The 53,751-nt window shown below is 35.8% G+C and overlaps 1 protein-coding gene across 3 annotated transcripts; it reads right to left on the bottom strand.

Moving 5' to 3' along the window:
• Positions 1–24,091: 24,091 nt before the first annotated feature.
• LOC126969138 (annexin B9-like) lies at positions 24,092–46,379 on the bottom strand. 3 transcript variants are annotated; one of them, XM_050814454.1, is made up of 9 exons: positions 46,140–46,379; positions 45,529–46,041; positions 38,969–39,145; positions 37,143–37,347; positions 31,590–31,669; positions 30,538–30,610; positions 30,276–30,449; positions 28,716–28,897; positions 24,092–26,872 (listed from the first exon to the last, which is right to left on the bottom strand). In XM_050814454.1, exons 1-9 carry the CDS (start codon positions 46,152–46,154, stop codon positions 26,816–26,818), a joined length of 1,476 nt encoding a protein of 491 aa, XP_050670411.1. In that variant the 5' UTR covers positions 46,155–46,379; the 3' UTR covers positions 24,092–26,815. The 3 variants fall into 3 exon arrangements, with proteins under 3 accessions (XP_050670411.1, XP_050670428.1, XP_050670419.1); XM_050814471.1 differs by lacking the exon at positions 45,529–46,041 and having other exon boundaries at positions 46,140–46,370; XM_050814462.1 differs by lacking the exons at positions 45,529–46,041; positions 46,140–46,379 and adding an exon at positions 39,758–39,993.
• Between the last annotated feature and the right edge of the window lie 7,372 nt (positions 46,380–53,751).

Genomic DNA, 53,751 nt, shown 5'->3' with positions numbered 1-53,751 from the left:
AGCACAAATATTGTTATTAATTTACAAAATAGATACTTAAAATTAACAAATCCATTAGTGATGTTATAAACTAAGCAATAAGCTTTAAATGTTTGAGCATTTATTAGCCACGGTGCGTTAAATTTTAATGAAATTACGGCTGTAACAATTATATTTTGTAACAAACGCGTTAAGCAAAATGGTATAAAATATTTCTGTCCTTAATGTCACATTTTTGCAAAACTAGAGTAAATTGGTTTGTGTTAGGTTATAGGTTATAGGTTATCACGGGCTATTATCCGCAACTCGACGTCTACAGCGCGCCTATTTTGCGTGGTGAGGAGGGCGGCTAATCCTGCCACCCTAGTTCCTCAAGGTAATGTATCAAACCTCTGATGTCACCCATGACCTCGGGGAGAGTCCTCGGTGACCCCAGGTGTTTGGCCCGGTATGAGGCCACACTCCTACACTCCAAAATGACGTGTGCGGCCGTTTCGTCCGCCTCCGTGCAGGCTCTGCACAGTGGGCTGTCGGTGACACCTATATTGAACAGATGCTTGTTAAAAGGGCCGTGACCCGTTAGTACATGAGTTATTTTCCGTAACCTAGGTCGTGGAAGTTTTACTAGCTTGCGAGAGAGCTTGGGGTCTATTTGTGGTAGAGCTTCTTTTGCTTGTCTACACCCACTTACGTTCATCCAGTACTTATTATGTAATTCCTTGGTGTGTTGGCGTATTACCTTCGTAGGCCAGCTAGGCGGGAGTGGTTTGTGTTATGATAACATTATATTATATTTAAGAAAAATTATCATTTAAAAAATTTAGAAGAAAGTTCAGGTCTAGACATCTAGCAGGCTAGATTAGCATTGCAGAATTTCTAATGTGAGTTGCATAAGGCTCATCTTCTTTCTCGGGCTTCAGATCTCGTTTCTTTTTTTTGGGTACTACATTGATTAAGTTGCCTCTTATGTCAAGATCAATCCTATTCGTGCTTTTTAAAAATATGTGTGAACTGCCTGTTTAAATTCTCTTTGTATATGACGTGTTTTATAACGTTAATGTATTTATCTTCTACATTTACAGTGCGTTACAGATTGATGAACTGTGGTATGCTGTTGAATTTAAGTTGTCAGCCATAGATAATACAGTTATATAACTAGAGATTCTCAACTCAACCAAATGTCAAAATTTTGCAGAATACGCAACTCCCAACAATAATTGACGTTCGATCTTGTTATGAGGATACGCATCATGTATATGTTTGCGATTTCTCTAATTCGGAACGTAAATTCATCACAATCGGAACTAAACCGTCAATTTGTGATCCAATTTGTCGTTTTATTTCGTGAATTACTGGTTGTCTAGTTGTTTCAAGTTTAAAAACTTCTACCACATTTTCTATACGTTACAGATTCAACAGTGAATCTTGTATTTCATTTACTTTTCTATTATTTTACCCTCTATTTGTAAATGGTCGCTCGTACTAAAGTCAGGGCGGAAACCTGCGCTTGTTGCAGACGTTGAGACGCAAAGTTTTCAGCAATTCTATAAAGTATAATACATTTAACGGACTTGTATACACTTGCCAGATTCCTGGTTGATGTATAGTTCTCAATATTAAAAAAAATTAGTGTAAATGTATCTTTCAATTTTCAAAAGTTGCTATGTTTATTTTAAATATATACAACAATACCACAGTACAATACGAAGTCTATCAAAGCTTTCATTCCATTACATTGCACTAACACACGTCGCAAACATGATAATATTGATATCTCAGCTATTGAAGATTATTAGAGTATGAAGTCTCGTTCCATTTTCCTTTGTATTTATTAAAAACATGTGAAACAACAATTATTAGCCCTAGCTAATAATAGAAATAAAAGTAAGAATGCAGTGTCTTCGATAACACATTCTTATTGATTGTGACTGAATTATTCCGGAGTATTAATTAATTCACGAAGATCGGTCCTGCGCTGCCCTCATCCAACGTATTCCGACGATCTTGACCGGTCAGATCGACGGTCCATCTTGTGGAAATCTTTGGGGGAGGCCTTTGTCCAGCATTGGACGTCCTCCGGCTGATGATGATGATGATAATGATGATTAAATATTTATTGAAGTGAATACTTCCGCGGCGTTGGGCACTTTTGGTAGGACAATCTCTTGGGGGTTTGCTTTATTCATGACATACGATAGACGATAAAATAAATATATATAATTAGACACTTTTTGATATCGTCGTATATCGATATGGGTGAAATCTCGTGAGTTCATATCACCGAAATCAAATCACGTCACCGAAGTCACCGAAAGCAGTATATCTGCGCTATACAGCTGCTGACGTATTGCTGCTTGATGTGTAGTGTGTCTCAGTAGTAGCTTGATCCAGTACCCGACTCGCAAGAGATATTTGGACATGACTAAGCTATGGTTGTAAAATTTATTTGCGTCAGATATGGATGGATTTCGTTATACGTTATGATCGCTGGAATACGTTGGATGAGGGCAGCGCAGGACCGATCGTCGTGGAAATCTTTGGGGGGGGGGGCTTTGTCCAGCAATGGACGTCTTCCGGCTGATGATGATGATTGATGAATTTCTCCTCAATCAATATTTTTTTGATTATAAAATAAAGGGATATCTTTTAAGTGACTGTCTGACTCCTTTCTGCTCAAAACTAATTAATCAAACGTTATTTCTAGCAATTTCGTTATAAAATGAATAATAGCATTAAAATAATTAAACCTTGGTGAAAATTATATAAATAAGACTTTAATTACTAATATTTTTCCATATTAAGCCTGTAAAGTAGCAACATTAACTAACAACTAACAATGTCTAATCAATGCAGTTTCCAACTGTCAGGTAATATCTTGAATCGTGGCAAGTTCGACGTTCCTTTGCGACAGTAGACTATTCACCGTCGCACCAATTATTGGTAAACTGGAAACTTAGTTCAATTCTGGTTACTAATTACAGGGACATAAAATTTAATGTTTTTTATGTGATGTGATGTTCTCTTTTATGTAGTGTGAAAACCAACAAGAAAAAACAATAATAATGAGTTAAATAGGTGACGTAAATTTTGAAGATCGCTTTCAAGTTTTTTCGGGCGCGTTAAGAAAAAATTAATGGCGATGTTTTTTGTGCCATTTAATGTCCTTTTATAGCATCTCTTGAGGTTTTGTATAGCTTTGCTCAGGTCACATCTGCTAATAGTAATTGATATAAGAAATTTGTCTTACTATAATTTCATCATATTCTTTCATCGCAAAGAGTACAAATTTTAACAGGGTTTTTGCTAATAGGAACATCCAGCCACTACAAATAGAGCCCGATCACGAGCATGACGCTTGCACCGTGCTTGCACCAGCCATCGCCTCCCTCGACCATATTTAAGGTAAGGAAACGACCAGCGCCAAGATGCCACCACAAGCAGATCCGGTGAAACAATATCGGCAGATGGCTATTGTAGTAAACATTAAGCAAAACAGCTCCGTCTCTTCTACCGATATTCACCATTATTGTTCCATGATAACGCAAGACCTCATACGACTTGAATAAACCGTATAAGTCCTACTCCGTAGTAATCAATGTTCGTGTGTTCAATAACACATCAGATTTTTAAAAACGGATCAATTTTGGAAAATACCATTTCAAACGAAAAAAAATGTTTCAAATCAGGTAAGAAACAAAAAATTACCCTGATTAAACGTCTTCATATAATTTATCAAAAATGACAATAGCGTTAAAATTTCAGTCGGAGAAATTGGGAAGAAGTATGAAAATAAAAATTTTTTTTGGTTGCTATTTATCAATGCCTAGGATGAATATTCTTGATAAGTATAAATTCGGGTAGTCATCGCCTGAATATTTTTAGTCTACGTTCGGTATAATGTTACTGCTAGTAAAATATTAATTGCATCTAACGAGTCATATTTTCAACATAGGTTTTAAGTTAAGGAATTGAAGTGTGTAGGTAAATTTATAGATTCTTTTAGATTTAGTTAGCAAATCTCTTGTAAAAATTTACTCATGAAAATGAATTAAATTTAGTTAACTAATAAAAACAATATTAACAATGTTTATTGCTGCACATAAACATAAATGTCCTTTATTTCTTACTTTATAGGCTAATAATGTCTTTTTTTTGGTTTGACAGACGTTTTCCTCCTATTCCATAAAAAAAAACAAAGACAAGTTTGAATCTTCTGTGTGTGCTTCAACTAAATGGGTAAACGATAAACTATGTAATGGACAATCAAACCTACCTGAACTGTATTTTACCGGTTATATTGTATATAAAAAGTAATGCATCGTATAATATTCTGGATAAATTGGAATGATATTAAAAAATTAAAATTTTATTTTAAAAACGTTTCACGTAGATAGAATTAAAAACGATTCAGGAATATATCGCAAATATCTCTGTGAGTCTCAGTGAGTCATTATACATCTTTGTGTCGTTTGGTGTCGAGACACTTGGCCCGTGGGGCTCAGAGGCGCGGAGAATGTACAAAGCAGTGTTGTTATGGATATCCATATCCGTAACCGAAACTATCGGATATCCGAAATAAAAAAATATCCGTAACCGTAACCGAATCCGAAATAAAAGTTTTCGATAGTTTCGGATAGGGCGGAGTCTAAATACTACACTCGTACGAATTAACTGTGCGAATTAACTCCGCTGGAATGCGACACCTCTCCCGCTACCAAATGACGTCACAGCGCGAGATGCACAGCTAATTCGTACGGGTTATACTTTATAGTAAATATGACACGTCGTGACAAGTTTTTCCTTTTGCCGGCAGACTACCGCGCGCCCGTTTAGTCGTAACTTTAGAGTCTAAAATCTAAGAGCTTAGAGGTTATTGTGGGATTACGTAACGTACCTACCATGTAATTCATTTTACGATTACTTATTAAAGGTCTGGTTTATTGTAAATTAGTAAATAAATTGTCAGTGACAGAAAAAATGCGTCCTAAATCTAGTTTAATTTGGTAATTTTTTGATGAAGTGAATGTAAATTTTGAAAAATGTAAACAGTGTGGGAAACAATTTTCACGCAAAGGAGGTGGCACTACTTCACTCAAACTTCACCTTAAATCTCAACACAGTGATAAGTATGAAGAATTGTTGTTGCTAGAAAAAGATAACCCACAAAAACTGACAAATCCCCAACAGCTGACACCTTTAGAGGAGTGTAAAAAACAGTTGTCAATGATGTTTATTCATATATATAACAAATTACGAACGTTAATTTTGATTTTGCATTTAATTAGTTACCTTAATATATTATTATATTTAATATATTATATTGGTATATAGTATAAAACACTTCAAAACGAGTAGCTGTGAGAAAGAATTACTTTTATGACAGATTGCGAAACCTACAAGGTACAATTAAAGTCGAATATAATCTTATTTGTATTTCATTTTAAAGTTCCTTAAAAAATTAATATCCGTAACCGAAACTATCGGATAATCCGAAATAATTTAATATCCATAACCGTAACCGAAACCGATATTATATTTTACCAATATCTATATCCATATCCAGATCCGAAATCATATATCCATAACAACACTGGTACAAAGTACATACTATCTACACGCCTCAATAGGGCTACAAGAAACCCAAGCACTGGCAGCTATTTCGCTCAACGGATCAGCCTAGCTATCCAACGCGGAATTGCTGCCAGTATTCTTGGCACACTTCCCCGTAATGATAGCATTAATTGAATGTAATTATAGTATTGTAAATATCAATTTTGGTAAATATAGTTGTTTTGTTTGAATAAGTGATTAATATTCAGAAATGTCATAAATAACGATATTCATTATTTAACAACAAATTACACGTTACCGGTACTTTACATAATTGGACATGATGAGTCGTGAACTATTAACAGAGTGAACACAATATGACCTCTCTTATTATTTGGATATTCTGAGCATAGTTCGTTAAATTTCACTGAATGATATTTGCTTTCCGCACTCTAGAAACATCGAAATGAAATGATTAATTTAATGTGCGGAATATTTCGTGTGGATAATGTATTAATTTATGTAAGCAATATTGGTAGGCAATCTCATTTTTGATAGAGAAACAATGTAATTTATATAATTATGTTTTTATCTTATCTATCTTTTTAAAATCGTTTTGAAGAATTAAAGCACTGACTTACTTATTAAGGTGCTGTATCCCTTAGATGGTGCAGAGGACGCCTATAGTAAATGAGCTAAAAATGAAACAAAACACGTATTTCTGAATGATTTTATAATATGTAGTAATAAATTGATATTTTTTTTAAATTATTAAAATTTATATAGTATGTTATCCTTAAGAGATACCTACATACGCCATCGCGGACTTTTCTGTGGACCTATATAAGATACACAATTCCACCATACATTATTTTGTTATATCCCTCAGGGTTTAGGTAGCGCTTTTATTGAAAGCTCCCAGACGCCTTATTTTTTTCCGACACTTCCAAGCAAATATCGTTAATGTTTACGAAATGTATACAAATTTTAAGAAATTATATACTTAAACCTTTCTCGAGAACTACGCTATATATTGGAGGAAAGAGCATGAAAATTAGTGCAGTAGTTTTTGAGTTCATCGCGAACAGACAGACAGACAGACGTAGCGGAGGACTTTGTTTTATAATATGTATTTATACTATCAAGCTACGAGGGCGAGAGAATCATGAGACCCGGTTTCCACTAAAGCGGAGAGGAAAGGAGACGACAGGAGATTAGCCGCGAAGCGGTCAGGTTATTTCCACGAAAACGGAGAGGAGATGTGTAGCGGGGAGGAGATGTGAGCTGTGAGAGCTCGAAATCAGTCAACTGATATCTACAAAAGGAAGACGTCATGTCGTTACAAAACTAAGATTTTAATTTGTTTGAGGAAATGAAATTAGAGGTTGAAGAAACACAATTAATTATTCAATATTTAAACTATCGACGGAAACATAGATTCTAGATAAGAAACCATATATTAAAATGTCACAGTCATAGCGAGTATGCCACATTATTTCAAAAGTATGACGATGAAAGTTTTACTAAAAATATTATAAAGAAAAATAAAATAAAATCCAACATCACAACAAACAATAAAAGGCGTTTGCAATTTTATATATTTATGTTTTTATGCGAGTAGTGTTTTTTTCCGAAAATTATAATATTATGGAAAATCAGAATATGGGGCGTGCACTTTTGGATATTCCAAACTATTTTGTACACTTTATTCATATAATTATTTTATTTTTCATATAATTATTATAATTGCTAAATAGAATTTATCTATATATTTATATTATGTAATCTTTCTTCTATATCGTACGGGAAGGTCATCTATACCTTTGCGGTAGAACTCTTACACATTAACCATAATATAAAATGGTCCAAACCGTAAACCCTTCATTTCTAGTCGGTTCAACATGGTAATGATAAGACACATTTTCAAGCTTTTTATTTAACCGATTTGATACAAATAACCAATGTTATGGCTATGCTTACATCGTGCCGCTAATTCGATGATAGTTTGATGAGAATCAGCTCCTACGAAACGATTAAACCATAAAACACGGTGCGTTCATTAGTCGTATACTCTCAAATATCAAACACAGCATTGATATTACGAATGTTAGCTCCACGTCCAGAACTAAAGCACGAGGCCGGATGTAAGGCCAAATAAAAAACATTGGAAATCCAATACTGTATTTTTTTTTAAGTCTAGGATGCTGTCATGTGACTATGAATTCACTCTGTAATCTCCAATGAGGTTTAATTTTAATCCAAACTACGCCAAAAGGGCATTTGTATACTTAAATCATACATTTTGAATAAAATATCGTATATACGACCTGACAGCTCCCATATCAATTTTGATTTTTATTGTAATGTTGTAGTTAGTGTAGTGCACTAGTTCCTTAGTATTTTATATTCGAAATATTAAGGAGCTTGTGCCAAGCGTGGCTGACTGGTTAAAACTTGTCAGTCAAAGCCAGTTACACTTAACAGTAACTAAAGATTCACGTTCTGTTTCTATCTTACTCTATCTTTGCACGCTTTGTTAGTCTATACGATAAATTGTAATAGGTCTATTAAGCTTAAACACCTTTTATTATTTTTGTCATAATTATTTTATCAGGTACTTATTTACATCTAGATAGACTGTCACAGCTGTGCACACGTCGAAAAGATTAGCGGTGAACTGTTAAACTCAATTTTCAGCACACGCACATTAAAACAAAGTGACATACAAATTGCGAGTTACGTAGCTTGTCATGCACACTCAAGTAATAAGCCTGTTCTGTTTTTTATAAGGCTCTATCTAGGCGTTTAATTGTCTGAGGCTGTATGCTTTAAATAGTTTAAATAATGACAAATGTCGAAGAAGATATCTTGTTTATTAATATCACAATATGTGCGGCGTGACGCTACACTGGCGACGTTAAATAAACACACGGCTAAATCTACTTAACCATAATCATAAAAAATATTCAAAAATAAATTACATAATTCACCTAAATAAATTAATTTTCCATAATATCATTTCGGTACAACCTGTAAGTAATCTAGTAGCCGCGCGCTGGCGCACCCACTGACACCTACTTCGTGCCGTCTTATGCGATCACTTAAGGATGATTAAAGTTTTGTTTCCTAAATATATAATTTATTTGTTCGAAAATTTCATTTATTTACTTTAAAATTTTTGAATTATGTTTTATGTGTTTATTTGATGTCGCCACAAAATAGACATTGATATAATACAACTTATAATAAAAATAAAATAACAAAAGAGCGTATTCGCGTGATGTGATCAAAAAAAACTACATTAATTAATAGTTTTTAATATCATTGTTAGTAAGCTGCTCTTTTTGATAATTAACTATTTTACAAATTTTGACAATAAGTAACAAGCAAGTACATAACATATTGTGTACTTTTGCCTAAAAAAGGGAAACAAATCGCAATTGAGGGATTGAGGTGTCATCTGAGCGAGTGAGAAAGTTTGAATCACAAAAGAGTCGTATAAAATAGAGGGAAACGTTTCAAACACAAATTCCTAGTGAATCTTTCGTTTTATGAGGGGCTAGCTTGAGATGACACGATCCTGGCATGTCTTTGTGTCTGATTATAAAGAAAATATCCCATTTATAGCATTCTCTGTGACAAATTCCTGTGAAATGGCGCGTAAGATTGTTTGAAGCCAATCCAATTGGTGTATATCAAATATTTAGCTTCTTGTTGGATAAATATTTTTCAGGGAATTTATTTGCCGTACGATTGAATTTATCATAAATGTAACAGCCGTAAAGTAATTCGCCTGTTGCGGTCATATCCTTTACTGTCTCAGTTTGCGTTTGTATTTGACAATCGAAGTTCTTAATTTAGTTTTCAAAAGGTAACATGTTTATCTATATACAGGGTGTCCCACGTATATGCCACAAGGAGGGGAAGTACCTTAAATATTGTGGATATTAAATGACGGTATTACAAAATAGAAAAGATATGTATGATAGAACATATTGTAGTAATATATTAGAAGATAGGATACAATTTTGCTGAATAAAAGCCTAGAAAAAAGTAGGTGTTACGAAATATTTACATTACGGTCGTTTTTTAATTTCATCATAATAAACAAAGTGGAAATACGTGGGGGAGGCTTCTTCTGGCTGTTGGTGATGATGAAACAAGGGTTTAATCACATCTAATATGAAATTCTAATGACATAGGTATAGTTACTATTAAATCTCGATAAAACCTACTGACATATTATTTTGCTATAGAAATAAGTCTAAGGCACAACCTCCACGAGCGACTGACCTTACCGTAGTGCTCTCTCTATTTTGATACACTCTTATAGAGCGTGCCTCGAACACGCGATGTTATTGTATTGCCAGCACAACGTGCGGTATCATTCTAAGTTGAATGACTCAGAAATCAAAGATTTTTTTGATCTGAGAGGTATATAGAAACAAGAGAAAAGTGAGAGACCAACATACATATAATAATGTGCTGTTGTGGAAATAGGTACTAAAACCGAAAATTAAAAGCGCAATGTCTTACGAATTTACGATCAGGTCACGTGTCCGGACGCGAGTTTACCATTTTATACCCATCCCAAGAATCGTGCTGCTAAAAAAGTTTTCATATCAAAAATGAGAGAACAGATACTTATTTTTTTAATTAATTTTTTATTACATTGGCTTATAATTAATTTTATTTAATAAGTTTGTCGCAATTATTTATATAGGCTTAAATATTATAACAGAAAAAGTTAACAGTATCTGCCCATACTTCACTACGAGCGATAGACAAACAAAGTGTGCGAGAGAGACGAACATCTCTCGAACAACATGTTTCTGTCAACGATATAAATACTGGCCACGAAGTATAACCCGGATAAGTTTGAAAGCGAACAGTTGCCTAAAAATCTTATTTTTTTACAAGATTATCGGCGTCATCTGTCAATCTATCATTGGACTCCACGGTTCATACAATCGAGTCAATCGCTATTTTGTTAGAGAGTTTCGCTAGGCTGGTTACTATAACCGATTATAAGAGTTAGCTCCTTACGGCCTTACAAATAAAATTGGCAAGTTATAACTTTTTGCCAAGTTTATTTGTAAGGCCGTTAGTATTTTGAATATTAAACGAGCTAACCACTAGTTAATGCGCACATTGACAAATCAAAATTGGTTGGCACGCATCATAGGGCTGTCTGGCCTCTATACGCTATTATATTTTAAATCTATGCTTGAACTTCAATGTTAAACTTATATTATTTTTAAACATTAGGAGGTTCCCTCCCAATAATTTATCAAAAACGACGTTAACAATAGCGTTCAAACGTTCTTCGCAAAAATCGGAGAGGATTATGAAAATTATAATTGTTTTTCGTTCCAATTTATCAATGTCTGGGAGACGGGCGGATATTTTTGAGGTAATATTTACGTATTCATCGAATAAGTATTTTTAAACTGTGTGAGCGATGGTTCTTAATTTTGTCTTAAGGATTAAAAAATTGGTATGGTATGAGGTAACTAATTGATAGTTTTGTAGCTACTTATCGCAAATTATGTGAAATCGATGCAATACAAAATCTTTATACAAATAAATAACAAACAAATTCTTATTTCTGACTAATACTTGAAGCCGACTAAATTATGTTCTCCGATCAAGCACCAGAATGCAAAAAGCATTATCGAAATTTAACAGAAACATATCAACTTGACCGAAAAATTATTTTGAATTAATTCAAGCTAAGGCACTAAAACAACGAATAGAAAAATGAGGCATTGCAGTGAGAGGCCTAATTTATTAGCTTCTTTGATATGTCAACCAAAACAGGATCCAGTATTTTGCCTCATACAGGTAAAAGTACTTATTGTGAAAGTTTTACATAGCACAATGTCCATAATAAATAGACATAGAAATATTGGTGGGGACTGTTAAATTTGTCACACATAAAAGCATATAGGTTTGGAGTCAAACATTTATGATATTCGAAACACGAGAATGACTGGGAAGAAGCAGAACAGTATGTATATATCGCAATGTAAATTTGTTTCTGGAATAAATGAAAAAGAACATACAAGTTTACATCAAACCTACGTTCAATTGTACACCTAGAAAGAAAGAAAATAATACACCACGATGAAATTAATTCAGCGTTCCCTTGACGTGAGGATAATACTGCGTACATTTTATACATGATGGTATGAAACTGCACAGCGCAACGATCTGTCTCGAAATTAAAAAGATTATTGAGTAGAACTTTTTCTAAACGACAGCTAGAACATTGTATACAACATTAGGTTGACTAACTGATTTTTTATTATTTTGTTCACGTCACATGATGAGATATTGAATATTAGAGATATATACGAGGCCCGGCATGGAGCTAAGGTAGCAGAAAGAGCTCGCAATAAAAATGCAGTACTTGGAGAGGATACAGTTTCAAACACATGGTGCGTTTTTTTGGTTTCTCGCTAACGAAGAGCAAAGCTACTTGAAAAATGAACTCCGATGAAGATCAGCCACTAAAGTAAAAAATGATAAATTGAATGCAACAGTAGAAGCCGATTCGCATCAAACTACCACTTGGGAAGGTTCCCCCGCCCCTTCTCTAATTTGTAAATAGGGATGAAAGAAAGGCAAATATCTATAATTTGGTTCTGGCAATAGTTGACGAGCACAGGTCCAAAGTTTAACCGCAAAGGAAAAAATTGATCACGAGATAAATCTCCCTATATTTTTTTTTTGTATCAGTACAAAACAGCAATTTCTTACTTTAACCCCAATAGAAAGAGAGCGACGATGAATATCTTTTTGTTTGTAATGGGCACTGATAGAATTCCTCATAATAATTAATTTTAATAAACATCGATACCTCCTAGCGGATAGGCCGGGACTTATTAAGGCATCAATAAGATTTAATCCGACATTGTTTGTAGGTACTGACTACTGACCTACATTTAGCAGTTCTCAACATAATATTCTAGGTAGGGGAACCTGTTGTACTTTCTTGTTCTTCTTGTTAAATTCTATTAGTATTCTGTACGTCACTACTGACTATTCAATTTGATAGTAGTCACTTACCTAATGGCGGTAAGTGACTACTTTCGACGGCTTAATAGCCGGTATTTGGTGATACAGACGTTAAAAAGTTTTTTGGGGAAAAAAGTACGTATTTTTTATATGCTTTGAAGTCTGATAGTTTTAAAAGTTTTATAAAAGTCACTGAACTTATATATGTCATTGTATAACTGGTATTAAAACAACCATAAAGTAACAGTTGAAGTTGGAGAAGTGTTGTACCTTTGTCACTGTCAAATGTCAATTCAATGTCATTCTACCTTGGTCAGTGGCCTAGCTACATTCAGATGTTGTATTTTGACCACGAGAATATTTTCTTAATTTATTTCACATTCACGTAATATAATATTCCTAATAAAATATAAAACATTTTGTCTCATTAGAAAACAGAAACTATGAATATCATTTTGATTTTGTTCAGAATTTGTTACTTTTTGCTAAATATGTTATTTAAATGAATAAAACTGTTTTAGTTAACAATAGATATATTCCATAAATTAACCCCCATTCCTCAATGTGTCCTAGGTACACCATAGTTCTGGCCATGATACATAGGGTAGGTATGTTGTACCTTAGCCATAAATCCCTTCTTTTGTTTTAATGAATAAAACACATGTAAGTACGAAATATACATTTTTGATATTTTGCTGGTGAATACTCAAATAATTGACCTTTCAAAATATACAAAAATAGTTTGAGTACAGTTCGTCAAATAAAAATATCTAAAAAACTGTCCTAGGTACAACAGGTTCCCCTACATTATAATTCTCAATTATTTAGTTTCAACTGTAATTATAAGTAACAATACCAACACATACGTCAACGAATTAATTAAGCTCAATCATCTGTAAGCAACATATTTCATCGTCACAATTCACTCGTCACGTACCTACGCATAAAGTTTAAATTAATGTTATTTCTCGAAAGAGCTGACTTACACGAAACAATAAATTTCTCTGTAACGCGTTTCAAAGGGATAATACTACGCATTACATTTAATTCTGATGTCAGGTGTACGTAGTTAAAAATATCGTTAAAGTTACTTGAACTAAATCAATTATTAAACTTTATTATAACATACGATTAAAGAGTATTTAAATGATTAAAAAATACTTTGATATTGAATTTTTTTTTGGGTTAATCTGTCTATTTACGATCTTTGTTATAGTTGTGAGTATTGTCAAATATTTATTTTTTATTACGGTTACAAACAAGGCTGAAGACCCAAGAGCCAAACTAACCATACACTATACCGAAGATATCCCAGACGTCAGCCTGTACGAGATTAGTATGGCCCTAAAACAGCTTAAAAACAACAAGGCGCCGGGTGATGATGGAATTACAGCCGAGCTTCTGAGAGCTACTCTTGGTACTCCTGTGCTAAAGATCCTCCAAAAGCTATTCAATTCCGTCATCCTCGAGGGCAAAACACCGCAAGGATGGCACAGAGGTATAGTGGTGCTATTCTTTAAAAAGGGTGATAAAACGCTTTTGAAGAACTATAGGCCCATATCACTTCTGAGCCATGTATATAAGCTGTTTCTAGGGTTATCACGAATCGTCTCGTGCGCAGGTTCGACGGCTTCCAGCCACTCGAACAAGCCGGATTTCGAAAAGGCTTTAGTAGCATATACCACATACATAGACAGACACCGGAGTGAAGGAGACAAAGGAGAAAGCCTTTGATTCGATCGAGATCTAGGCGGTGCTTCAGTCTCTTCAGAGATGCCACATTGATTATCGATATATCAAAGCTCTGTAAATTCTTCTCGTCCAAAATACCACAGTGTCTGAAGACGAAGGTTTTTAACAAATATGTGTTGCCAATGATGACATACGGAACACAGACGTGGTCGCTTACTTTGGGCCGTATGAGGAAGCTCACTATTGCTCAGCGGGCAATGGAGAGGGCTATGCTCGGAGTTTCCCTGCGAATCAGAAATGAGGAGATCCGTAGAAGAACCAAAGTCACCGACATAGCCCAAATGATTGCCAAACTGAAGTGGCACTGGGCAGGGCACGATCTGGTCAAGATCGCCGGAATAGGTTGGATGAGGGCAGCGCAGGACCGATCGTCATGGCGATCTTTGGGGGAGTCCTTTGTCCAGCAGTGGACGTCTTCCGGCTGAAATTCTTTTACAGCGAGTCGGTAATGAAAAAAAAAAACATACAATACAATATACCTATCTATCTGCCTACAAAACAGTTCATCTAAAAAATTGAAGAGTTACAACAATAAGTACAACACCGACTTCAAAAAATTGAGAATATTTAGTTACCTTGTTTTAAGATATTTGTGTCAGGCGAATGTGATTGTATTGGTTGTGGCTGCATCTACAGGATCTACTCTAAAGGTGATAAGCTGCTCAACTCCAATCATTGCGTATTATGCAATTGACTTGAGATGTCGCTCTGTCAAATCTAAAGTTTTTTATTTACTTGGTTCTGCATCTGGGATAAAGTATACAAATTTAATTTGTGCCAAAGAATATGAACGATGGATGGCTGGATACAAACCTGTAACTTTCAGGTTACCCCCAGTGCTCTTAACAACCAAGATGTATCTGCATGCAAATGCATCCTTCAATCTTGGTTTGTTTAACTATGGGATTTTGGTAGAATTGTATACTTAATCCCATAAGTAAGGGATAACACTTTATATATACAAATATATCGAACAGTGAATTGCCGTCTTGATCAAACTAAGCTACAAAATAATATCAATCGTGTGTCACTTTGGTGCGCTACAAACCTTATGGAGCTTAACAAAAATAAATGCAATCGTTTAATAATATCAAGGAAACACATAAAGTTTAAAACCACGTATTCCCCAGTATTTATTAAATTTTATAGAAATAACTACGGATTAAACTCTCCCATTCAAGTCATATGTGTAAGCTATAGTAAAATATTTAAATTAGATCATAACATCGATATATTTTCAAATATTAACTTTTATAAAAAACAGGTGTCCTTGTCATTAAATGGCTTAAATATAGATTAAGTAACTATATAATTAGTATTAGTAGTAAATTCATTATTGTTATTTTTCTAATTTGTTTTTAGCATTAGTTTTTTAGTTTAGTAACGATGTGCATACCTTTAATTTAGATATGTAAATAGTAACACTTATTAATGTTTATCTTATTCGTATATGTAAAATTATGTATCTAGTTGGTAAACCTTAATAAATAAATAAAATAAACAATAACAATATGTTAATAATTAATGTTATAAAATACTATGGGATCTATCCGGAAGTACCTATATTTTTGTAAATCGGGTCCATAAATCACGGAGATATAAGTTGATATGAAACGGTAAGAAACTAAAAGAGAACAAATTGATAAATTTCAGCATATTTTTTGAAGTCGGTTGAAAATAATGGCATAATACCACAGCAGACATAATTGTACAAGAAAGTACCGACATGTTAATACTCTTTTCACTTATTTCATTAAGAATTCAGAAAGCACCAGCTTATAATATAAGATCGTTCATAAGAGAAACCCTCTTTCACGCCGTAATATGAACAGGCTGTCCTGTTTGCAAATCTGATATCGTTGAAGCCTTTTGAATTAATTTTGATTGTTTGGAGCCGATCCATCAGAACGGATAATGCTGCTTATATTGATAGGCAATAGAAAATATTCCGCCTCTGACTTAAGAATCTGGCTTCCGTCAATAAAAGATTTAACGGTTTTCTCAGAGTTTGATACATAGAAAATGTCTAAGTAAACGAATATATTATGTCGTTGTCATACATAAGAATTCAAGTAACTTAAACAAGCTGAATGAAACTAAGACAACCTTGTCAAGTGTACACACATATTCGTGTATTCTAACCATATTTAATTCGGCTTAGCCGGTTCTGAGATTAGCCTACACAAAAAAAAACAAACCGGCAAAAAAATTAAAAACAATTTTGTTGGACTTGCTCACATATAAGAAGGTGAGGCAGTGATGTTGTGATGATTTAATTGAACAAATATTTAAATTTACATAACGAACACGCTGACAATGAATGACAATACGAACAGCTGAAACACATTAAAAAACGACTTAAGCGTAGCTTAATGTGATACGACGCCGATATTGTCGCAGCGTCTGGTTCCCTTAAAAATGGTGTCTCATTTGTGCCTCAAGGGTGTGGAAGCCACGCTCTTCAAATTGTCGAGTCCTCAATCTTCAAATTGTTGTAGTAAATATACTGCAATAGATTATTTAATCCTACAATACAATAATATTTTGTCACTGACGTATTGTAGTATTTATTTATTTATTATTACAACAAACACATCACAAGAACTGAACAATATAGGAAAGAGATACAAAATATAAATATAGATGCGTCCTAACACATGTTTCACAAATACAATAATAACAAAAAGAAAAATCAAAGGTATACAGTCACAAACGTAAACATTCACAGAAGTAACTAATTAGTAATTTGATTATGCGCATTGATACAAAAGATGTAGACGATAAACGATAACGATTTTAATTTTAATTCTAAACTGTGTCTGAACACAGCAGGGGAGCACGAAAATATGTCGATGTCAAGAAAACTATTGTTGTAAGATTTACACATTCTGCGTAATGGCGCGCGAAACCCAATGTTTGTTCTTGGGGACGATAGCTCAAAAGTAATGCATGAGCGGAGAGACCTGGCAGGGACGTGAAAGACTACGAGACTGAGGAGCTCAGAAGATTATAATATACACAGTCTGTTATAGTACGGCGCTGACATAGCTGAAGAAAGTTGTATTTAAGCAACAAATCATTATAGTGGGCTCGACTTCCTTTTACGCGATAATTTAATGTGCGTAAGAACTTTTTTTGAACAGTCTCGACTCTTTTTTCGTGGATCGAGTAAAAAGGATTCCATATTGGGCTTGCATATTCTAGTTGGGGTCGCACGAGGGACTTATAAAGATATGTGTAAGTACACTTGTCTTTAAATTGCTTGGAAGCACGTGTTATGAAGCCTAGCATGCGAAGAGAGCTATTTAGAATATGGTCTATATGGTTGCCGAGGGTTAGTGTGTGGTCTAATTACCCAGATCTTTGATGGTAGAAACTGAAGTTAGCTGTTGATTGCCGAGCTTAAAATGAGTCGTGATAATATTTTTATTTCTGGTGAACACTATATGTTTACACTTTCTGTATGCCAAGTATAATTTATTACGTGTGCAGTATGCATCAAGTCTGTTAAGTCAGTCGTTGTCATTGATAAAAATAGTGAAGAGCAAGGGTCCAAGAATGCGGTACACTGGATGTCACGCGAACTGGAGAGGAACGATATCCATTGACAATTACCGACTGAATGCGGTCCCGCAGATAGGCCGCAAACCACCTCAAGAGGTTACCTTTTATGCCATTTAAAGATAGCTTCTGTAAGAGTAATACATGGTCAACCTTGTCGAAAGCCTTCTGGAAGTCTGTGTATATAGTGTCTATATGTCTTTTACAATCTAAGCCGGTGAAAATGTAGTTGGTAAATACAAAAAGATTGGTGAGAGTTGATCTGCCGGCAACAAAACCGTGTTGTTGATCAATAATAACATTTTTTAAGCTGGAGAGGACATGACGGTGCAATAGTCTTTCTAGTACTTTGGGAATTGTAGAGAGGATAGAAATGGAATGATAGTTTTCTATGTCATTTCTTGCACAGGCACTTGTTAAAAATAATTTCTAGTGGCACACAAATTGACTCGTGTGTGTGTTTAAGAAATATTGGACTGATATTATCTGGTCAAGGGCCCTTATTGCAGTCGAGTGTACGCAGTTCTCTGCTTATTTCCGCCTGGGAGATGCATACGTGACTTACTTATTAGAACATGCGAGTCATTGACGATACTCTCACCAATTGCACTGGAATCAGAGAGAACCTCGTTTGCTGAAGGCTCGAAAACTGAAAGTACTGAGAAAACATTTCAACAATAGCGTTTGGGTCACTAGACAAAGTATTTCCGTACTTCATGATATGTGGATATCCTGAGTTTGATTGCTTTAGCGATGAAGTATATTTCCAAAAATGTTTAATGTTGCATTTTAGGGAATCTTCAACACATTCAATATACCGATTATGACATATCTTAAGAAGCATTTTCACTCGCGCTCTTAACAGAGAAAACTCCTGATAATCACGAGGATTTTTATAGGTTTTCCAACGACCCCACAGCTTTTGTTTTCGTCTGAGAGTGCGTATTAACCCTCTACAGAACCAAATGGGGTATATATGTGATTTAGGCTTCATCAAGGGCACGTATGTACGATATTGTTTATTTCCGTGTAAAACACACTTACAGCCTCATCGCATGGCAGTGGTGACAAGAGTGACTTCCATTCAACCTGTTTGACTACAGTATTTATAGTTTGATAGTCTGCCTTAAAGAAATTTCTTTTGTGAGTACGAATATGGGGCATTGGATTTAATTTCTGTATAGGGCAAAATATTTCCAAGGCCGGGTGATGGGGAACAACCTTCAGCAAGGGATCAACAGAGGATTCGGTAGAATTTTGAAGAGTGGTCAGGACTAAGTCCAAAATCCTTATGTTTTCATTAAATATATAATTAGATTGTTCTAAGTTCATGTATGACATAGTGTACAGAAGAAGTTTTGACTGTTCTGTAATAGCAGATTCTAACAGGGCGTCAGGACCGGATGTCCAGTTAAGCTGTGTAGTAAAGTTATAAGCTAGATAAAGAAGAAGAATCATAATATCAGTTTGAATCTTGGGGACCTACCTATGCCTAAGTCGACCTATTTGAGCTATTAGAATCGGCCGCGGCGCTAGCAAAGTTGTATAGAATTTAATTATCAATTTTAAACACCATTATCACATGGTTCGAGTTTTGTTTTAAAAGTAGTCAGGCAAAAAGACTGATTATTCTTGTTATTATTCATCATATTGTTCATCTCTCTCATTTTGTTATGGAGGAGTACAAACGAGCGTACGAGGTCACTTGGTGTTAAGTGATCACCGCCGCCACATTCTCTTGCAACACTAGAGGAATCACAGGAGCGTTGCCGGCCTTTAACTAAGGTGTACGCGCTTTTTTTGGCAGTACCCATGTCGTATCGTCCCGGAAACACCGCACAAGGAAGCTCATCCCACTCCTTTATAGTACGTGAAAATTCCTTGAAAACAATTGTCATGCAAAGGTGTAATTCAGCGCAGGAATCAACCAGGTCAAACAGCAATTCGGAACACTCTCCGTGATAGATGCGGTAGAAAACACACAATGAAGCTACGTCCATATGCAATGCCAGGTGGTCGAGCCGTTCACAGAGCACATGGTCTCCAACAATTCGAGCAGCTTTGTTGCACGCAGTCAAATGATTCGAGCGGATAATTGGGGTGCGCCAGACCAGAGATGACAGCAATACTCTACGTAACCGGACCTGCGGTTTGTAGAGGGCCAGAATGTGGGCCGGCTTGAAGTATTGCCGTGATCTATTTAGTCATAAGTGAGCGTCAGCCCACCGTGGAATTGGCAATCAGTCGAGATTTCGAAACCCCATATTCCAATACTAGGGGAGACGTTAAGGGAGGTGTGGGTTTTTTTGTAGTGGCAGACGCGCAAACTTGAGTCTTCTAGGGATTAAATTGGACAAGGTTCGTTTTACCTCAATCTGCGACCTACTCAAGAGAGGACTCAAGAGGGCATACACGATCATAGGCTTCGCTATATCCAGCTTGCCTTGCTTTCAATAGCCGCCATACATCTATGTGTTATGTATACCAGAGATCGCCTGCCATCCACCCATGGGGAAAGCCATACTGTCGGTTGGTTGATCAACTGGTGACCCTCCAGGTATACCAAAAGCTAGCGGTTAACTATGTCCTCTATGATTTTTGAGAGCAGGTATAGGCCTGTAGGTCGGATCCGCACTGTTTCATTTTTTTTGGATCGGATGGACATGCCAGGGCGTCATGCGACTAAGCTTGTTTTCGAAGCAATTTTTCCGTCTGTCGTGACACCTCTTCTACGGCCTTCTCGAAAGCTATGAGCGCATTTTCTGGCGACGAAAAGATTCAAAGATATTTATTGTACCCGTAGTTCATGGCAAAACTTAATGTTACTGGGAAGAGAACTGCAAAGAAAAACCCAGCATATTTACAATAACTATGAAACTATATATATAAATAACATAAATACAATTTTAAAAACAGGCCAGAATTAAAATTTTTATTGGTTGCTTATGTTGGGCTGAGCAAGTTACTTCCACGCTTGCTTGTCATTTAAGAAGTCATTAATGTAGCCTTAACTTTGATTCATAATTTTTGTTTTATGGTTAACTTAAACTTGTTCAAAGTTCTTAAATAGCTACAGGTATCGTATAGTAGAAGTGTACACCTCGCCCAACAAACGAGTCTGTTACGTTACATAGACTGCTGATAGCAGGCGCCAGTTTAATCTTGTTACTCATATTCAAGTTGACATCCGCGGCACAACCCCACAGCAAGAAGCCATAGGTCATTATGTTATGAAAATAACTATAGTCGGAAATGTAATTCAAGATCAAAGATGTAAACAAAGAAATGTCATTCTCAAACAGACAATTCAGAGATTATCAACATTTTTCTAGGTAGTTCAATAATAAACTTACTTTGACTAACAAAACCGTCCTCGCTGCCTATATGAGATATTATAAGACGCCTTCTTTTTCTGGTTCGAGATTTTAAGCCTGTGGTAAGGCACTCTAAGAAGGCTTATTTAGGATTTTCAATATGAGTATCAACCACTTTTTCGATGTTGCGTGACTATCTGTAATCTGTATAATCATAAAATCTTCATATTGCATAAAAGCAAAATATTCACTTTCCACTTTTTTGCAAATATAAGATACACAATATAACGCTACATAAACATGTATTTCGTATAGGTATATATTTTTAATACAAACCTTCATTGACCCGTGTTTATTACTTATATAAACATATAAAATATAGTTTAATATAAAAACGAAAAACAAGAAGAGCACATTCAATCACGATGATCGCCACAAACCGAATGAACAAAACAATATGGCGACCAGTCATACCTGTCACTACGACCAAGATTGTTTGTAACATTATTTAGGTATTTCTTCTGTAGAAGAGCCAAATGTTTAGAGTTTCTATCTTATTGCCATTATCAAAGCAAAGTTTGCACAATAAATTAACATTTTAATTTTTGGATGTATTTTATGCTATATTACTAAAATAAAACGTTGTGCAATACTTAATTATATGTATATAGAACACACTTTTAATTTTAAAATGATATTTTATTATATTTCAACGCGCACAATAAGAAAGGTTATTATTTGATGTTGGCAACACCATTGATCTCGAATTACATTTCCGACTATAAAATAGACTAAGACGTAAGCAGTAAACAATAATGTCTATTTTTTAATCACATAAGCAGCAGAGCTTAGCCTGTTCGACAATTTGTTTATATGAGGACACACTCTAACCGTTCATTCAAAGTGATACCCAGAAACACGGTACTCACGACAAGTTCTAATCTTTCGTTTTTGAAAAACTTGATACATTTAGTTTACTTTCCATTATGTAACAGATCACCTATTAGCCGTAATATCCTTGTTTAATTGGTCATAATTCTTTTGCAGTCTATTTAATTTGAAAAGCAGTGAGGTATTTATTTATTTATTTTATTGGAAAAACACAAACAGAAATACAAATACATGTGTAGACAATAAGTTATAAGAATTATAATACATGTATTCTAAAGCACGTGTTCCGCTGATTTTTAACAATATTGCGTTATCTACGCTTAATACTACTAATGCTTAAAAATTAAGATTAAAAATAATATTTATAAGTAATAGTAATAGTGACATATATACATATTAAATATTTAAAAAATAAAATAAAAATAATATAATCAAAGATATATAATAATATATACCTATACATAATATAGTAATACACTAAAATATATATTATACCCACTATCTATATTATACACATTTACCTATATATATATACACATTTTAGGAGCCTGTATTCTATGTATAGTTCATATTTAAATTTTGTATTCGTCTTCTTGCTTCTTTCTTAATATACTTATAACCTGGGATTTAAAAGTGGACTGCTTGTCATGAAAAATATCTAATTTAGTGAAGTATTCATTATATCTATAACACATTCTACGGACGGGTGATCATATTCCAGCATTTGTACGCGATGGTGGTATATAAAAGAGTCTTTTAGTCGTGTCACGTGCGCGCTTCGTGGTTTTGTAATGTACTTTATTAACTAAGTCAGTGCAATTTATGTTATTATGAATGATTTTGTATAAATAGAGTGATTCGAGTTGTATTCTACGGTGATGAAGTGATGTCATATTAAGTTGTTTTAGTATGCTTCTGTAATCAAAAACATTTTTCAGGCATCTAAAATTAATTATTTTAAGCATTTTTCTCTGAATTTTTTCCAAAGTATCTGTGTAAATATTATACACAGGATCCCAAACTATGACTGCGTATTCAATCATTCAGGTATCATCTGAGAACAAAACTACTCCATGTTTATCGGGGACATATACAGTTAAGTCATTTATATAAATCAAAAACAAGAAGGTTCCTAAAATGTGTGGCGGTCCTCCAGTCGGCGCTTTCTTCCACGTTGGGTACGTGCTACACAGCTGTGAAATGAACTTCCTTGTGCGGTGTTTCCGTGACGATACGACTCAAAAAATGCGCGTACACCTTCCTTAAATGCCGGCAACGCTCCTGATTCCTCTGAGAATGTGGGCGGCGGTGATCACTTATCAGCAGGTGACTCGTACGCTCGTTTGTCCATCTTTTCCATAAAAAAAATGGACCCCCATGCGGATTGCTATCACTTTCAGTAGATTTTTTATTTTAGGGAATATATATATAAGTCACACGGTGCTAGATCAGGACTGTAAGAAGGGTCACCCGTGAATTTGACCGATGTGGTATCTAGAGTGCCTCTTGTTTTGAGCACTTGTGCGTTGCAATTAGTAATTTTCAGATCCAATTTCAGGTTTCGTCAACGTTAAATTTTTAACATTTTCCTCGGCAACAGCCGTCGAAGGGCGACAATTTCTTTCTTCATCACTCAACGATAGACGACCGTACATAAATCCATTATGCAAAACGCAGATGGTTGCATTAGAAAGGCGTTCATTCATAAACTCCATTTGAATTCGATCAAATAACTCGTCTGGTTTAAGGCCACATTTGAAATCATAAAAAAAATATTATTAAATTAATTAAATGAAATCATAAAAAATATTTATTATATTTCAATATATTATGATACACGATAATTCAATTGGCCTTCAAAAAATATGGGGGCTATCTGAATCACATAATATTTTTAGATAATTCGCAAATATTTCTGAGTAGCCTGGAACATCAGTTGACCTGGAATCTCGTTTTCTCATTAGAAAACCATTAAAATAGCAACTATCAAACGAAAAAGGCATAAAAATTAAACAAGTTATATATTTATTTTATTATACTTTACTGCACCAATAACATGAGTTGTAAATTTGATTTTTTTAATCATTGCATAGACAAGCGAACATAGTTAAGTTTTCCGTAATTAATACCTAGTAGGTAACATATTTGTATAACAACATAATAATAGTGAGTTTTTTTTAGAGATGCCTCTAACCACTAGATAGAGCAACATTGGGGTGTGGTAATGAAAGAAAACGGCGTCTACTAGCGCCGTCTGCGATTCTTCCGATTCATTCTATTGCAAGTCGGTACTCGTATGTAGGCTAGTCACCTTCATTTCTTTTTAATTGTATTCATAACATATTCATAAAAACTAATAATATAAAAATTATCATCAAAAGGAAAAGCTAATATCATTAGCATTTATATATCGCGAGCATAGGCGGCAGAGTTATACTGTAGTTGTATATAGAGTAAAAATATTTAATTTGATTTCAACAATAAGTTTATGTTCTTTTTCTATTGTGGTAGCCAAAAGCATTACTGACTATTATTTAAATTTTGTGGGAGTGAAAATTTGTATGCATTTTCTGTAATTCGCCTTTGCCAGTTAGAAATACTCGAGTACAACATATAAGAGTAAATTATTACTAATAAATAGAAACAAGAGAAATAAGAACTCAAAGTGAGAGCAAAATATAAAAAAAATCTGAACAACTATTAAATTAACCTTATTTTGTTTGCAGATATTTTGTTGGATGTAATTAAATATCAATATTTAAAACTCGAACAGCATTCAAAATTTAGAAGATTGAAAATGATTTCCCAACTCAGTTTTCAGTGTACAGTAACATTCATAATATCCCAACTATTTCTATAATTACTCGATGGGTTTGTACAGTAAAAAGCGAGATTACATCATAAATACTTGAGTCTTTTCATTTTAGTATGCAGTTAAATACATATACATATTATCAAAGATATAAAAATTGGCATAGAAATACATAAATAAATAACTAATATCACACAACATTGTGTACTTCAGAAGTACTCATTATAAAAGTTTATTCAAACAGAGGTTAATTCCACGCAGGCGCGTTTAGCGCGCGTCTACAACCCGCTATGGACATACACATCTGTTTATTGATCTACTAATATTTCAGTAATATTATTGGAACGAAGTTCCTTACGGCAGGCTTGGAGGGGATAGGGATTATGCTGCGCGACCGAACTGAAAAAAATGTGATAGTAAAACCGTATGAAAAAATCCGTGGAAAAAAGTGCGTGGAATAAAACCGTTAAATGAGACGTGCGCAGGCGCGATAGTCGCATACACAAGCGAGTAGTGTATTTGTCCTTTCTCTTTCTCCCTCTTTTTGTCGATTCTACATTAGCCGAAGGAACTTCGTTCCTACCTGGTGTCCCACGACACCACATCATTTTTTTTTGTAATTAAGTCTTTTGGAATGACTAATAATAAGCATTTATAGCAGAGATGTCGCCTGCGTGGAGTTGTCCGTTTGAGTAATATTAATATATTTAATATCATAAATTGGACGATGTTTAACAAATATAGAAAAATATTACAAATAATATTTTTCAATGTCATAATTAATTCATATGACAACCATAAACCATAACTCAAACGGAGTCAACATTCAATGTTGAAATGTTAAACTTCGGCCAAGGTATCTTATTTTCTAGTAATGGGGCTTCATTTTGAACAATAAGATAATTTGAGAGCCCTTAAGGCACGTTATATAAAAAAGCATATTCAGATCGCACTTCTTTCAGGAAGCGAAATAGTATATTTCGAATCGATTATTTCAGAAATAATCGTATCGACCCAGCAACCAAGCCGGTGAGTAACGGCTCATAAAACGCGGCGTCAATTTCTTAGAAGCATATAATATAGCTCTACCGCATTTGAAGAATAAGTATTCGATAAACACATAAGCACGACAGTAAATATATTGAGTTTTTATTTTAAATTTGTAAATATATTCAATATACGTTCTTATAATAATTCTCAACCCTATTCCATTGTACTTATGGGTAATATTTTTAAACCATTGCGATTTCACATTTTTTAATTCAGGTATCGAATTATTTCTCATCACTGGAAGAATAATAAAAATAGAACTATTTGTAATTTTATACTTTTCATATTTAAAATCGGACGGTTATTATATGCCAATTGTTTTTCTTGTGGCTTACTGTTACCTCATGGTACAATAATATACTCCGCCTGATATTCTCTTCCGTGACAGCCGGGTCACGTAATTGTCCTGAGAATATGTCATCCGTTGCGATGACTGTTCACAAACTATTTTCGAGTGAAACAAAGCTATAGATGTGAGCAACACGACCAATGGTGAGCTGCCAGTATGACAATAATTATCAATGCGATGTCTTGCCACTGTGTGCGATTGAATTACCCGAGCAAAATATGTTTTTTAAATAATTAATTTATATCTAAAGAGATGAATAGCATGAGTTACTAACTAGTTTAGTGAGTAATTTATTTTATTTGCCGTATTTTTTTTTTAAATTTACTGAAAAGGACAATCAATGTTCACACTTATCGTAACGTAGTCTTAGGCCATCGTGTGAAGACAATACCAGGCGGAGTAGAATATTATTATACCATGCTGTTACCTAATCTACAAAAAATGTATATTTTAAAATTTCTTAAAACTAAAAGTGAGACAAAATTTGAGATTTGACAACGAGAACGATATAAAATTGTATAATTTAAGGCAGAGGGATTAGTATAAACCCAGCAGTCCTAGGAGGCATTTCTTGTAGTGTCCGGAACAATCACCCTGGAACATACACACCATTAAATTATTTCATATCAGAGATAATCGCATTCGAATTGGTGCTGTCGTTACTGAGATACACGACAAGCAAACAAACAAACTATGTTTTGCCCTCGCTTATCTAAGTACAACGTGCATAAATGGTTTCTTTTTTTCGTAATAGTATTTTATGTACAGACATAAATGTAACTTCGACTTTTATTAGTTTTCTGAGAGTATAGATACAACATCTCACACGAAGAAAAGAATATTTAATTGGTTCTATAAACTATGGAGATGATATTTAAAAAACACGAATTGATAACCTATTTTGTGAAGTTGGTTGAAAATATGTTATGTTAATATTTTAGCGCTCAAATAAACAATTCACTTGAATCTTCACTCTGCTTGAATTCTAATATAATTATGCTACCAAATGCTACCTATATTGCAATGATTAATACCTACTAAAGTAAACGCTTGACGTATTATGGTTTGACGACACATTATTGTATTATGACGTCAAATGCATGCGTCAGAACTCTTCAACATTGGATCTGACTCACACCATATTATTCATTAATTCAACCTCGAATTTATTATGAATTCAAATTCGAACTCGAGAAATTTTGTAAACTAAATGAGAAGGAAATATTCTGTGTCGAATTGTTTAAAGTTTGTACTCTTATTGTTGTTAGGTTTGTATATCAGACATATTATTCTGTTTGCGGCAAAAAAAACATAATGTTTAAGCCGTTTTAAGTATCTACTCTTAGATTAAGGATTGGTCTCCGCTTCCAATAAGTACGTGGCATCTTGACACTCAATGGCATCTTTCATAATATGGTGTAACATACGCTTCGTGTTATTTTACATTGAAATTAATAAAATAAGAAATACTTACTGATGATATGTGATCCCAGTGTCTTTCTTATTTCTTGTAGTATTATTTTACAAAGTTTTCCTACGCAACCCGGCATTTGAGTTTCAATTATTAGCAAAGTTTAACAGAACATGTGGCACGTCAACTTCACACATTGTTCGAGACTGGCTCGAGTACGCCCACTTGGGCGTAGTATTAGTTGCCGCACTTTGCAATTACGCCTGCGGTAACTGGTTGGAGCGCAGCGGAGACCAATCCTTAATCTAAGTATCTACTAGGTATACAAAAATAATAAAATTAAAAAAAGCAAAACAGAGGGTATTTACGGAAAAGTTGCCGCTGAAGTTTCTTCTTAGGGACATCAATGATTACGAAACTAAACATTGAGAAATAAATACACAGTGAACTGACATTATGTATAGTACATCGATACACAACTTTACAGAATAAATAGTTTCTGGGTTCTACTGTTAACAGTAAGGTTATGTTTTCTTCAAGGCAGCTAATAATTTGTATTTAATTAAGATTTACAAAGATAAATTCCTTTTCATATTACATAATATATTGGATATTCAGAATAATAGTGATATTTTTATTTAGGTTGTTTTCCGTATAGTATGCGTTATAAAAAACAAAATAAATAAGTACATAAATATATTGGATATGACGTCTTGCTTTCGAAACCATAAGTTCGAGGTGCTGTAGTGATGTCACTAAAGTATACTCACTCAAAATAAGTATCATTACTTAAAACTATTCGCTTCATTTTAACCATATATTGCTAGTGTATTTCTAGGCATATCATAAATACTTACTACTACTTGCTTAGTTTTAATTGATTTGACGGACTTTATTTTATTTATTTATTGTTAACAAGAGTGGCCTATAATCAATTACACTTTTTAACACAGAATATAATATTGTTTACAAATAAAATTTAAAATAACTTACATAAATTAATTACTTAATTCTATTCAGCATTACCTCAATCCAGCTCTGCAGCGACTCCCCATACTTGGCCTGGAACATCTCGGATATATCACCCAGGTCCACCTCGCAGCGGGTCACCATGATACGGATCAGCTGTCTGTCGTTGGTTCCCAGACCCTTCATAGACTTGTGCAGACGTTCCGCGAAGAAGAGCGGCTTGTTTCGTACCACTTTCACTGTAATTTAATACATTTTTAGCGACCTGTTTATTGAACTAATGAAAAGTGACTCTTCACTCTTGCTACCACAATTTTCACAGTCCATATCAATGATATATATAAAAGAGATGGACAAAATGCGCCCCACAGTGAACACAAGTAAATAGGTATGTTACAAATAACTGTATTGCTGGCTGTCATCACTGGTCGGGCGCACCCCAGTATCCAATCGAATCATTTGATCGCGTGCGAGCAGCTCGAATTGTCGGGAATCCAGTGCTCTGTGAACGGCTAAATCACTTTTCGTTGCATAAAGATGTTGCTTCATTTTTCAGTGTCTTCTACCGCATTTAGCTCGAGTGTTCCGAAGAGTGATCTGATTCCTGCCATCGAATCCTACCTTCGCACGATACTAGTAGCTACACGTTCCTCTACAGTAAAACTTTCTTCTACGTACAACCAAGCTGTGGGATGAGCTTCGTTGTGCGGTGTTCCCAGTACGATACGACATGGGTGCCTTCACGAAAAGCGCACACACCTTTCTTTAAGGGCCGGCAACGGTCCTGTGATGCTTCTGGTGTTGCAACAGAATGCGAGGACTGTGACAACTTAAAATCAGTTCACCCATACGCTCGTTTATTCTCCTCTTTCACACAAAATCTATGACAAAAGTTTTTAACTACATTGTAAATATCTTAATATGACAATAACTTTTTCTACATGAAATTCTGTTCAGTAGCTTAGGTGATCTGCGATAACAATCAAATAGAAGGACAAAATATATCTACAAATCGCAGATATGTGTTCTTTGGCTTGGCATTAGTCAATCGCTTTTATTTTATTACCTTACATTCATTTTTACTGAATTTTGCTGTTTATAGGTATGTTTTTTATATATTTGTAACGCAACTGCCCGTGAACATCCGAAACACCAGAGGTCAAGAGATGCGTTGCCGGCCTTAAAGTTGGGATGGTGGATTGGTATGGTCTATGCTGGAAGGTCCCTGAGTAGATTCGGTTCGGGAAAAGTGAAACCGGTAATTGATTCCATAAAGTGCCTGGGCGTGGCAAAACGTTCGTCGTAATACGCGCGAATAAAGAGTTCCATGCGTCAACATGATGCAGGTGATATTTTGCATTTTGTCGTAAAGTCCGGTGGTGGCATCAACCCGAACAATTCCTGTTAGCCGCTCCCCGTGATATATGCGGTAGAAGATGTAGAGAGAACCCACATATCTTATATAACTTAGTCGTCGATGATTCGATAATGTCGTCTCTATTATGTAAATGTGTTTTTTATGCCCAGAGTATGCGAATCAACGAGAGAAATAACCTCCATTGTTCCAATAAAGCGATATGAATCTTCTTTTATTCTGTCTTCTCAACAGTCACTCACCGATGGCCCGCAGAGCTTTCTCCAAGTCTCCAGAGAACTCAGCCTTGATCGCATCGTCGATGTCGTGACCCGTGAGGTATTGGTACTCCTGGAAGATGGCAGCCAGCTGCGTGAACGAGCGGGAACACAGCACAGCATTGAATATCGACTCGTCTGTTCCAAGTCGCAGCTCGCCTACAAGATAAACGATTCTTAAATCAGAGTTCGGATATTGGTTGCGGATGTAACTCATTGACTGTCTTAGATATCAAATAAATCTTACCAGCTTGCAGCAGGCTCCGTGCATCCTCTCTCGCTCTCTCTTGATCGACATGGAAATCTTCTGCTCTATTGCCCTGTAAAAGTAATATTATATTATAATTTATATGCAGATTAACTTCTAACCCCCTTATTCATAATGGTCCGCTAACTTTAAATAGCCGCTTAGGAGTGTTTTTTCTCATTCTGACAATAGACTGACAATAGAAAGGACAGAGTGAGAATTAGCAATGCTTTAAGTTAGCAGACTATTATGAATAAGGGGGTAAGTATGGTCACGTATGTATTGAACAAAACATAGGCTCTGATATTATAATAGAAATTATTAAAAAGCTTGAAATGAAAGAAATGGAATTAAATTTGTGTTCTTGCGTCGAATAGATTAGTTCTTCATATTAAATTAATAGTGGTATCTTCTATTCGGTTTATTTAAATCAGCATACAAGATATTATTTTTTCAATCAACCATTTTAACAGTTAAACTCCAGGTTATCGTTCCTGGGGTATCTTTAACATCAGCAAGTTCATTGTCTACTAGCGGCCGTTAGATTTTATCACAGATTTTGGGTGCCTCTTCTATAGTACAGGTACAAGTCTACTTATTTAAAAAAAAAGTTATGTTATTCACGTACACATAATATATTATTACGCAATATCAAATTAAAGCATGTCTTTATATTTTCCTTTCAAGACTCAAGTCAGAAGTAATATTATGGATTACCTACAGATTAATACTACTTATTTGATAAGCATTTGATAAGGAGATTTAGTTAAAAAAAAAAAACAATTTTTATCGATCTGACGTCGACCAGCCAACCGTTGACAAGTTAGGGCGTTACTCTGCCTAATTTCGGTTCGAATATTAGCTTATGTCATTGTTCCTAATTCATTCTTCGAAGTTGTACATATTGATCTATTTAATTTTACAGTTAATTATTTAGATATTAGCTTATTTGTAAATTTTAGTATCTCCGGTGGTATTAAAATTTATTATAAAAAATCCCTTCTTATTTCTTTGGATATATCTATACATACCTACTAGAATTATCTACGTACCATACACAATGACGTCATCAGCCGTTTGAAGTTGCCCGACGTATCACCTCGTAAGTCGTCCTCCAGCAGGGTTCCATAAACTGAAAAAAATATATAAAATACATCGAGCGATGTTCAGCTTCAGACCTCCTAAAAGGTTGGTGTACTCAGAAGAGCGAGACAGTACTTCACTTGAAGCCACCGCCTGCAACTACATAAGGCGCAAATTCCGCCACATATGGAGTACCTATTGTTATAACGTTTGGGCGGGCACTCCCCAGTACCAGCTTCTTCCATTTGATCGCATACAACGAAGAGCGGCTCGAATCATCGACAATCAAGTCATCTCCAATCTGCTTATTGTTGCGTAGAGATGTGAGTTCTCTCTGCATCTTCTACCGCATATATCACGGAGAGCGGCTCAGAATTGTTCAGATTGATACCAGCAGTCGAATTCCACGACCGGACATCACGTCAAAATGCAAAATTCTAGCCGCTTCATGTTGATGTCTGGCATTCCACAACCTTCCTATCACGACATTATCACAATCTAATCTCCTTTATGAGAAAATTAGTGAAGGACCAATAGCCCGCAATATCGCTGTCAACCGTGAAAGCCACAACAAATGGTCAAAATTTTGTTGTTCGGGTTACAGTACGAGTACAAGCGCAATAAGTAAAAATTAAAAACGTATTTTTCGATATTTTAAACACAAAAGAATCGGACGAATGCGACCATGCGCGCGGACTTTTCTGTGTATTATTTCAACTTGAAATTTTTATTTATAAACCGATAGTTATGAAATAAACACTTGTTGCGCGAATATTTATCAGTATTTAACCGTTTCTAATATAAGCATCCACAAACAGATCTACCGACAAATAATCTAGAAACTATTTTTATTGGTCTCGGTAACATTAATAATAGTAGTAATAAGTTTCCAATTTATGTACACGGCTTCGCGTTGACACTATAATAAAACGTATGCTATGTGTTATTCCACCTAATAATCTATGTAGATATTCAAATTTCAATCAGATCTATTCAGGCTCTATTGAGTAACAAATGTACATACATATAAATTTTTACGTTTAAAACACAAATATATATAGATACTAGCTGACCCGACAGACGTTGTTCTGTAGATAATAAAAAAATACTATTTTATAGGAATTTGCCAATAATATTTCAAAACATCAAGATTTATTTCGTAAAAAATGCTCCCTGTTGTTATAATGAAATTGTTTCACAGCGGAACTGTCAAACCGTGCGTCGTCACTTAATTCTTTCATAGAAAATATGTCTACACAAAACAAATATTAAAATAAAAATAATTATGGGTCCCAAATCTAAATAAAAACTATCCTATCTCTAAGTTGGACCAAACTGCACTCCATGAAGTAATCCCCATTAAAATCCGTTCAGTAGTTTTTAGGAGTCCATCACGGACAAACAACGTGTCACGTAATTTATATATATTTAGATAAAGATAGAATACAAACGTATAAAAATCAATAATATGTGTCGACGTATTAGTCACGGATCGTGTACGGCATACGTCATCAGCGTGTTGGGTATTGGCGAGGTCTCAAGCGGCCTGCCGACTCAGTCTCACTAACACACATACAATTATTGCTTCAGCAACAATGAGTACACAGATCACGCGTCATCTAATTCGACATAGAAGCTACTTCTGAGAATTCTTTGCTTCCCGTATGATTACCGCAAGCGCTTCAAATTGAACACGTAGTTTGTAGATTTTGTGACATAGCGCGACTACAGAAGTACCGTGGAACCTGGTTACTTTACCAAAGACTGTTAAATTTGCCAATCAACAATGTTCGAAGTAAAATAATTTATAACGTCAAATTCGTTTCTTTTAAGTCTGTAAAACTCAGAAGTTTAATTCAAATATTTGATTGGCAACATTTAATTGTATATGACAACCCAGGTTTCATATAGTTGTCATTCTATATATTTTTTGTATATAAAACAAAACTATGCTCCCTTTACTAATAACTACTAATTTTATTAACTTTAATACTACATTTTAGTGTGATATTTGTCGATCTCAAAGTTGCAGTAGTTTAATTTGTTTTTATATTTACTGAAACGTGCAAAGATCGTTGTTTTATGTTTGTTTACTTTGATAGGTAGAGGTGACTGCAAAACGTACTACTGTCACTGTAAGCTTTAAATATTAGATTAAAAGTTTTATGTTTTAAAAATTATTTGGACAACCGTGCCTGGGTATTTCTGATTAGTTTGATAAAATCGAAAGATGGCAGACCATAAATTTGCCACATTAACAAAATTTCCGTTGTCAGTTTAAAAAAATCTCAAAATGGAGCTATATTTTATTGTAGCCCTGTATGTGACAATGATAACTCAGTTTTTTTAGGTATTGCCATAATTCTATACGATTTTGATAGACAATCATACCATAAGTGATTGTTGACTTTGCCATATCAGATTTTAGGACTAGAACAACATTTAATGAATGATAAAATGATATATATTCATTTGTAATTCAATAATGTATGAATTTACCCATTTATTGAATCGGTTGCTTTGTATTATTCTCACAGAGTTTCTTAAAGTAAAACCTTTTCAAACTTTTTATTAGAACAAAAAGTGGTAAAGTTGTCAGGTTTCATGGTCTAACTTGAACTAGATATTGTACTCGCAAAAATTTTGATGTCTAGACCTCCTGCAAAATTTTACGTGGACGATTGATTTCCAAAACGTTTATAATATGTACAAGATCTACGCAATGAATCTAGATGAAGTCTATCTTGTAAACATCTTTTAGATTTTTTTATGAAAAGACGTGATAAGACTAGGAAGTGGTTGACCTCATGATAAGTGATACGAAAAGGTGGAAAACATAGTATTTCCTGAGAGTGTTCATCATTTTAAATGCAAAAGTCTGCTCAGGCAAAAAAAAGAAGTTTTTAAAAACAAACTAACAAGCAATTTGAAAAAGGGGGTGTATAACGTACTTAAATAAAATTTTATCGCGTTAAACCTCAAAAATAGAATACCTATTCAATAAAAAGATATTTTTAAATTCTTTCTTATTTCTACGCGTACTTGCTATAAACAAAGTCCTTAAGATGCTTGCCTTACCACAATATTTCATTATTAGTACACAAGTTACACTTGTTAAAAGTGACATTTTTTTATGAAAATAACGAGACGAGCAGGAAGTTCAGCTGATGGCAATTGATACGTGCTGCCCATTATATTACAGTGCCATAAAAGATTCTTGAAAAACCCAAACATTCTGAGCGGCACTTCAATTGTGCTTACCACCTTGAGACATAAGATGTTAAGTCTCATTTGCCCAGTAATTTCACTAGCTACGGCGCTCTTCGGCGCCGTTGTGGTACCCATAATCTAGACGGCATGCATCTAGACAGGATGATGATGACACTTCACACATTCTAAATAAATAAAATGTAAGAAAAAAGAAAAAAAATTCGCAGCATCAATAAAGAGAACTAAAAAAAGCCTATTATGTAATCTGGATATTGTATTCCAAGGCTGTTTACATAACTAGTCTGACTCATACATATCCGCTAACAAACAAAACAAGAACCCAATATAATCACGGCTACGTCACAACTCAGAATACAGCACACGAAACATGTCACTATTAAATTAATATTCGCATATTAACATAACCATAACCTTCATAGTCATTTTTAAAAGATAGTATTTTTCAAGAAGCTACTTTCAGTTTGTAGTCCCAGGTACTCTGAGGTGATTAAAAATCAGGGGAGGTATTTAGGTAATAATTCATTTTTTATATTGAAATTATAACAATGCAATTATTAAATTTCATCTATATACTTACCCCCTCATTCATAATAGTCTGCTAACTTAAAGCATTGCTAATTCTCACTCTGTCTTCTTCTATTGACCTAAGTCAGAATGAGAAAAAACTCTCCTAAGCGGCTGTTTAAAGTTAGCGGACCATTATGAATAAGGGGGATAATATGTAGAGTTAAATACTTCTTTTGCGCATCACTTGTTAGCTAATATGTTTAGCTATTCCTCCAACGTATGACAGAACCTTTATGATATATTTATTCTGTACGAATGTATCACTAAACTCCGAAGCCGCAAAACTTGATTAAATTTCATATATGTATCAACGAGTCCTGATTCAGATTTAAAGTTGCACTCAGCCTATGGCATTTATTTGATTTACTATTAGAAATGTTATATGTTTTGAAAAAATATTTTATAAAAAAAATCATATAGGGGCTGCTAGTACTAAAAAGTTCAAACTTAACGATTTTAGAAAATCAAAATCTAATTCAACTAGCAAGTTATTAGTTTTATTACATCTTTTCACACAACTGAGAAAAGCACTAGCCTACGCGTCCTTAGGAATCTCTTCGACGGGCGAAGGAAACGAAGCTGCGGGTGCCTCGGCGTCCATAAAACATTTTCCCCGAAGTATTTCTTTTATTTTCAGGGATAAATGAAAATCGCGAACTATACGGCAGATGACCCAATATTTCCACGTTTGAACTCGCCAAATATGCGATCGTTCGCCTGTCAGTGTGCGACGAGGCATTGTCGTGGTGAAGAAAGATCCTACTGCAAGGTTGTTTCTGCCAAACTTTTTCCAAGACAATTGGCAAACAATGTTAGTGCCCCTCTGTTAAATATTTCAACCATTTCACGGCACCAATCAACGCAACAGAGGTTTAGGCCTCGGACAAATTACAAGGTATCCACCGGGCACAAAGCTTCCTAACCGCTAAATGTTCATCGAAGATTCAATTGCACTAGACTCATACCGATGCCTAAGCTTGTCCAAATTGATCCAATGGACATGCTAAGAGCCCAAAACCAGATAAACCGCTTGCGTCATGTTGCAATGCAGCAACGAACGTATGTATACATTGCAATTTGATAACAGACAGAATGTCTATCACAGACCGCACCCTTACTATAAGCTGTTCAGAAGTTTCTTTGATCATCACATTCGACAATTACTTGACCATAACGACGTTACAGTAGGTGACTCAAACATCCGAATAGCATATAAAAGATTGCGCGGAGTATCGTTAATTTGCTTCTAAAAATTCAAGAGTTCCGTTATTTTTTCATGGATCGAATAATCAAACAAAATTAAACTACCCTTGAAGTATATCCTTTCCAATAAAAAAAAGAATGATCAAAATCGATTGGCGTGATAATGAGTTATTCCTGCATTTTTCGCGCACATACCCAATGCAAATTTAAGACTTTTATGGATTTCTCATGGATGCCATTGAGAATTGGAACAAAATTGAAATGGGACAACATGCTTTCCATAGCTTTCAAATAAAAAATAATTATCAAAATCGGTTCACCCAATCGAAGGTTCTGAGTTAAGAAACATAAATATTAAACATAAATAAAAAAATACCGGCAAATTGAGAACCTTCTCTTTTTTTGAAATCGGTTAAAAAGAAAAGAGCATGTGAAAAAGAGAATAGATTGAATTGCTAATAGTCTAGAACATACGCATCATGTAAGAGCGAAATATATGAAGGATTAAAAGATGGACTTACTGGCAGTGTACGCTTGCTTGATGACATGTATTTCGTGGTTGGTCATAGTGCACATGACCTCGATGAGCACGTCCTCATCGGTGCCGATACCCGACGTGGCGTCGTGCAGCTCCTTCGCGTAGAACTGCGGTAGAGGCGTCATCAACGCCACCAGAAGATCCTCAAACTTGCCACTGGTTTCGCTCTTCAAGTCCGATACGAGGTCCTAGAATATTAGACAAATTGATGATGTTTTTCAGAACATGCTTACGCGATGTTGTCAATGTCATAGTGACAGCAAAAAAAAGCGCGTACACCTGCAATGCTATCCCCGTAAGTTATATTATTACTAGCTGACCCGGCAAACGCTGTGTTGCCATATATATTATTTTTTCTCTGACGTACTTTACAAATCCAACTACCATGAAAAATTCTTTTAATTTTTGGGGTAATATATAGCATATATGTGACACACATTTCTTAATAAATTATAGCCTATGTGTTATTCTGATGTGTAAGCTATATTATTGTAAAGTTTTATTGAAATCCATTCAGTAGTTTTTGCGTAAAGAAGTAACAAACATACACGCTCACAAACTTTCTCATTTATAATATTAGTAGGGTTATAGCCGTGCGGAGACATACGCATTTTTCAATCTAAGCATATTTTTTGTCGACAACAATGTGTGTGGCAAAGGGTTGAATAATGCACAAAGATCCAGTCACGCTGCCATCGATCCTGCTAAGGACTACAGCATTATGGGCATTATTGCCGGTAGATCGACGACGGCCGACAGTGTGATCATGAAATAGGCTGAACTTAAACGCAGTATTGCAGTCCTCGCAAATGAGATGCTCCAAATGACTATGCGCGTTGGGCTAGGTCATTACAGGTGGCGCCATAGAAAATACTCAATTAAATATAGTTTCCATGTACAAGATTGAATAATTGTATTTTATGCAACAGCTGTTGTATGATGAGATATGAACCTACCATAGGTATGGTAAAATAACCAATAAAATAACGAACAATCATATTAATTATAATCATAATCATATAACAAATTATTTGCAGCATTCATCAAAACGTAGATATATATTATACTTAACTAAAAAACCTTCATTTGAATTAATTTTACAGATAGATTTGCAAGGCTTAGGCATTAGTCATTTAATAACCTAATATTGTATTAATAACAAAAAAAACCCTTTATAAACATAATTGACAAGGACAAGATGCCCTGGGGTCTCCAATTTGCTAAATAACATTAACTATGAACATAATACCAATGGCTGCCGACGCAATAAAACGAATTAGTTAATTACTTTGAGCGAAATTTATCATTCACCGTGTCACTTAAGTAGCCACTCCTGCGAAACAACTAGCAGCTTTCAAGCACAATATTAATTTAACAGAAAAGCGCAGGATAATTAATAAATAAGTGGTGAAATAAAACAGCAAGTAGCAAAAATTACTTCTGAAAGGTGAGCAAAGGGAGAGGTGATCTTTTTGCCATCTCTCTTGATGACAAACTATTTCGCCCAGCCTTCAACTGATTAGGGTCTGCTTGTTGGCAGACGTCCTCGCATATGATTAGGTATTTAATATAAGAAGGTAAAAAACGCGCACGCGTTTGACTCATTATAAAAAAATTAAAATAAAAAATATTTTCACAAAACTTTGAGATATTTTTGCAAAATAACTTTCATAAAATCATTATTCAAGTCAAATCTCACTCAGTATGTCACCGGACATCAATCTCGCGGTGACCTTAGTGATTCGTGAATAAGAAGCATGCAGTTTGTGGGTTTTAAGGACATTACAAAATCAAGGTTTTGCATCTTACCTTTCCATATAGGGTCTTGAACTCAAATGCGATCCTGAGGCGTTGTTCATTGCTCCGACGGGTCAGTACTTGGATAATAGCCTTTTCGTCTGTTCCAAACCCTTTCATAGCCTTTCGGAGCACAGCAGCATCTTCTCTTGGTTCGAAGGGATTAACCGGAACTACAGTTGGCTTTGACTGAAAAATAAGCAGATAAAATTATTGTGCTCGAAAATATACTTACATAATATTAATAATAATAATACTGCATGCATAATTAGAATAATTCAAAAGAGTTATTTTTAGTAAATACATGTTAAGCGCTAGAAGTTGATGCCTACTAGTATATATTATGTTAAAGATTGGCAAAATAATGATCAACTCCTTAGTATGAAAGTAGAGCTCATAGTAGAGACAACTATTCCAGTAAATTCAGGCAAATAAAATAAAATTCAGCAATATTAGTGATAGATAAAGATGATGATGATGAACAAATTTTTACAGGACAAAATGTCGTTAAAGCTACGAAGTAAACCACTTATGAAAATCTTATTAATGTGATATTAGATATTTAAATATTTTAGAGTTTCTTGCGCCCGTTCTTCTCAGGTCTGAGGCAGTCTCTTTTGAATGGGTGGTAGTTTTTGACGTTCAATAAGTGATTTTAAATCCTATTTTGAATAAGAAATATTTGAATTTGAATTTCTCGAAATAAAACAGTTGACACAATATGACAAGACCTAAATGTTGCTAGACGAACATACATCTATAACAAAATTACATAGAATATCATCGTTATAAGAGCAATACCGTATATCTGAATGATTTGATTCCCCGTCTGCCACCGAATGACGCTCTATAAACACTCCGTTTTGAATTAGACATCGTCGAGGACATATCAATTGAATCTGTTTTAACTTTCACAACCTTATCGTTTCTTGCTAGAAAGACCGCAGAAAAGCAATTTATTAATTCACATCACAACACTATCGAACTTGGTAACGATTATAACATTTCACAATCAATGGGACTCAATAAAATAACATCCATCGTAGAGAAGACTGAAGACGATACTGATCGTCATTGTGATAAATGTCTGCGAACAGACGAAGTGACCATAACGATGTAATTGCAGTAAACTGTTCCTTGAATAGAGTTGAAACGAATGTAACTACAAACATAGTGTATATCTTCTGTACATGAATCTATTACATTTTGTAATCAGCAGTTATCCAGGGAAAGTTGAACAGTAAAATTTTACTGTATTTAATATTTACAAATACGGAAAATTCTTGCCGTTTCTTTTCAATTTGATAAGTGGCATTTTAGGACCAAAATAATAAAAAAAATAAATTGGGTACAGGTAACAACAACTAATCGATCAATCAAAGAGTATTTGAAACTAGATATATTACTACCACTTTACTTTACCAGTGGGAGGCTCCTTTGCTCAGGGTGCCGGCTAGATTATACGTACCACAATGGCGACTATTTCTGCCGTGAAGCAGTATTGTGTAAGCATTATTATGTTTCGGCCAGAAGGGCGCCGTAGCTAGATTAGTGGGCAAACGAGACTTAACATCTTGTCTCAAGGAGACGAGTGCAATTGTAGTGCCGCTCAGTATTTTTGGGTTTTTCTAGAATCCTGAGCGGCACTGTATAGTAATAGGCAGGGCGTAACAATTATCATCAGCTGAACGTCCTACTTGTCTCATCCCTTATTGTCATAAAAAAAACATGACGTAGGATAAGGGCCAATGCACCAACAATAATTTTTAATTCTGTCAATGAGAGAATTAAGCAATATTGACGCTCTAAAGTCTAAACCTTACGCACACTGATAAAGTGCCAAGGAAAAACCGAATACCTAAATGGCAAAAAGTATAGTATGTTTCGGCGGTAGTAAAGGTTTACTTAAGTCAATGCGTTTGGTACGAAGTGTGGTAAGGTACCCTTAAAGTGCCTTTAGCAACCTCATGCTTCTCCGGCTACCCAACTTTTGAAGTAGGAGACTAAGGTGTGTTCAGAGTGTATTGATTGGACCCAACATGGAAAATACATAGCTGCACGAATAAGCAGTGTGAGGTGGTATAGTGAAAAAAATTAAGCTGTAGGTACAAAAACAAGTGCCAGTTTAAAGATTACAGGAGATCCCAGTATACAAAGCATCATCAAGTGGTAAAATAGGGGGCAATCCATTTTATGCCTATATGAGGTAGAAGAATAGAGAATGGCAAGTTCGCAAAAGCGTCTAGGCTATGTAAGATTTTATATTATATATTTTTTCTTGCCTTACTTAGTAGTTAAAATGGTAAAAATATGAGAGTGTGCTACAAAATGTGTAAAAATTTGGAAATTTGCAATTCACTATTTTGCTTTAAAAAAAGAGGGCAAAATTTGTTCATGATCAGCTTTATCTATCATCAATATTACTGAATTTTGTTTTGTTTGCTTGTTTTTTAAAACTATCTTTTCAGTAACGGAATCCACTGGAATAGTTGTCTGTACTAAGAGCCACTCTTTACTTAGGAATTCATGATTATTTTGCCAATCTTTAACATAATATACAATGTTTCTCTCAAAATTTTAGCAATGCAACTATTTTTGAAAATCTTCAACAGCTTGGGAACTTATTCAAATGTTGTATATAGACAATAAATCTGTGGACGTAATATTCATAAACAAAGGCACTTAAAGCAGTGACAGAAAGAATTTTAAGGAGTTTTGTTCGAAAGTAAAGATTTTATCTCATGAAATTAATACAGCACCTATTACCACCACACATATTTTTATAATGACTTAGGACTTGTATGAGTAATGCTCTAGTAATTATTTACATGATAATTTTAAAAACAATTAGGTAAACTCAATAGAACTTGTAAGCACTACACAGAGATCTCAGTTTTTTACACAATGTGGACACTATGCAACTTCAGTGATGTTATTGGTGTTGTGTTAGATATCAGTTAGTGTTTTGTGAAAAAAGACATATATCTCAAGTTACAATTCTTAAGAGGGTTGTTATACTTCTCAACAACACAATTTTCCTTGATCATTAATATCCTCATGTTCCAGCATCAATTAATTTGCTGGAATATGAATTATGGTCACTTTTACAGTCTACATGTATTCTACTTACTACATTAAAAACACTACAGTAATAAATGTTTGATGCAATTATAAATAATTTGAGAGCTCTCACACGAAACGCGAGATATGGTATCTACTATACTATATAATACACTACACCTACTTTTAGTACCTATTAAAATGCCCCATACACAAACATTTGAATAAGTTCTCAAGCAGTTGAAGGTTTTCAAAAATAGATACACAGCTAAAAAATTTGAGAGAAACAAAAGTGTTTCTTACAATTTCGTGACAAGACCCCAGAATGTTTATACAACTATAATAATTTTACTTTTTATTTTATTCTATTCGGGAAACAAACAGTACAACTTAATACATTTAAAAAATAAAACTTAAAATATACATCACTGACCAATAAAAGTATCAACAATTAAATAGTACATAGAAAAATGCGAGCAAATTAATTACAATTTAAAAGTACCTATTGGTATCGAAAATAATAAATATTAATTAAATATATTCAATTGAAAATATAATAATATCCTGTTTTATAAAATGTTGGTACTTAATGATAGTTCATGATGAATCATAGTATATTAAATATGAAGTCCTTCTAATGGTAAGATTGATAGTGTTATCATTGTTTACTGTGCTAATTTCAGCATGTGAATATTACCACAAGTGGCTTTAGCAGTTAATATTGTATCATCGTAACATGTATAATCTCAATATTTAATAGTATAAATTTTTAATAAACAATGTTTTAAAGAATTTTAGCATATTTTTTTCTTAGAATTACTATTAATTATTTATCAAGATGTTTTTGCTGATTAATCTCATTAGTGTGTTTAATTAAATAGCCATGACCTTTAATATTTTTATGGAAGGGGAGGACAAACACGAAAAATTACATCAGAAAAAATTCTAAAGAAATCAGTTTTGCGAAAATGAATGCCTTTTAAACAATACTCTAAATCACGGCCATCTACCGTCCATTTAGTCCATTTAGAAAGGTTTATTTGCTTTTTTGAAGGAAAACAGGGAGAATGTATGAACAGTACATAATTATCATCTTAGACCTACATTTACCAACACACAATTCGGTGTATAATGATAATTCATTGATCTGAACTGGGATATCTGAATATTGGCCATTTCAAGTGTACCACGTATAAGTTTCTTAAAGGGTTGACTTGTCACAACACAAAATTATTTAACTGCTTGGGTTGCTTTTTCCATTTTGTAAAATTATAAATATATCAAATTGCTTTATTACTTAAATTCACTCAATCCTATCATTAACTTCCCTCTACAAATCAGCTGGCTTTAGATGAAAGAAATATCATGAAAAATATTTTTTTAAATAAAAACTATACATAGAAGTGAACAATAATTATTAGAATATCACAAATTTTAAGCATTTCAGCAAAAAAACAATTCTTTATTTTGTTACAACTTTTTTTAACATTCTACATATAACAACTTTATTTTTAGAATGATTCATATGATTACAAAATTTTTCCTCATGTTCATTTTCCTTGGGCAAGTGATTTTCCAGATTAGTAACACTGACAGGTGCCTCAGAACATTAGTAGGGGAAAGAAGAGTTCTCTTTGAAGTTAATAACCTATTTAACTGGGTCAAACTTTATTGTCAAATTTTGAAGAAAGCCAATATGTCATGTATTGGCTTTTTACACCATACATATTTCTAGCCAAAAGCCATTTACCTACTTCACATTGTGAAAATTAGGACCTCCATACAACAATACAGCCATTACTTAGTGGTCAAATTTCTTAAAATCCTATTTTAGTCATCACTTAAGTCAATATAGGAAAGGTTTTGCAAAATTTCAAGTTTTTAGCCCCAGCAGATTAGGCAATGTGCTGATGAACCAGTCAGAACAAGTAATTAAGTATATAATGTGTATTCAATTTTGAATTATGCTTCTAGATCTTAATATGGTATACACTATTGAGTATTGGTTATCTCATTTTATTTTGAATGAAGTTCACACATTACTACTTCACAACAGAAAAAGTTGCTGTTGTGGTACCCATAATCTAGCCGGCTTCCTGTGCACAGGAGCCTCCCACTGGTCAATCAAATTATCTAAAATTATTCAAAGTCAAAGTCAAAAAAATCTTTATTCACTGTAAAACTTTATAAGTTATTTAGTGCAAGTCAGGATGAAGTACAAAAGTTACAATAGCATTCAAATGAGTATAACAATATTCATTAACAAAATTTAGAACTGTAAATCTTGTATCATTCAAATAATCTTTCACATTATAATAGGCCTTAGATGTTAATTTATTTTTTACGATACATTTAAATTTTTTAATAGGTAATATTTTAATTTCAATTGGGAGTTTATTATAAAATATAACACAATCCACTTTAAAAGATTTAGCAATTTTATGGAGCCTAGTAGATAGAATTTCGAGTATTGACACTGTGTACATCACTTTTCTTTTTAAATTGGCTAATATTTTTATGAGTGCATAGGAGGTTCTCGTATATGTACTGGCAGTGTACAGTCATAATATTTATTTAACTAAGCCTTTCTCTCAATGAATCCCTTGAATGCATTTTATAGACTGCTCGAATTGCTCTTTTCTGCAGCACAAATATGTTGTGAATATCTGCAGCCCTACCCCACAATATAATTCCGTAAGACATGACACTATGAAAGTAGCAGAAATATACAAGTCTAGCCGTTCCAACATCTGACAGCTGGCTAATTTTTTTTATCGCAAATACTGCAGAGCTAAGTCGATTAACAATACATAATAGTTCAAATACATTCAAAGAATCTTGTATTAAAATTTTCAAAGTTGGGGTTAAATAAGTATAACTTGAAAGCTATTTAATTAGCAGAAATTAATCAAATACATGTGTATTTATATATTATTTATTTCCCAACAAAGATATTATATATACTTTTTAGATAAAGATAACCACAACCCATATAAAATCTAAATCAGAAGGTACTAGAAGTGTACATTAAACATGCCTGTAACAACACAAAAATATGGTGTACACAAACTCTTCCACAGCCTGCAATATACCAATCAATATATTATATATTTTATTGGTAAGTATTTTTAAACTATTCTGCTGTATTCATTTTCACAGCATAAAAAAAATAATGCTGGGAGAGTTTCTTGTGTTGTTTCTTCTCTAGAGAGAGACAGAGGTGCACCATTTGTTTCCAGAGCTGTGGCAGTGTTTAAACTGACATCAATACTAATTCTAAAAATATCAATTTTTAGAAAACAAATGCCTTTTTCATTAGGCTATAACATTTTAATACATTCTTATTTAGACTTCTATCATCTATGATCACATTCATTATATTCATATTTTGTTTTTTTTTGTATAGCTTAAGACATGACACACAAGCTTTATAATTAATACATAACACATCACCAATGTTTTGTTTATCACAATAGCAAATAGTGTGGAGTTATTAATTGTGCACTACATACCTTTGGCTCATTAATAGTTGAACTTGCTGTATAGGCTCGGCTTGGATTGGAAGGTGGATATCCCAGATACTGAGATTGAGCAAACCCATGATTTGGTTGCTGATAACCTGATTGTGGAATACTTTGAGCAGGGTATGACTGGCTTGAAGGGTAGCCTTGAGCAGAATGTGGCTGAGAATAGCCCTGACTTTGTTGAGCATAGCCTTGATGTTGTTGTGGATAACCTTGACTTTGTTGTGGATAGCCTTGATTTTGTTGTGGATAGCCTTGATTTTGTTGTGGATAGCCTTGATTTTGTTGTTGGTAGCTTTGAGTTTGCTGTGGATAAGCTTGATTCTGTTGCGGATATCCCGACTGTGGACGACTCTGGCTTGGATATGGTGTCGATTGAGGGTAGCCTGGCTGTGGCGCAGGATAACCCATTGTAGGGAAACCGGGCATTGGAGACGGATTTCCGAACGATTGTGGAGCGGAGTTGCTAAATCCAATATTGTGTAGATAACCAGGTTGGCCCTTAAACGATAACCATTAATGAGTCACATTAATTGTTCCAGGATTTTGTGATAAACAAAACAAGGTTACCAATCATGCCACAATAATTGTTTACTTACTTGGTATGGATTCATATTGAAAAGTAGGGAACACAATATCACAATGACCTATTTATTTAATATTACTGAATAAGACTGCACTTCAAATTCTCAGTGACAATACATAAATTTTAAACAGAATATTTTATACGAAATAATGAAAGTAAAATAGAGTACGTGTAATGTAATCACTAATCACAAAGCAAATGGCAGCCTAGTGCCTACTGACTACTAGCGAAACTTTCTAAGAAAAAAGCGATTTTATGAAACGTGCAGTCATTGATAGATTGACAGATGACAGCTATAATCTTGAAAAAAACTTAAAAAGCTGAAATCCATTACGTTTTACGCATAACCGCAACTGTTCGCTTCTAAACTTAGCCGGATTATACTTCGTCGCCTAGTAATAATGTAATGACTATTTCAAGCCTATGTCAAATCACTACATGTTTGAATAAACTAAATTTAAATTATTACTTAGGTTTTAGGAGTGGTAGTGCCAAGTTGGGTCCTCACGGACACAACCGAATTGGGCCGGCACGCCCGGAGAAATACCACTCCCCCACTCGAAACCAGCGTGAAATAGCGGCTAATGGCTATGCCTCTGTGTTTCGTCGGGTGAGTGGGGTATCCGGAGGCCTACACCCCCCCTCCCAAATACAAATGGCAGCACAGACTAAAAAGAGACTACTCCAGGACGGTACCAGGCTATGCAGCCCTGGAGAATCCGTCCCTGGGCATCCACAATTAGGGCCTGTACCTAACAGTGGTTGCCCAGGCTGCCCCGCGTATTCTGGAGGGGGCAAATCTGCACTGACTCGGGGCAAACAGAGCAGGAGGCTCAAACCACCCTCCTCCACACTCGCTGTGGACTTTCGCAACATCAGGGGGCTTCGATCAAATTTAAATGCCGTCCACTTTCACCTGGAGACGGCGAAGCTGGCCCTGCTCTTTTTAACCGAGACACAGATATCCTCCCTGGCTGATTCATCTTACCTTTCCTACCCGGGGTATAATTTGGAACACTCCTTTATACCACGGGCTGGCGTTTGCATTTACGTCAGGGAGGATGTCTGTTCTCGACGCCTGAGTTTTCTTGAAGGACAGGACCTATCCATCATCTGGCCGCGTGTAGACTGCGATGACCATCCGAGAATCTACGCATGCCTGTATAGGTCCCATAGCGGCAACGCAGAGACTGGCCGGCTCCTCGAACACATCCAAATGGCTACAGATTCCGTGTTGGAGCAGATCTCCACTGCAGAGATCGTGTTTCTTGGCGATTTTAACGCCCACCACGCCGAATGGCTAGGCTCACGTACCACCGATCATGCAGGGAGATCTGTTCACGACTTCGCCTTAGCATATGGTCTGACGCAACTGGTTATTGCGCCAACGCGAATCCCAGATGTGCAAGATCATACACCTTCACTGTTGGACCTTCTGTTGACCTCACATCCGGATGGCTACCTAGTTTCCGTTGACCCTCCTCTGGGATCGTCCGAACACTGCCTGATCCGGAGCACCGTGCCGATCACGCGCCTAACACGGCCCCGCTTCTTAGGCTGTCGCCGCGTGTGGCACTATAGGTCAGCAGAGTGGGACGAGATGCGGTGCTTTTTTGCATCCTTCCCGTGGAGGCAGATCTGTTTTTCGCTGGGAGATCCAGATGCCGCCGCTGAAGCTGTTGCTGATGTGGTACTGCAAGGTATGGAACTCTTCATTCCATCCTCCTCTGGGCAGGTCCCAACCATGGTTTGACCGCTTCTGCAAAATGGCCTCTCGCCGAAAGCAGGAGTGCTATCAGGCTTGGGTCAATGCGGTGGTATCTAAGGATGTGAATTCCAGCGAACTTAAAAAACACTTTCATGCCTCCAGGTCCTTCAAAAGAGTTATTGCTGACGCGAAGTCGAAGCACATTGGCAGAATTGGCGAGAGCCTTGCACGCCTTCCCTCGGGAACTCGTGCGTTCTAGTCGCTCGCCAAGGCTGTCCAAGGAAACTTCTGCCAGCCAGCCATTCCGCCACTGCACAGGGATGATGACTCGCTGGCACATGACGCGAAAGAGAAAGCTGATCTCCTGGGCTCCCTCTTCGCATCCAACTCGACTCTGGATGACCAAGGTGCACCACCACCGCATATTCCGCGGTGCGATTCATATGTGCCGGAGGTAAAAACCCAACATAGTGCCGTGCTTAAGGCGCTTCTCACCTTGGACATTCACAAATCGAGCGGGCCCGATGGAATTCCCCCGATAGTGCTGCGGACATGTGTTCGGAATTGGCGCTGGTCCTTACCCGTCTTTTCCGGCTCTCCTACTCATCAGGCGTAGTCCTGAAATTATGGAAGGCGGCTTTAGTGCACCCGATCCCTAAGAAAGGTGTAAGCTCGGATCCGTGTAACTACCGCCCCATTGCCATTACCTCCATTTTCTCCAAAGTAATGGAGTCGATCATCAACCGCCAGCTCTTGGGGCACCAGCTGATCAGCGACTGCCAGTACGGTTTCCGTCAGGGTCGCTCAGCTGGTGATCTTCTTGCGTACCTCACCCATAAATGGGCGCAAGCGGTTGAGTCGAAGGGAGAGGCGTTGGCGGTGAGTTTGGACATAGCGAAGGCCTTTGATCGGGTGTGGCATAAAGCGCTTATAGCGAGACTGCCATCCTATGGGCTTCCCGAGAAGTTGTGCAAATGGGTCACTAGCTTTTTGGCTCATCGGAGCATCAAGGTTGTTATCAACGGTGCATGCTCCGACTTAAAACCCATAAACGCTGGTGTCCCGCAAGGCTGCGTGCTATCTCCTACGCTGTTTCTTCTGCATATCAATGATATGCTGCAAATCACCGATATTCATTGCTATGCAGACGACAGCACAGGGTATGCTTCCTACACCGGCCGTGGCAACATGTCCCGGGATAGCGTCGACGAGAACCGGAATATACTTGTGTCTGAAATCAAGACTATGCTTTGCAAAGTCTCGGAATGGGGCCGACATAATGAGTCCAATTCAACCCCAAGAAGACACAAGTTTCTGCGTTCACCACTAAAAAGTCTCCCTTTGTCGTATCCCCTCGATTCGAGATCACTCCTCTAACTGCCACAGCCTGTATTGGCATACTTGGCGTCGATATATCGAGCGACGTTCAGTTCCGTGGTCACTTGGAAGAGAAGGCCAAACTAGCCTCTAAAAAGCTTAGTGTACTCAGTAAGGCGAGACAGTACTTCACTAAAAGCCACCACCTGCAACTTTATAAGGCGCAAATTCGGCCTCACATGGAGTACTGTTCTCACCTCTGGGCGGGTGCTCCCCATTACCAGCTTCTTCCATTTGACCGCATACAACGAAGAGCGGCTCGAATCATCGACGATCAAGTCATCTCCGATCGGCTTGATTCTTTAGCATTGCGTAGAGATGTGGGTTCTCTCTGCATCTTCTACCGCATTTATCACGGGGAGTGCTCAGAGGAGCTGTTCAGGTTGATTCCAGTGGCCGAATTCCACCATCGAACATTACGTGCAAAGTACCATCCGTATCACGTAGACGTCTGGCATTCCACAACCGCGCGTTTTCTTCGAAATTTCTTGCCTCGTACAGCCACTTTGTGGAATCAACTACCGGCAGCGGTCTTCCCGAACAGATACGACTTAGGGACCTTCAAGAAAAAAGCATACTCCCACCTTAAAGGCCGGCAACGCATTTCTTGACACACCTGTTGTTGCGGATGTCCTTGGGCGGTTGCCTCACCTCTCCCCATCCCGTGAGCCTCTTGCCCGTTTGCCCCCTCTCATATAAAAAAAAGAGGTAGTTCCCTCTTAGTACGTAGTATTGACATCCACTGGCAAATGGTATATATTATTTATTTATTTAGAGCTTTATTCCTTACATCTATACATTTAGGTATTTACTTATAAATTGTATTTATTAGTATGTGTTAATATTTCACTATTTTAAATAAAAGTATTTTGTTAGTATTATTATTTATTATTTTCGATATAATGACTGCTTAGAGCGGTAAAAGCCTCCTCCATTAATTTGCTCTCGTTCTTGTCTCTTGAAATTATTCTTATCCACATCTTTCCTGCTGTTTTTACTTTGTCATCGCTCCATCTCTTATTAGGCCTGCCTCGGTTTCGTTTCCTATTCATATGGTACTAAGTATTTCATTACTACTTTGGCTCATCTTTCGTCTCTTGTTCTTTGTATATGTGCAGCCCATTTACATTTTAAACGTAGAACAGAAAAGGCTACATCTTTTGCTTTGGTTTTATTTCTTATTGTGATATATATAGAAAAGTTCTCTCAATTCCTCTCTGACAAACATTAATTTTTTCTATGTTTCTATAGGTTAGAGGCCATGTCTGGCAAGCGTAAGTGAGGAATAGCATTAAATAGGTCTCCATAGCTTTTGTTTTAAGCTTCGTTGGTAAATAAATTTAAAAATTTCCTTCATGGACCAGTATTTATTCCAAGTGCTTTTAGTTCTAAGTTCTATTTCTTTCTCATTGCAAGATTTGAACGATATAACATGTCCTAGGTAAATGGAATCTTCAACCTATTCAATAAATTTTGCATTATGAGTCTTATGTACCTGTTCTCTGTCAGTCATTATTTTCTTCTTCGCTTGATTTATTTCGAGGCCCACTTTCTTACATTCTTGGCTGGGTGAATTTATCATGAATTGTATTTTTATTGGATCTTCTATAATACAATATTATCATTTGCAAATCTGAAGTGTGAGAAAACTTTGCCGTGAAAGAAATTGGAGCCCTTTATCTTTCCAGTTTAGTGCTCTGAAGACTTGCTCTAAAACAGTTGTAAAAGGCTTGGGTGATAGCGGGTCTCCTTGTTTAACACTTCATCCTATTTTGAATGATGGTCAATGGGATATGGAGGAAGCAAACAAGTGTACAAGTTGATGATGACTAATCATTGAACAGTGAACTCGTCATTTCAGTAAGTTATGCAGTAAAATTCTCAGTGGTGTATTATAATGCATGACGATGAATATGTAGGGTAAGGTGGGGCACAGTGATACATGGGGTACACTGTTACAATGCAAGTATCTATGTTTCGGGACATTTATTTTTACAATGGTGGTATACAGTTTTCACAACCTCATAAGCGGCTATCTTTGAACAGTTGTAATCGCTTCACCGCGTTTTAGAAAGAACAAAGAAAAATCGAATTTATGTGATCAAAAATTAAAAGAAAACAGATCAAATTTATTGTTTTGTTTCTTGATGTATTATGTAAAGGTAAGTGATTGTGATTTTCCTCTACTCCCTGTATATTTAGCTTCAAATTATCGTTAAGTTATGACCACCACTTGCAAAGAGGTTCGGACTCCCATAGAGACCAAATCGCGCTCCATAGACTGGTGGCAGCAATGGGCCGGGGAGGAGGATCAGACAAAAGAGCTGGAGGATAGTCTACTGTACAGCGATGGCAGCCCAGACCGATCCACCTCCACTCCTTAAAATTATTCAAATCAACCTCCAGCATAGCTATACTGCAACGGCTAACCTGCGACGTTTGCTGGAGGGAAACACCGAGACCAAAGCCCTAATCCAGGAGCCGTGGATTAGAAATGGCAATATATGTGGTCTCAACAAATTCGGAGGCAAACTTCTATCTGCTACCGAAGGTAAACCACGTTCATGTATATACTCCGCGACATGTAACGACCACCATTATAAATGAGCTATGTTCCAGAGATCTAACCGCTGTGAAGCTCCAGGCAGATGACCGCCTAGGCCTGTCAGACGTGGTCATAGCGTCGGTCTATTTGCCGGGGGAAGAGGAGGTACCAACACCGGAGCTCACCGCGCTAGTCACTTACTGCGAGACAGAAAGGCTGCAACTCATCATGTCCGCTGACTCCAACGCACATCACACCATCTGGGGCAGCCAAAATACCAACAAAAGAGGTGAGGACTTACTTACATACATTTTCTCAACTAACCTTAATATACTTAACAGGGGCACCGAGGCTACCTATGTTATGGTGCGAGCCCGAACTATAATCGACCTAACACTGGCAACCGACCATGTCTCTTCACTCGTCAATGACTGGCACGTGTCGGACGAACCTTCATGCTCGGATCACAGATGGATTAGATACAACCTCCGCTTAAACATCAAACCTGCCCTGCCAAGGCAGAACCCGCGTAAAACGGACCGCACCAAGTAAGAAAGATTGGTGAGAAATGAGCTATTGACCATTTCCCTACCAAACGATTATAACGGTACCGCAGGTATAGAAACTCATGTAACTAACATAACTCAAACGCTAATCAATAGCTAACGTGCCCTCTTACTTCGACAAAGCCGAACTCAAACGACAAAAGTGTGTGGTGGGGTCCTGAGCTAGATAGGCTGCGCTGCAAAGTAAGGAAGCTGTTCAACAGAGCCAAAAAATACTGGGGCACCCGTTTCAACAGGCGCATCCGCGAAAGGAAGAGAGAAAGCTGGAGATGCTTCTGTATTAACATTGAATCCACAAACCAAGCGGCTAAAGTAAAAAACATCCTTTCACGTGACCCAGAGCGATATCTAGGTTGCTTGAAAAAATCTGACGGCACATACACCAAATCCAATACCGAGACCTGCGAACTACTCCTGCAAACTCACTTTCCTGGATGCCGCATCATCAACAACCAGACGTGGGAGGAGGAGGCGTCGCAGAGCAACACACCGGATCAAACGGATTGGACCACAGCCTTTAGGGTGGTAGACAAAGACAAGGTAATGTGGGCAATTAACAGCTTTCTTCCATTTAAATCAGGATGCCTGGCTACAATGTAGCGGTATGGGGCCGCTAGCAGTACATCTAACTTCTATCTACAGGGCATGCCTGGCCTACAAATACATACCAGTGGAGAATATACTCCAGTGGAGGGAGTTTAAAGTGGTATTTATCCCTAAGCCCGGCAAAAGTGGCTATACTTACCCCAAATTGTACAGGCCAATCAGTCTCACATCATTTTTGTTGAAGACTAGAGTCTTCAGAGACTCTGCGATAGGGATATTAGGGAAAATGCTCTCATACAAAAACCGCTACATGCCAACCAACACGCCTTTACTCAGGGCAGATCATACAAATGATTTAAATTTTCTTTAGTGTTAATTTTTGTTTATATTTAATTAATATATTTGTTTTTAAAACAATTCGACACGTGTTTCACCTCTACACGAGGCATCCTCAGGACTTGTTGTCTCGCCAAAATCTGGCACGTCACTGAATCAAATGAGCCGGAAGCCGCTGTTTTATATCCTCGTCCCATGAAATGACGCGCTGTGATTGGTCGGCTGTTGTGACGTATTACCCCCGAAAGAGACACGTAACAAAGGTGATGGGACTAAATTTTTTTGTTCATTCAACAATGTAAACATGTTATTTTTGTGTTTTATTATTTCTAATTGCTCTTACACATTAAGCGAAATCCTTTTTCACATGTATGTAAAGTATTAAAATTATAATTGTTTCCGAGTGAGTGACCTGTATCAATTAAATGTTTCCCGAAGTGTGATTTTTCGGGATGATTATTCCTAAATGCGGCAATATGTTCCTTTAATCTAATTTTGAAATTTCGACCTGTTTGACCTATATATACCCCGTTAAAACTGTCACGAC

This window comes from Leptidea sinapis, chromosome 1 (assembly GCF_905404315.1).
Source record: "Leptidea sinapis chromosome 1, ilLepSina1.1, whole genome shotgun sequence".
Taxonomy (NCBI): Eukaryota; Metazoa; Arthropoda; class Insecta; order Lepidoptera; family Pieridae; genus Leptidea; species Leptidea sinapis.
This window is presented reverse-complemented; position numbering and strand designations above follow the sequence as displayed.

Excerpts from the sequence above, each read along its gene's own strand:
- LOC126969138 (XM_050814454.1), bottom strand. Across the intron at positions 28,898-30,275 it reads GAAAGCTCTGCGGGCCATCG|TGAAAGTGGTACGAAACAAG; the intron begins GTGAGTGACTGT and ends ATTAAATTACAG. Across the intron at positions 26,873-28,715 it reads CGCTGCAGAGCTGGATTGAG|GGTGATTGTTCCGGACACTA; the intron begins GTAATGCTGAAT and ends TGTATGTTCCAG.